We start from the raw sequence: 71,234 nt of genomic DNA, 5'->3' as shown, positions 1-71,234 counted from the left end.
GCGCAACGAAGCAAAGGGCCTTGCCCAAGGGTGCAGGACCCAGAAGCCAATCTCCACTCTCTTATTTGAGCCCTTCTATTTTGGCCAAGGGTTTACCTTCTTTCATTTGAAACTGAGCAAATGTTGAAATTCTTTTACCCAGGCCAAAGCAGGGGTCTGGAAAAGGCAGTGAGGATCTCGAGGGTGGAGCAGAAAGGCGCTGCGGAGAACCCCTGGGTGAAGAATGTGTGAACAGCAGGTGGCAGCAGTGGCCTAGGAGTTCGAGGTTATCCCCTCTAGTCCTTTGAAAGCAAGGTTAATACACAACGTGGAAGGCGTGGCTCAGTGCCCACCTGTCTCCCACACCTTCTCCTCCTCCTCCCGCTGAGCCAAGCGGATTATCTGACATCTAGGAGGATGCGCTCCCTTCCCTGCAGCGCATCCCTGGAGAGAGTGGGGGAGGTTGGGAAAGACGACCCAGAAGTCACCATGGAAAGACTGCCATCTAAGATAATGTCACGTATACACAGCTGTGTGATCTTGGCCTGTTGCCCACTCTGTTCCTTGATACCCTTTTCTGTAAAATGGGGATAATAATGGCCACCTGCTTCACAGGTTCATAGAGATGATTGAAGGAATATGATATACACAAAGCGTTAGAACAGCACAGTGAATATAATGCACGCTACTCACGTAGGGAGCTTCATCTTTGCAGTGGACTTTCATACCAATCATCTCATTCCTTCCTCCCTCAGATGTTACACCCAATTACCAGAGAGGCTCCTAGGCTGAGTCAGAGGAAGCAAAAATTAGCATGAGCTTTGGAGTCAGAGGAGGAAGTCAGATTCCTCTGAGGTGTGGGACCACATGCAAGGCACTTAATTAATGACTTGGAGCCTAGGTTTATCTTTAAAATAGTGATAATATAATCTATCTTGTATATTTGTTATGAGGATTAAATAAAATAACATATATGAAGCCCTCTAGTATAGCACCTCTTATGTGAACACTTAAAATCACTGAAAGGATATCTTAAAACATAGAAAAGTTTAAGGAAGGCAAGTAAAGTTACGATCCCACTACCCAGAAAAAACCCTGTTATTATTGTGTTTTTTTCCCCTTTAGTATTGATACCTAATATGGCTGAGGTCACTCCACATTTGTATGAATAACATGCTCAGAGTGCTGCCTCTAAGAAAAGTAGCCAAGCTGGGCCTGCACGTCAGGCAGGGGCTCCAGCCTCCTGTTGAACTGTGTCCCCCGGTCACCGGCCAATGGTGAACAGTCAAACATCAGCGGCCTTACAACCTGCGCCTCCTCACTGGTCCCTCAGGGCTTAGGTCCTCTGCCCAGAGCCCCGGGGTGCAGTGAAGGGAGGAGCCTGGATTCTCCCACAGCCCCTCCAGGCTCGTGACACCCTCATCGTATGACCTCTATGTACCCTCTCCACACTCACAGCTCTGGGCCCAGCCCGCCAGGGTTCTGAGGGGGTGTCTGCCAGGCCCCTTTGCTGCTTCACAGAGAAACCTGCAGTCAAAGAAACAACGAGGCTGGGAGGGGCTGGGGAAGTGGGAAAACCTAGCTGGCTGTGACAGGCAGGGCACGGCACCATATAAGCCTGGGAACATGACCAAAGACCAAAAATGAGGGGGACAGAAGTCAGGAGAGCATTGTTTACTTCACCCTCTTCCCTTTTCTTAAGTATAAGTGAAATCATTATGGGAAAAAAAGAAGGCATCCTTCAAACGCAAAATAGCAATCTGTGTCAGCGGTTAGTGCTTGAGTGGGTGACAGTACCTCCCAGCTGCTATCAGGGGACCTACGACTGCTAAGCGATGCTGCAGGGCCCCAGCAGAGGCCCGACAGCCCGAGCAGCTCCCTGCCTCACACTCAGGCCTCCTGACTCGTGCCAGTCACCTGCCACCAGCCAAGAAGTAACTGATCACCTGCTCATTCTGGCTCTCTTTCTCTTCATGACTTACACGGGCTTCTGTGGAGACTGAACCAACAGTTCACTACACTTGCACGGGGTGCTCTTCCTTCCAGAGAGCTTTACGCCCACCATCTATAAGCACATACATCTGACCAGCCATTCGGGGCTGAAAGCACTGTGCACAGATGGGCTCTGACCTGGAGGGGTCTGAGTTCAACCAATGCAGTTATTATCGGGTATCAGCCGGTCCCCATCCCACCCCTCAGATTACTTGTTCGACTTGTCTAATCCCCAAATCCAGGATCTGTGACCAGGGCTGGTTTCAGACCATAACTGGAGAGAGTGGGGGAGGTTGGGAAAGACGACCTAGAAGTCACCATGGAAAGACTGCTATGTAAGATAATGTCACATATACACAGCTGTGTGATCTTGGCCTGTTGCCCACTCTGTTCCTTGATATCCCTTTCTGTAACAGACCATAACAGACCATAACAGACCTTTAAATTGTGGAGTATACACTTCACATCACATTAGAATGTACCCATACTTCACATTAAATGTAACATTTTTCTTTTTTTGCTGTGGAAAAAAATCAAAAGGGTTTTATTCATTTTTGCTTCTGAAATTATTTAGCTACCACCCATTCATTTCCTATATGATTGGCTATGACTTCTGGGCTGTCATCATACATGCACAGGAAATTAGAATCAGAAAATCAAACTATAGCACGATCTTCAAATATGAAGAATTTATAAATACTGAATTTAAAAATGAATGAAGCTGACATAATATATGTTTCATAGACATTTCACTAAAATACACTAGTTTCAATTTTAGACTTTTCTCTTTGTCTTTGAGAGCCATGAACACTTTTTCTCATCTCATGTGTTTTCAGGGGCCTTTGAAAAAATCTTATCTGCCAGAGGCCCTGTTCCAGTGGAGCCTGCCGACCAGACGGCCCTGCTTGCGGCTGCTAGAAGCCCTTCCCCAGGTTCCGGTCTGCTCCTCACCTCCCTTCTGGTATGTCTCTCACTGCTCGCTCCTGCATGTCTACTCTTGTCTGGCTTTCAGCTGGTCTCCAAGCTGGTCACAAAGCTCGGCTCCTTCTCTGTTTGCTATGAAAAACCCAACCATACTGGACATTTCATGAAGCTGGTTCGCATTCAAATTCTGGCCCCGGAGAGAGGTCACTCGTGTTTCTCCAAACCTTTTGCCATCTGGTTGGCTCCACCCTTTCCACCTGGTGCCCTCTGTCCCTCAGTCCACAGCGTCCAATGTGCCTGTGTGCCTGCGGTGTGGCCACCCCACCCAGGGCAGCTCTCCAGAGAACCTATGTCACATTGTCCCCTCCCCTGTTCTGGCTGCTTCTCTCTCTCTCTCGAAGAGCGGACTGCCAGGAATGGCTGAGCTCCCTCGCCCTTCTGAATTTCCTCTATCTTCTTACACAAGCGTAATCTGACGCAGCCATCCTCTGGAGTGCCCTGGGCAGGAGCCCCTTCCGGCTGCTTCCCTGGGTGACCTCCCCATCCCTCAGGTCAAGGCTTTGGCTTGCCTTTGGCTGTTTTCACTGTTAGAAAGTAATGAACTTTCACTCCTGCTCCTCATCCTACCTCTGTTCCCTTTGACCTTCTACATAGCCCTGAGAGAATCGTCTCTCCAGGGGGCAAATGAGGGGTCACGTGGTAAAGTCCCAGTGGAGACTCAGTCCTCAGCTTTCTCAGGGTCTCTTCCCCTGACAGTTTTTTTATTACTTGGTTTTCTTCAGGGAGGAAAGGCACTGTGCTGTGACTGTCCTTCAGCAAATACACTCTGCTTGGGTGAGTAAACGAGGTCATGGGGGGTGGGACAGAGCAGAGCCACAGTGCTGGGCCACAGGGCCAAGTTCTCCATTAGGCACAGGCGGCCCCCGGCCTAGGGCCCGCAAGGCTTTCTGAGGCCAGTGAAAATGTTTTAATTTCTTTAAAATTAAGAAGACAAAGAACCTTTAGGTCAGGAAAATGTTTTAATAAATAACATTAATATATTTGTCTTCACATCAGTGTAGACATAAAGTATAATTTTACTATTTTCTATTGCAGAAAGGGCCTACTACAGTGAAAATGTGGCCCTGATGGGCAGGGGTCTCCTCCCTGAACTCCATGTCAAAGTCTGTCGAAAGGGATGGTTTTACTACTGGGGAGACAGAGAATTGGCATGTCCTGAATTATGAGTGTCCATCATTCCTGCAACGTGAACCAGATGAACTTATTAAGTGGCTGGTTCTGTCATCAGAGTCAGCAAGGCTCAGGTCCAAATGCAAATTTTAGGGAATTTTCCCTAAGGAGACATACCATGCAGAGTATGTAGCTATTGATTTTCTTCCTGACAAAGGAATAGGGCATAATATTTAATCCCATTTATCATCAAATCAGTCCTTTCTCTCCTATCAAGTCAGTGGGCGTGGGTGCGCTACTCTACCCTACCCATCAGAGAGAAGTCAATACAGCCAGAGACCACACTCCGGGGGAAGGAGGATCAGCTTTCTCTGGCTGGGGTTAGCTTGTTTTCTCCCTTGGACTTTCACCCCAGCTACAGCCCAACCCACAGCTCCTGAAGGGCAGCTGGGCAGTCCTTCAGGCCTTGCAGACTTGCCTGGCTGATCCTCAAACCAGCCGCTTCCACTTGCCCCCTCCCCACTCTCTGAAGCTCATTAGCATTCTCAGCAGGGAAGCAGCATAAAATGGTAAAAGAACTTGAGCTTTGCACAGAGCTGGCCCTGTATTCCAATCCCAGCTCTACCACTTGACGGCTCTGCATCTTTTCTGAGCCTCAGTTTTGTTATCAATGAAAATGAGATTACCTAATTCATATAGTTGTTGTGAGTATCGAAAAAGACAACTTACGCAACGTCCATAGAAGCAGTGGAGATTAGGGTTAGCAGTCTGAAAGCAGGGCCTAGCTAGGGCATGTGTCTAGAAGCTGTGTTTTCACACTTGCGTAATATAAAAAAGCATCGACAGTCTACATCAGCGATCGAGGTGTGCAGCTCTTGGTGCTTTCTCTGTTTGGCATAGAGTTGTTCCCTGCTCTTTTTGTTAGTGACTTGGTCCCATGCATTAATCATCTGCCTTCATGGTTCTACCCATCGGCCCTCTCCACCAGCCATGGGAAGGAAGACAGTGTGGAGAAGTGGGAAATGCTCTGCATAGGAGGTCAGGGACCCTAGATTCTAATGTGGACCTTGCTGTCCTTTAGCTGCAGGATCTTGGGCAACTTGCTTCAACAATCTGGTCTTCAGTTCCATACTCATAAAATTAGGTCTCTGTTTGTGCAATAAGAAATATACCTTGGTCCTTGCCCCTGGCTCCTGACATAGGGGTCTTAAGACCTTTTAAATTTCCTGAGTTATAGCAATGTCTTTTCTCCTAATGAGGGGATCCTTGGTGGGAGCCTGGATGGTGGCTGGTCACCAGAAAGACCGAGCCATGATTGGAGCTGGGGGCTTTCAGCCCCACCTCGCTGTTCTCTGGGAAGTGCAGGGGCCTGGAAATGGGATTAATAACCAACTACGCCTACATGATGTGGCCTCCATGAAAGTCCCAATAGTACCAGGTTTGGGCAGCTTCTGGGTTGGTGAACACATTTATCTGCTGAGATGGTGGTGGCCCTGCATATTTCTGCATATGGCTGTTCATTCATAACTTTTATTATATCCTTTATAACAAACCAGCAAATATAAGCAAGTGTTGCCCTGAGTTTTCTGAGCCATTCTAGCTAATTACTGAGCCCAAGGAGTGGGTCATGGGAACCCCAGTTTACATCTGGTAAGTTAGAAGTAAAGGTGACAACCTGGGACTTGTGACCAGCACCTGAAGTGGGGACAGCTGTGTGCGACTGAGCCCTTCATCTGTAGGATGTGGTGCTAACTCCAGGTAGATAGTGTCAGAACTGAACTGGATTGTAGGAGACCTGGCTGGAGTCAGAGAATCGCTTGATGTGTGGAAAAGCCACACATTTGGTGTCAGAAGTGCTGTGAGTGTGGTAGTACTTTGATTTTATGATTGGGCAAATTCAAAGTTTTTTCACATCAGGAAAAGACCGGAGATCTTTGTTTAAAGGCATTTCGTGACATAGGCCACATTATACGACAAAAACAGGGAGATGGAAAAACTCACTAGTACAGGCAGAGAGTCTGCTACCTTCCTTGAGATCCCCTCAGTTCACACCCTAGAAGCTGCTCACAGCAACCCGGAGTGTGGCCGGAAGGCTCCCGTGCTGCCACGGGCCTGTGTCTTCTCATGCATGCCCTGCTGTGACACTCTAAGGTAAAAACGGGAAAACGGAGCTTCATGGCTCCTGCTGGTGAGACCACCAAAATCCCTCTGGCAAATCCCGGAAAAATCTAGAATTCCTGAGAGCCAGGGGAAATCACAGATTTAAGGCCGGGATCAGACTTCATCACCTCACCCAACGGCAGGTGACATCTAGCTTGAAAATCCCTGTGCTGCCAACTCAGGCCAAGTTCGTGTTCTTTGAAGGTGACCAGCTGAAAAAACAGAATCTTGGGGAGAGAGTTCCTGTGGGGATGTGGGGGCCCAAATGACAACCCCACATTTACTGATAAGCTTGAGGGTGGGGCGGGGGACCATGGGAGAAATACAATTCTGGAACTCCTGTCCTCGCTGTTCCCGCCTGCGCCCTGCTCCTTGCAGTAGTGGAACTCATTTAGCTCAGACAGATGACCTCCCAGGCACATTGCTGAGAATACCCGGAGTAAATCGCTTCCTTCTCCACTCCTGAGAGAGGTCTCCTCTCTCTTGCCTGAATCATAATTCAAGCAGTCTGCTTCCAGTGAGCTGGGATAGATAGAGATCAAGTATGGGGTGTACCAGCGCCCATGGCCTGAGCAAGAAAACATAAGAAACAGAGGAGGGGCTTCTAGGGCAACACAGGGCCTGCTTCAGATACACCTGACCCCCAAAACTTGGACAGAGAACATTTTCATTTCTCTAAACTTAAATAATTATTTGAAGTAGAAACAAGAAAAATATTTTAAATATGATTTTTTTATTCCTAAGATTTCTATTTACACACTGAAGGGTCCCCACCAGTAAGATGGCAAACTTCCGGCTTCTCTTCGGGGTCCTCAGTTCCCGCCGGCGCCACCTGAAGCCCAATCACCTCTCGCCCCCCTCCCAATCCCAGCACCTAGCCAACAGCCACCAGCCCCGTAGAAGTGACACCTCAATCAATTCATGCCCCCCCCTATATAACCCAGCGCCTTTCCCTAATAAAGCGGAACTCTCCGGTGAATTGCTGCTGTGTGTCGCTCCTTTCCTTTCATTGGTGCTGAAACCCGGGAGACGGGACACCCCAACTGGGCCCCGTCTTCCCCCGACACCAGCAGCAGCTTGCCCTCGTCCTCTTTTTCCGGCGCTGGCTCATCACACTCACCACTCCTCTCTGGCCTTTAGGTAAGTTTTCCCCCCGGAGTGGGCCACTCTTCCCCGAGCTATCGCAGTGCCATTGACCGTGATCATCCGGCAAGGCCCTGACGCTCGGGGATGAGGAGGGAACTCTCCCCGCCTCAGGCCTTCACGGCTGCGGCGGACCCTCAGGCCCCTCCCCAAACAGCCATAAATCCCCGCCTCAGGCCTTCACGGCTGCGGCGGACGCTCAGGCACCCCCCTCCAACAGCCATAAACGAGGTGACTCCTTTGTAGATGAGAACGCTCCCTTTCCCCCCTCTCCTCCTTCTGCTCCGTCCGCCGAAAACGCCTAGCGCTAGGTACCTCGAGACTCCGGCACTCTGCCTTCTTAGGGAAGTCTGGGTGACGACCCACACTTCCCAAGAAATTCCGACTCGTATACGAGTTTCCGCAGACCACCAAGGATCATCGGGGACGCCCTTTGTCTCCTTGTGGTCTGCTCCCAGTCCGAGGATCTCCGTTCGTCTTCCCCTGTTTGTCTCCTTCTCTGTCCTTTAGCCATGGGAGCCTCCTCATCCCTCCCTGAAAGTTCACCTCTTGAATGCCTGCTTAAGCATCTGGCTACCCTCTCCCTGACGCCTGATATAAAACCAAAACTTCTCCGTAAATATTGCTCCCAAGATTGGCCGACATACCCCCTAGACAATAACAACCAATGGCCCGCAGGGGGAACTCTTGATCCTAACATCACTCGCGATCTTTTTAACTACTGCCAGCGCCTGAAAAAATGGAAGGAGATTCCCTATATCGAAGCTTTCCGCCTCCTCCTCCCACAGCCCCTCCGCCGCCGCCCCCACAGAAGCCTCCTGTTCACTCCCTTCCCCTTCTTCTCCTACAACAGCCCTTCTCCCTTCCTCCCCAACCATCTCCTCCCCCATCTCACCTCCTCTGCCTTCGTCCCCCGCAGATTAAGCCTGAGCCTTTCAGCTCCCCCTTTAACTAGGTCCCAAGAGCCTCCTCCGTCTTTGCCCTCATCACCTGTTTCTCCCCTGTTAAGGACCGCCTTTATCTTCTCACATGTTTGTAGGGAGAATGGGAAAGCACCTTCCCCCATGTCTGAACGCAGCATGGGAAAGCACAAGCTAGAGAACAACCGGTGCAGTCCTTAGAAGTTATCTGTCCACAAAAACATATCTTGCCAAGACTCCTCACTCTGAAAATAGGGAGACCTTGAAGATGTGTAGAAACACCGCCCCTGCTTCTAGCTATGCCCTTCCCCCACTTGCCGATGTGGCAGGAATAGAAAACAACGCATTCCATAAGCAATTAACTGGAGCCCTGCTGTAGCTCAATTAGTAGAGCATGGGACTCTTAACCTCAGAGTCATGAGTTCAAGCCCAACTAAAGCAGCAGAGGCAAGCAGCTGGGCTGCTAGCTGGCGACATGTGGGTCCGATTCTATCTTTCTTTATTTTCTTTGCCCCCCTTCTGCACTTCAGGACCTGCTCGACTAGGCACGGCTAGACCGTGTCACTCCCCCACAGACTGAGCCAGAACCCTTCAGTCCCCCTCAGACTCAGTCCCGAGAGCCTCCCAAAATTATCGCCCCCCTCCGGGAGGTAGCAGGATCCAAAGGCATCGTGCGCGTTCACGTCCCTTTCTCCTTAAGAGATTTAGCCTAACTAGAGAAATGCCTAAGTTCCTTTTCCACTGATCCCATGACATACATCAGGGAGTTTCAATAGACCCTCCAGTCTTACAGCCTCACGCATCATGACATTTTCATGCTCCTGGCCAATACTCTCCTCCCTGAAGAGCGTAGACGAGTTTAGGACTTCGCCCAAATGCAGGCTACTGAAACCCACAGGACTGACCCCACCTATCCCCCTGGCCCCACTGCTGTCCCCGAACAAGACCCACACTGAGATTATAACACCGCCATGAGTCTCCGCTCTAGAGATATTTTTGCCTCCTGCTTAATAGCAGGTCTGAAAAAGGCAGCTTGTAAAGTAGTCAATTTTCAAAAGCTCCAAGACATAATTCAAAAGAGAGATGAAATCCCCTCTGAGGTCTTAGACAGACTCACTCAAGCCCTATTACAGTATACCAGCCTGGACCCAGAAACACCTGAAGGAAGACAGGTCCTTATGACATACTTCCTAGCTCAAAGCTACCCCGACATTAAAGCTAAACTCAAAAAGTTAGAACAGGGCCCCGCTACCCCACAGACTGAGATTCTAACAGTGGCCTTTAAAGTCTTCCATAAGTGGGAGGAGGAGAAAGAACGCTGTAAACAAAAGGCTGATCAGGCCAATTTCCAAATGTTGGCCCAGCTGATAAAACCACAACCTGGGTGCCCCTCTACAAACAAGACCCCCCAGGAGCTTGTTTCAAGTGTAGAAAAGAGGGACATTGGTCAAGGGCGTGCCCCTCCCCCAGATCTCCTACCACCCCATGCCCCAGATGCCACAAAAAGGGCCACTGGGGGTCTGATTGCCCAACCACCCGAAGGGGAGGCTGGACGAACAATCCCCATCCTAAGCCCGCTGTAGTGGGGCTGGCAGAAGAAGATTGATGGGGCCCGGGGGCTTCTCGCCCGACCATTTCCATCACCAAACAGGAGCCCAGGGTTACTTTAACAGTAGACGGTCACCCCATCTCCTTCCTCCTAGATACAGGAGCCACCTTCTCAGTCTTGTGAGAATACCGGGGCCCTACCACGCCAGCCATTACTCCTATAGTCAGAGTAGGAAGTAAACAGATTTTCCCATTAAACCCCCCACCCACCCTTTTATGCACAATCCAAGACAATCCCATATCTTTCTCCCACTCCTTCCTGGTTATGCCCCAGTGTCCCATCCCTTTATTAGGACGAGACATCCTTTCCCTCCTCCACGTTTCCATAACTATATCCACTCCCACAGCCCCTAGTACTCCCTTTCTGATGGCCCTCATAGCCGACGACCCCCCTCTACCCAATGAAAGCTCCAGTTCTGCCCTCATACACCCTGTAAATCCCAAAGTTTGGGACATTACAAGCCCCTCCGTGGCCCTATGTCCCCCTGCCTCTATCAAATTATGTGACCCCTCTCAGTATATCTGTCAGGCCCAATACCCCCTAACCACTTCAGCCCTCATAGGCCTCCAACCCATCATTCAAGCAGACCCACTCACTCCCCATTTAATACCCCCATATTAGCTGTTAAAAAAACCAACGGATCTTTCCGCCTTGTCCAAGACCTTCGCCTCATCAACATAGCCATTGTCCCTATCCATCCCTTAGTTCCAAATCCATACAGCCTCAGCATCCCACTTCTCAGTCCTAGATCTCAAAGACCCATTTTTCTATCCCTCTAGACCCCTGCTCCCAAGATTTTTTCATCTTCACCTGGACGGACCCATACACAAGACATTCTAAACAACTCACTTGGTCAGTTTTGCCACAAAGCTTCCGAGATAGTCCCCATATTTTTAGACAGGTCCTAGCTCAGGACCTCAAACAGTTTCATCATGATCACTCCAAGTCCACCTTATAATACATAGACAATCTTCTACTCTGCAGTCTCTCGTGGGAACAGTCTCAACTTGACACTGCCTCCCTACTTAACCTTCTAGCTTCCAGAAGTTACCGAGTATCCCCCGTCAAAGCTCAAATCTCTTCCCCTCCCATCACTTACCTCAGATTCCTTCTATCTCAACAAAGAAAGTCCATTACCTTAGACAGAAAATGGCTCCTCTCTGACCTGCCCATTCCCAAAACCAAGACAAAAATCCTTTCCTTTCTAGGCCCTTTCTAAGCCTAGCTAGATATTTTAGAACGTAGATCACTAACTTCTCCCTGCACCCTGTTGGCAAGACCCCTATACAACCTCAGCAAGAGCCCTCCTAAAAAACCATTATCCTCCTCACCCCGACACTCCTTCATTAAGCTCCGTCAAGCCCTTGTAGAAGCCCCAGCTCTCCATCTTCCTGATTTGTCGAAGCCCTTCTCATTATACATTCATGAGAGGTCCAGTCAAGCTCTAGGAGTCCTAAGCCAATATTATGGCCTATCCTTTGCCCCAGTAGCTTATCTCTCCAAGCAATTAGACCCCACAGTTCAGGGATGAGCCCCCTGCCTACAGGCATTAGCCGCTAGACAGCTCTTGCAGAAAGAAGCTCATAAACTGACATTCAGGGCGCCCCTTACCATTCTGTCCCCACATCACCTAAAAGATCTCTTAACCTACAAAAGTTTACAGACTCTCCCTCCCTCCAGACTCCTGACCTTACTGTCCTCTTTCCTCCAAAATCCTGTTCACCCCCTTTGCCATCCATACCCGAATCATGACTTTTTCCTCCTTTACTGCTCTCTCGCTTTTTTTCCTCATTCCTATTGTCTTCCCCACCACCCCAGCCTCCTTTGTATGGCGATTCAAAGTCAGAGAGACTTACACACAGCATCAAACAAAAGTTACTGCCCTCATTGCCACACCAGACTGCCCTCTGGAAAGCTGCTCCGAGCCTTTATACCTCCACTTTCCTCCCTCCACCGAAGTGTTCACTAGCAGCTACCCTTATTCTCCCTACCTCTGCTTCCTCTATGACCAAAGACAAGCCTATTGCAGGCGATGGCCAGACACCTACAGGGGATGTCCCTACTGGTCTTGCACCATTCACTACATAGGTAACTCCCAGTACCCACAGTATTACTCCTCCAACCGTTTCATGAAATATCCCAACGGCTCATTCTCCTTATCAATCCCAGATCCCTGGGACTCTCGATGGGCTGCCAGAGTCACAGCCTCAGTTTACTACAGGGGGTCCTTGACCCCCACAGTACCCTTCATATCTCTCGAAAGTATGTTCCCTCTCATTCCCAGATCTCTCAAGTTGCATCAGATAGCAGACATTCCGAAAAAGTCATTATCCAAACTCTTGACGGCGCCTCTTCATCTTCTTATCCCCGCCCCTCTTCTCATTTCTCCTACTCTTCATTACAGCTCATTCAGGACACCACCATCTTTCTCAACCACACCCTTAACACCGCCAATTGTTTCTTGTGCGCATCACTACAGCGCCCACTGCTGGCCGCCATGCCCCTTAATATTTCCAACTACTCCTTCCATGCAGAAAGACAACCCCTCTGCCCCCTGGCAGACATACCCCTATGGGAACCAGAATACTCAGATAATCTCACCATCCACCACTGTGTAGGCCCAACTCCACCCCCTTCCAGCGCACTTCACTGCCTCTCTATCTACACCCCTACCTCCAGCTCTAAGACTTTTATGCAACCGGGACACTTCTTTTAGTGTAATAGCAGTCTTTTCAACTCACTGCCTCTCAACTCCGATACACCCTGCATTCTCGTCACCCTAATCCCACAGCTTACACTTTACAGCATGGCAGAATTCCTTGAGCTCCAACCTCCCTTGCCCTCGCGCACAAAAAGAGCTGCTTTCCTTCCCATCATGGTCAGTAGCTCTTTGATCACCTCAGCCATTGGGGCAGGGTTTTCGGGAGAAGCCTTGGGTCACTCTCTATAGGCAGTTAGAGATCTCAACGCCAAACTTGAGGGAGCCCTGACATCCACTGCCGATTCTCTAGCCTCTCTCCAAAGACAGGTCACTTCGCTAGCTAAAGTCACCCTTCAAAACCGGCGGGCCCTAGATCTGCTTACAGCCGAGAAGGGCGGCACCTGCGTCTTCCTTCAAGAAGAGTGCTGCTATTACATCAACGAATCTGGCATTGTAGAAACTGACATTACCAAACTCACCGACCTTGCCTCCAGTCTCCACTCTGCTTCCAATTCCAACCCATTCTCGGTCAATACTAACAAACCCCCTCCTCACCTGGCTCTGGCCCATTGCAGGCCCCATAATAATCATTCTTCTCGCCTGTCTCTTCTTACCCTGTATAATAAAGTTCATCAAATCCCAAGTCAGAAAAATCTCTAATCAAGCTTTCAACCAGCTTTTACTCAGGAACTACCAGCTTCTGGCCACAGAAGATCCCTCACCCTCACGTGACCTCCTCACCACACGCTGAGATGGACCCCTCTCTCCACTGGAAACTGTTCCTGGAAATAATAGCCGCAGACGCCTGGCTCCTGACACCCATATCCTCTTGGCCAACCTATGGTTACAGGGAACCTTCATTGATTTCCAAACCTGAAGAAGTCCACATCTACTCGTCCTTACTGCGGGGAGTCCTATCAACCCTTTCCTCCCAATCCTCAAGCCCTCACTCCCTTCTCCGCCCCCGTTCAGCAGGAAGCAGCCAGAGAGAAAGCAACGTCCACAAACCCATAGAGGAGAATGAAGGGCCCCCACCAGTAAGATGGCAAACTTCCGGCTTCTCTTCGGGGTCCTCAGTTCCCGCCGGCGCCACCTGAAGCCCAATCACCTCTCGCCCCCCTCCCAATCCCAGCACCTAGCCACCAGCCACCAGCCCCGTAGAAGTGACACCTCAATCAATTCATGCCCCTTCCTATATAACCCAGCACCTTTCCCTAATAAAGCGGAACTCTCCGGTGAATTGCTGCTGTGCGTCGCTCCTTTCCTCTCACACACAACTTTCTGGGAATCTATGTATCTCCTAAAATGAGTGCTGCTTCCTCACCAGAATTAGATCATGTCTAGCGATTTTATAAAAAATACTGGAACAAAATGATAAATATGAGTAAAACCAGTCTCCCTTTAGAGTAGGGTGTCAATAAACATTTTGGTAAAGAACCAGATAGTGACTATTTTAGACTTCGTGGGCCATAAGTCTCTGTCACAACTACTCAACTCCACAGTGGTAGCATGGAAGCAGCCATGGAAGGCATAAATGATGTGGCTGTGTTCCAATAAAACTTTATAAACACTGAAATGTGAGTTTCATATAATTTTTACATCTCATGAACCATTATTCTTCTTTTCCATTTTTTTTTCTAACCATTAACAATTTTAAAAACCATTCTTTGCTTTCAGATTGTACATAACTTGGTGGTAGGTTGAGTCTGGCCCACAGGTGACAGCTTGCCTCGCCTGTAAAATCCCAGAGTGAAAACAAAAGAAAGGGGAAGTTTTATTTTTAGTTAATATAATCTTTTCTCTATGGTTCTGGTTATTTTTAAATAAGTGGGTAAGGAAACAGAGTCAAAGGAATACATTATTAATTCAGGAATTTCAAGAAGAGTAAGAAAAATCTTTTTAAGAGGGTCCCTCATTTGCCGTCTTGTAAACAACTACTGACTTGACCTTCCGGAGGAATGGGTTTCACCTCTATCAAATTCAATAGACTTTTAAGGACCTCTGTTATATTCCAGGAACACACTAGGTGCAAAGATGATGAAAGAGCAGCCCGTGCCCTATGACAGGGGGCAACAGCTATTAAATAATGAGAGGTCCTATCCATTTGGTAATAGTTTTCAATCATTCACTGAACAAAAATTTTATTGAGCACCTACTATATGCCAACCTGGGTTATGTGTCAGACATGTCAAGATAAATTCTGATGTTTATGGCAAGTGACTTTCTTCCTTGTTTTCATTTAGTTATTTTCTTGAGGGTAAAACGGGCACAGGGGGTCAAGGTGGCTGTCGCAGATGGAATGCCAAAGAGGGAGACCAAAGTGTGACAGCGTCTGCCTTCTCTGGGCTGGGACTAGGGGAGTTTGGGCCACCTCGTGCTTACATCCCCTTTGCAAAATGCCCTATTTTCTGGTGAGGAATTACTTCTTTCTCACTGCACAGTCCTGTGGAGCTGTCCCCAGGCCTCACCCCCCGGAGCTGAGGCTGGTGTGAGGGTCCCGAGCTTGGTGCGCGCATTGCATGCTCCCTTCCTCGGCTGGGACTCTTGAGCTGGCGAGTTGGTTTGTGTGCCTTCCCAGCACCTTCGTGACATCTACAGCCTCTCTGAGTAATGCCAGCATGACGTCCTGAATCATACCTCAGAGCCCTGTTGCTCCAAGCATGGTCCACAGACCAGCAGGACTGGCATTGCCTGGAGCGGGTGAGAAGTGCGGAACCTCCAGCCTGCCTGGCCCTGGTCAGAACCTGCCTTCTGACAAGACCCTCGGGGACTCCTGGGCTCGTGTGAGCGGGGGAGTGCCCGTGTGCACCTTCCCCCACCCTCCCACCACTGCATCTTTAATGCTGCTGCCCTTGACCTTGACCACCACGGGGGACCTGGAAAATGCCTTTCGGACACTCCAGGAGGCTCAGGGGTGGCCCTGCTTTCCCAGGCTGGCCTCTCTCCCCGAGGCATCCTCAGCCCAGGGCATTTCAGACACACTTAACTAGGCTGCTAGTTGATGGCTGACACTAAACTACAAGAAAAAACTGGTCACTATCTTTAGAAAACGGTGACAGCCACCACCCTTTGAACAAGCCTCTCCTCTTTAAAAGTCTGGGGCAGTGGAGGCTGGAGACTAAGGAGCCTCCTTCAAAGGGTGAAGTTTCCCACAAAGTTCCTCTAATACAGGGTGGTGAGGAGTGGTTTTCTCTCAGCAAAGGGACCTGCTCTAGCTTCCTTTTCCAACAGGCCCGGCGTGAAGGGGGGCATTGATAGCCCCAGTATTACCAATAGGCTGCCACATACCAGGCCCTGGGCATATTTTATCTTTTATTCTTGACCACCACTGTAAAGGTCAGGGAACTTCAGAGAGGCCGAGTAACTTGCCTGAAAGCCCCCAGGTGTTAGCTGGGAGAGCAGGGATTGAACCTGGGTGTTGTCAGCACTGTAGACTCACAAAAACACATGAAGCGTTTAATACATAAGATGTCACTGTAGTCGGCGTTTGCAGGCTCTTAGTGGTGGTGGTGGCAGCGACAGCTCTGGGTGTGTGCGTGTGTGTTAGGGGAAGGGGGTCCACAGAATAGTCAAGGAGAGAAGCTTGTAGAGGGGCCCAGCATTTCGTGGGTGGCATATGGCATTGATGAGATACACAGTCAGCTTAAGACACCCTTCACATATTTGTAATTCAAAATAAAATATCACTATAAAATAAATGAAAATAAGACCAAGGATATTCAGATTTTTCCAATGATGACTTCATCAATGTTTTGAGGAAATGTAAAATATTAAATTCTACCATTTTTTCCTCATTCTTTTGGGTACCCTGCTTTTGTGGATTCCCTTAGTACACATGCCTATAGGGCCCACCTTACACCAGTTCTGAGGCCAGGGGATGCCCACCCACCTCTCTGGAGGTGTGCCTTGTTGTTAGGGTGTGGGGAGGCTGAACACTCAAGTGAGTCACTGGCTCTGGGAATTTCTGGAGTGCTGCTATCCCCATTCCTGGGCTCTGAGTCAAGAATGTAATTGAAGCCCCAGGACAATGGAGTGTGAAAGGAAAGATGGGCGGCGGTGTCAGACAGGCTGGCCCCCGGGCCCCAGCCACAGAACAGGTGCTTGGCTTTTGTTCCTGCTGCTGGCTGGGTCCCTGTGCCCCACCCCACACACCTCTGACCTCTCTGAACAGAAGCCACAGTTCAGAAACTTAGGCTCCTTTCTCCTCCGGCACGTCCAGCCCCTGCTCTGACTGCGAGCAGCCTGCCTGCTGCTGTGGATCCCTGGTTTCAAGACTAAAGATACAGGAGGCAGGCGCTGCATCCCAACAGAGGAAACGGTGAAGCGGGGCCTCCAACGTGAAGGATTTCACCAGAGGAGGACGAGGATATTGTTATTAGCTGAAGAAAACGTTCAGGTGTCCCAGGTAACTTCCAGTGTCTGGGAATAAGATCAACAACCAGGTGAGCTGCGTTTTCATAGTGTCACTGGGAAGGCCCCCCGGAAACCAAAGCCTGGAAGCAAACCTCCAACGTGCCCTGGTGGAGACCCAGGACCTGGGCGCTCTCCTCTGGATGCCGCAGGGGGAGGCGACTCCCTGAAGAGCTGGTGATGGCTGGTCATCTCCATCACAGAGGGTCTACTCAGCGCCCTCCCCACCACTGGGGAGGGGTGGTTCTTACAGCTCACCAAGGCTGCATTTTAGCCCTCCAGGGCCTCTGTGATTTCAGGGGGAAGATCCCGCTGAGCTATCCAGCCTGGAACTGTATCATGCAGAACATCAGAGGCAGCCTTGAAGGGCAAAGACAGCATCACAGGGCACGGCCCAGGTGAGTACCCACGAGGCAAGGGCAGCCTCTTCTTGGAAGCCTGGGGACGGTGGCTATGGGGCTGACCGCAAGGACACCAGACTCGGTGTGTTTACATAATAAGGAAAGCAGTTGTCCATCACCGAGAGCTTGCAGGGTCAGGCACTGCAGTAAGAACTTCCCGTGCACGATCTTATTTACTCATGCTGAGTGCGGGTACTGGGATCATCACCCCCACTCCGCAGACGGGGCAGCAGCTGACTCAAAGGCACACAACCAGGCAGTGGCAGAGGTGGCTGTCCAATGCTGCGTGGGATTTAAGCCACTACCCTGGACGGCGAGCTGCGCACCGCGGTTTCAGTGTCCCGTACGGCTGCTGCTTCCCTCTGCCACTGCTCCTTACCAGTAATTACGGATCTTTCCAGGCTGAGGCAAGAATGGCCTTGAGCCCACACACCTATTTTTTACTTTTATCAGCTCTGGGGTACAGGGAAGAGCAGGTAGCTGCTGTGAAGGCCTCTCTTCAAGTCCAAGTTTGCGTGTTTTTGTTCAAGGGGGGAGGAAAGGGGGAGGAAGCAGGGCCAACACGTGGAACTGGATTTCTGAGAGGCTTCCGTTTCGACTGGTTTGGGAAAAGTGTGTGCTCTGCTTTGTTTTTTAAGAACACAAAGCCTCGAAATGAAATGGGTTGTCCAGCCCTGGAATTCCTGTCCACCAGGAATAACTACATAGTCAAAAAACAGTTTAACGCTATATTTAGGATATGTCTATATTTAAAAGAGATACCCTTAAAAAAAAAGTATGTTTTCATTTCCTATGATTCAGAAAATGTCCAAATTACAATGAACCTCGTTTCAGTTCTAGTTACCAGAGCAAAGTATCAGAAATGGTCCAAATGATTGAAAATAAGAGGAACAAATTATGACACATTAGTAGCTGGAATAGCCTATGATGATATCACGAAGACCAGGCTAGCAACCCAGGAAGATACTTGTGCAAACTTTTAAAATAAAAAACAAAGCTTTGAATAAAAAGCCCTATCCACACAGACAAAACATATGGGAAACAGATATTTTTTAAAGGGTAGTGAGATGATGACCTTTTTCTTTACATATTTTCTCTATTGTTTTTATAAGATTTTGTGACAAATAGAAAACTTGAAATGTGTCTCATTATATGGTAGCTTGTACTTTCTGTGTACATTTGGCTTATTGACCTTGCAGCCCCGTATCCAAACGTGGCAAAGAGCCTGTAAATTGCTGCATGAAATCTACATATTCTTTTAAATTCATAACATACATTTACTGCTGTTAGACAAATTGGGAGGAAGAGTCTTTTTCATCCGAATTTCATCATGCTGTTTATCAGCAGTATGTCTTCCTTCTCCAGTAGAAACCAAAACTAGAAAAGCAAAAGGAACCTGGGCTCTGAATTGCCGGCAGCTCCTATCGATACAATGGTGAAGCCCTATTCTCTCTCGCACACCACCTCATTTTTCATCTTTCATGGAAGGCTGGAAAGTGCATTACCTGGAGAGCCCCAGGGCTCCTAACCCATTAGTTAGCCTGCCAGCCCCAGCAGTTCAGGTCACTGTCTTCTCTAAGGCTATTAAGAAAGGGCACATGGGAGGCTTCCCCTGGAGGAAGTGAGTGTTGGGGGTGACTCTGACCCGTTTGCTTTCCCAGAAATCGAAGTGTTCCTCTGGATTTTTCTACTGGTACAGAAATCGGACTTTATAGTCTCTAAGACTCTAAACTCAAATGCCAATATTTTTTCTAGGGGATTAAGTCTCTAAACTCAAAATGGATTAAAGACCTAAATGTAAGGCCTATTATTTACTTATACGCTATGCTTTGCTCCAAAGATTGAGAATGCTCTAGGATAGAAGCAAAAATATGGTAAGACCAGAAAAAAAAAAAAAGAAAAAAGTTAAATGGCATAAAACAAGGACTGGGAAGGTGGGTAAGAGGGGAGAATTTTTAATTTAAAGTCTGGCAGAAGAAAGTTAGAATGAAGAATAAAAATCCTGGTGGCCAGAGTAAATATCAAAACCAAAGCACTTATAAACTAGCAGAGGTCTTGTTCCTAAGGTTTCAGAGGTTAAGGGTGAGCCGAAAATGTCTGTGGCTAGAGCGCTCCTGAGCCAAGTAAACAGCATGCCCGAGAGGGCCTTTCCCACTGGCTTTAGGTGGTGAAAAATCTTCCATGTAATCATATCCTCTTATTATTATTATTCTTAAATGTGTGTGCACTGCTTCCTCTAAATTATAGATTCCTAGAGAGCAAAAAGTCTATTTTGTGTTTTTTCTTTATTGTCCTACAATCCCCAACCTATAGTCCCTAAAATAATGTGCATGCTTAAATGGAAATAGAATTTAATTTTCGGTCCTTTAGACCAAATTATTTATAATCTTAACTTCCATATATTCTCTAGTTACTAGTAGACAGTATGGAAGCCCTTTCTGTGCTAATGAGAAAGTCAGCAGAACAGGAGATGAGAATAATAGAAAATTACATCCAGGGGTGCAAGAGAGAACAACACAAGGTAGAAAAAGAAGACATTCCAGATTTGAGCTTCCAAGGAGAGGATTACCAACTGAAGAGATGTTAGCAGTTTTGCCAGGATTTGAGTCTAGAAACACTTCATTGAGGCATACTTCCTTTACATTTACTGAATTATTCTTCCTTAATTGCTTGGGACGGTGCGAAGGCAGACAATCCTGGAGTTCTCAAAAGGAGAGGAAATGTAACAGGAAGACAAATCGTAGGAATGGCAGTCTTCAAGCTGAGTAAGCTAGTAAGGAAGGAAGCATTTTCCATCTGGGTTCTGGGAGGCAGACAGACTAGTTATCCCTATGAAGCTATCACTCATCTTAACATCAAAATGAAAAAATTCTACTGCCTGGGTGCTGGTTCACAGTTCTACTATGCTGATCACTGAGTTTTTAGCAATAATTCTTAACTTTTTTTGATAGTGACAGGGTTCATTTCAGATAATGGTGTCCTTGGCCAACAGTATGATTCATGGTTATTTGGCAAACTATTTTACTATAAAATAAGTAATGGAAAGATATAATATGCTCATGGATTGGAAAAACTAATATTGTTAAAATGTCCATACTACGCAAAGCAGACTACAGATTCAGTGCAATCCCTATGGAAATATCAATGGCATTTTTCACAGAACTAGAGCAAATAATCCTAAATATTTGTATGGAACCACAAAGGACCCAGAATATCCAAAGTAATTTTGAGAAAAAACAAAGCTGGAGACATTACACTCCCTGATTTCAAACTTTTCTACAAAGCTATAGCAATCTAATCAGTATGGCACGGGCACAAAGACAGACACATAGACCAATAGAACAGAGAGCCCAGAAATAAACCCATGTTTATATGGTCAATTAATCTAAGACAAAAGAGGCAAGAATATACAATAAGTAAAAGACAGTCTCTGCAGTAAATGGTGATGGGAAAACTAGACAGCTATATGCAAAAGAGTGAAACTGGACCACTTTCTTACACCATACACAAAAATAAACTCAAAATGGATTAAAGACCTAAATGTAATACCTGATATCATAAAACTCTTAAGAGAAAACCAAGGCAGTTAATTTTTTTTTGCTATTATTAATGTACAATTAAATGAGCAATATTATGTTTACTAGACTCCCCTATTATCAAGTCCCCACCACATACCCCATTACAGTCACTGTCCATCAGCGTAGCAAGAAGGCAGTAAACTCTTGAAGATCAGCATTAGCAATTTTTTTCTGGATCCATCTTCCCAGGCAAGGCAAACAAAAGCAAAAAGGTGGGACTACATTAAATGAAAAAGCTTCTGCACAGCAAAGGAAATCATCAAGACAAAAAGGCAACCTATGGAATGGGAGAGTATAGTTGCAAATGCTATATCCAATAGGGGTTAATGCCCAAAATATATAAAGAACTCATATAACTTGACACCAAAATACAAATAACCCAATTGAAAAACGAGCAGAGAACCTGAATAGACATTTTTCCAGAGGACATACAGATGAAAGATACTCATATCACTAATCATCAGGGAAATGCAAATCAAAACTACAATGAGGTATCATCTGACCAGTCATAATAGCTAGTATCAAAAAGATAAGAAATAAGTGTTGGCAAGGATGAGGAGAAAAGGGAACACTCCTGCACTGTTGGTGGGAATGTAAATTGGTGCTGCTACTATGAAAAAGTGTGGAGTTTCCTCAAAAAATTAAAAATAGAAATACAGTATGACCCAGTAATTACACTTCTGGGTATTTATTTGAAGTAAACAAAAACAATAATTTGAAAGGATGTATGTACCTCTATGTTTACTGCAGCATTAGCTACAATAGCCAAGATATGGAAGCAACCCAAGTATACACACACAGAGGAATATTATTCAGCTGTAAAAAGGGTGAAGGAAATAAAGAGGTGTGTACTTCCAGTTATAAAATAAGTCACAGGGATAAGTACAGCATAAGGAATACGGTCAATAACATTGTAATATCTTTGTATGATGACAGATGATAACTACACATCATGGTAAGGATTTTGCTATGTACATAACTGTCATTATGTATATCTGAAATTAATATTGTACACCAAATATTTCAATAAAAAGAGTTAATGTAAAAAAAAACTCCCAAACCCATGGTTTTCACAGAGGCAGCTTGGGACATGGTGTGGGTATGGGTACCAATGCAGGATGAAGCCAGATCACCAAAACCTGGCTCATTGGAAGGCCACAGGGTTATATTATTCCATTGCATGTAGCTGGGAGTTTAATATTTGATTTATAAGCCTAAGCAACAGGAATTCCACTGGATAGGCAACATTCCGAATCCTGAGCATCTTCTGAGCTGAAGACACATCAGGACTCACCATCATAAAGTGTGCTTCCCTCTTACTCCCTACCTCCAAACAGCACCCATCTGGAGGAGCCGACACTCCAGGCCTCTGGGCCAGCCAGGCCATTGGCCCCTTGGGAGACTTGTTCCTCAGCCACACGCACAAAGGGCTTTTACCTTTCCTGTCATCAGCTTTCATCTGGAGACAGCAGATGGCACAGTGGTTTTGTCCAGCGGCTCCTCAAGCATGGACGAGGGCTGAACTGCCCTCACTCACATCTGCTGCAAGGCCTCCAAGCAGTACTCCTTCTGTCCACTTCTACTTGGCTACACATCCAAAAGCAGTTCAAATGGAGCAACAGAAACTTATTTTCACGTGTCAGGGTTTGGCTTAAAAATGAAATCTGAATCAGTTACTTTGAAACATTCTTCTCCTCCAGTGCACAGGTGATTAACGATTCCAGAATTGTCCCTCAAGCATTTGTCTTGGTCATTTGTCCAAATATATTTTCAATGTGTATTATGTGTGGGGTCCCCTTGCAATGCAGTGAATGGCCTCCAGGGGAATGGTACTGGGATTTTCATTTCAAAAGGAAAAGTTACTTTCAGTTTCCCAGGACCCAAAGGCTCAGGGCTGAGGAGCAAAGGAGCTCTAGGAGTGGGCATGGTTGGAGGGTATCCTACACATTATATTTGCTTCTCAGCCTTGTGAGGAAGTGCACAAGCACGTGAAGAGGAAAACTACCTCCTCTGAAGATGAAGAAATTGCTGCTCAAATGGTAAAATTAACCCAGCAGGATTCAAAGCTTTCCCATCTAGTTTCCAAGCCCTGCACAGTACTGTCTGCCCATGAAAGCTCAACTCGATGGGGTTGAACTCTACTAGCTGAATGACCTTGGGCAAGTCACTGAACCTCTCTAGGCCTTGATGATCATAACCTCCTCCTGGCTCTGAACCAGCATTTCAGTTAGGGCATCAGCCTTGGCAGACCCTGATAAGGCCTTGACTTGACTCTTGGTTCCCCATGGCCTTGGTAACATATGGAAATAAAATTCTCACAGGCAGCAAGAACGAGTTTTATCCTCCCAAGTCGATGCCCAGTTGTCAAAAAGTTGACAAAAGCTGCATTTGTATTAGTGAACCCTCAACATAGCTTCATTCATTGTTTGACACACAAAATTTATGACCCACCTGGGGAATGCAGCTCTGAAAACTCTCCATGTCAAAAAGTATATATAATGGAAGGAACACTTCTTGCACTGCCTGACATTTATAATTTCTTTCCAAGCCTCTGTCACCAATTCTGGAAATGATGGTTCTGAGCACCCCAGTGCTGTTTTGATTGGAGAATTCATATTTCTTATCTGCATGTACATCTGACTGTAGATTTAAAAAAAAATCACATCTACAAATAGCGTTGACAAGTTAAAAAAAATGGTTAACACACACTCAAATATTTGTTCAAGTATAAAAGATATTTTTTTTCCTGGAGAAAAGGAAAAGGCTCAAAGTATTAAACTCTGGAGGATACATACCCACATACACAGAACATCAGATTTAGTTTCTGCTAAGAGTATCTCCAGGAGCAGTAAGTAGGGGACTGGTTCTCTTCAATGGCAGTCTCAAGAAGTTCACAATGTATTAACAAAGTGCTTTTCTTTTTGCCTTAGTAACAGATTGCAGAACTCTCATCACAGATTTAAACATTCTTGGAAGATGCTTACGTGCTTACCTGGTATCCTTTCTCCTTGGAGTTCCACAATGTTTTCCTCTGAGCAAGGCAACATCTCCAGCTGCTCATTCTGAAATCTGGGCCTGCTAGGTTTCAACAATGCAATTTATAGAGTATGAATCTCAAATTCTCTGTACTTCCTGGCTTTCTAAATGGTGACCGTATCAGCTTCCAGCCTCAGTGTGCACAGTCAAGAACCCTCGACTCTCCTCCCTGACCTCACTGTGCCACGTGCTCGGAGACTATCACACTGGGTCAGACCCAAGGTGTGTGCCACGTGGAGACAGGGTGTTCTCTCTTTTCTATTTATAAAGAAAGATCAGGTAATAACAATTCTTCGAATTGGCATATTTCGTTAACTTACTGATTTCATCTGACCCCTGGAACCCAGGGAGGGAGTAGGCATTAAGCCATTCATTCATTTGTGGTCAACATAAGCCACAAGCTGACTCAACCTACATCTGTCGTCTCCAACTCTCCCAACTGCACCTGCTGCTTCATCTGCTATGCCTAGTAGGTGCTTTTCTTCTGCTGTAAAATGTCCAAAACAAATGGAAGAATCCAAACAGGGCTTTGGAGTCACATGGGGCTGAGATGGAGGTCACACGGGAAGCTGGACTTTTAAGCTGTGGAACTGTGAGTAGGTTCACTCAGCTTCCCTGAACCTGTTTGTAAAATGAGGCAGAGAAGCTGAGATAACACTTGTAAGGCACTTATTACAGGTTGTGGCATACAGTATCTGAGAACAGCATTAGTAACCATCAACAACATTTAGGGCAGAGGGTTGTCTTAGCCTCACCGAGTTGGATATAAATCCCCGTGTGGTGGTCTCTGAAGCAGGTGTGGCAAGCTGAGGACAGGAGCAGTTTGATACACTTGAGTCCTGTAGTAACCTATGAGCTAGGTGCTAATCTCTTCCCCATTTCACAGGTGAAGAATCTCAGATTTAGGGACTTGACAGGCTAGGTGGCTAGAGAAGGTGAAGCCAGATCTGGCTCCCAAAGGGAAAGAGTGCTGGGTTTAGGAAGAGCCTCTATGACTAGAGGGAGGCAGAGAGGCATTTTTCTATCTAGCAGGGGTAAGCCTAGGGGTGGTGAGCATGTGGGAAGGTTGGGGACCCAGAGTGCTATTTGCCTTGAGCAAAAAGGGGCAGCCTTTTAGAAATGGAAACTAGAAGCCTGGCCCAGGCTTCTTCCTATGTGGTTCTTGGACTTAACACCCTTTCTTTCAGTGGACAGAAAATACCTGACAAAGGGCTCAGAAGAACATCTATAGAAACATTTAATACTTTTCAATGAAAATAGAATCTGTGCACCCAAATGAGTTCTCACTTACTTCTATTTTATGTTTTTCATGAAAATGTCCTTCCACCTCTGTAGTACAAGTTTGGCCAACTAATATTGTTATCTATTTTTGTTTGCTTAAAGGCGTCAAGAGTGACCCATGGTATTTTCAGTTTCCATATCCAAGAAAATTAAGATGTATTAGAATTTATAACTCAGCACAGATTAGAAAGCCATAAATCAAATCACAAAGACTCTTTAGAGCAATACTTTCAAGTGGAGTCACACTGTTGGGAGAAGCAGGTCGGCTGCACTAGCCCCTCTGCTGGCATGGGTGTACGCTGCTGCCAAGGACTTAGCTAACAGCTGACCCCAAATTCCCAAACCCAGAAAAGCACTGCCAGAGGCCTGTGTGTATGTGCAGACATACAATAACACACCTCGGAGAAAGGCTTCTGGAAGGGTCTTTTCTGCGTGGTTGTGATTTAACAGACCAAGGGGATGCTACCTTGGGTGCTTCTGAGGGGTGACGCGGTGACGCATGAAACCCAGCCTTCCCCTGGACTCTGGGATATTGTTTTGCTTTATTCGTGAGGGAATGCAAGTTGATCACATGATCAAAAGTTCACAAAGGAGAAACATACAAATGACAGGACCACCAAATTTAGAAAATGTCCTACAATGTGCATTTTATTCCATATCATTATACAATGTTTACATGTAGTTATAACTCTTAAGAAAATGTTTTTTTTTCTTTACCAATTGTACGTAGTGCCCAAATCTTTCACTTTAACATGGAGAAACAAAAAGAGTGGAAATCCACACCGAATGCTATCCTATGAGCTGTAATGAGCTGCAAGTGTGCCAATTAGAAAGAAATAGTCTTAAAAGAGCAGCGTGGCTAACCAAGCCTTGGCTTTAGTGAATTCAGGTATAAAGGATTCATAGTCTCATCTCATAGTAAAACTCAGGACAAAATAAATTAGTGTTGGACAGAATTCTAAATTGTACAAAATTGAATGAAAGACCACAGTGGGACCTTTTGTTTAAAGTAGCACCAATCCACACCTGACTGTGTTTCCAACATTAACCTTCCTATTGAATATACTGTTGGCACTTTGAAGGGAAACCTTTGTTTTAGTGACGATTTGTAGACTGATTAAGCATACTGTGTTGCTAAACCCTCTACAAAGTGTGGCAACATCAACCTGGGAAATGGCACATTAAATCATGATCACTCTGACAAAGGCTTTTTTTGTGTATGTGTGTTTTCCCCATTCCCTGATCTAGCTGGTTATTTGTGGATGTTTCTGTGACAGTGGTGAAAGTAAATAAAAATGCATTTTAAGGGTTTCATGGTAAGCATGGTGTTTAAAAACAAAACAAAACAAAACAAAAACCAACAAAAACAACATGAAAGAATGTGGTCGCAGCTAAGGAGGTTTTCACATGTTGTTTAACTCCAGTAAAGTCTGATCCAGCATCTGATGCATACTAAGGTTTTCTTCTTTGGCATGAGCCACTTTCTCTGTGGTGGGATTAGAAAATTAAGTCATAAATAGCTGCCCTTTGGACACAATGATGGATCGTACATTTAGGCAGGCAAACAATCACAAACACAAGATGAGATGACTAGCTCTAGGCATGCTTGTAAGATATTACTCATTTCCAGACAAGGACCTACAAAGGGGGAGGATGTCTTTGACCCAAGGGAACTACAGGCACAGCAGGTTTTCACACAGCGGCCAGGTGAACCTTCCACAACAGTCCACTCTGGGAATAAAATGCAGGTGGGGTTTGGTAAAGGTTCCCTGGTCGTGTGCCACGGGAACAGACAGAGATGCTTGCAGCACTGAAGTTAATAACAGCAGACACTTCTGAGTTACACACAGTTAAAGGTCTGGGAGTTGTGCTGTAACACAATCTCACACAAAACAAAGATGATGTAAATACTTTTTCTGACGTTTTAAATGATTTATTTTTGTTGCTCATTAAAAAAATTATCAACATGTTTCATGCACACTTCAGTAGGACATTCTCTTACTATTTTTACAGTGTTCTATTTATTATTAGCATGGCATTCTCACCAGATTCCAACACCACCATTAGACTGAATAAAGGCATACCTTTCAGATAATCAGGGACTTCTGACATGAGCTCCTGTTTTCAAAAGCTATTTTGCCCAAGCATAGGTACATTTAATCATATTTCAGACACTATACCAGATATTAATAAGTTAAGAATATGAATATGCAATATATATATTATATACTATGTCTCATATATAATATATATAGTTATACACACCCCTCTGCTTTGGTTTCCTAACTTAAAGTAGGACCGGTCCTCTGTAGATAGAAAACATTTTTTGGTCCTCATTTGGTATCAGTTCAAACAAGAGGACCTACTATTGCAAAGAGAAGTGCTGAACTGACTTATTAATGTTTTACCCAAACACATAAATGCAACTTTACCATAAAAGCAGTTTTGGGTTAAAGAGAACTTAATTATTCCAGACAGAAGAGGAAAAGGCAGGGAAGGCCAGCCTTTCAGCTGATTCCTTACACGGACAATTCTGCAGACAGCAACTGTTTTCAACCCTATTAGTTCAAGGTGTGACAGTCTTAGATTTCCTGCCCATGGGCTCCATTCCTAGAATTCAGCCCAAGTTCTTTCCCACTTAAGTTTAGTCCTCATTCAGGGCCAGCTTTAGTTGGTTAGTTAGGCGGCGGTTTTGCTCAAGTTGCTGGTAGAGTTGATCTGTACAGGTCAGCAAGCAGGTCAGCAGAAGAGAAGAGGCAGAAGGAAGGCAGGTTAGCCAGACTTGGTGAGAGGGAGTGGACAGAGCACAGAGACCTGAGGCACTGGTCACTTGCTGAACAGTTTGCTCTTACCCAGTAGCCCCCTGTCCTGTGCCCAGGAAGGGGAGATGGTAAAGGCCTGGCAGGCTTGCAAAGAGCCAGGATTTCCCTCTTGTTGAGGAAGGGAGCAACGGGTACAAGCTGGAGAGGGAACACGATCCTTCCGCACCTCACTAACACCACTAATACCACGGTGTGAACTGAGCCCAACACAGTTTCTGGCGACAGCCTGAGGCAGGGCTGGAGGTAAGCCCAGATCACGGCCACTCCTTGCGAGGCCTCAGTGGAAATCCTGCCGTGAAACTTCAGCCTGCCCCTTTCTGCCCACCTGCTCTGGGAACCCCTTTCACCTGCACTCCTGGGCCTGTCTTTCCTTTTGGGCAATACCGAGAGGCGGCTAGTGCTACTGCCTTAACATTTTTTTTGAAATGCAGAACTAAGCTACACCTGTCTCTCCCCAATTGAGTTAGAGTGCAAATTCTGAGCTCTGAGCCAGCTCTGACACAGGGTGCGCGTTACCCTACTCAAACAGCAAAAGAACAAACACTATCTCCACTCAAGACAGAGTTAAAATTTATCTTATTTCTTGAAGAGGATGGCATTCATGTTTGGTGCTAAATAGGTACATCTAAAATGAACAAAATCTCAAACATCTGCACAGAGACCGGTGTGATACAAATCTCACACACTGGCATGTGATCTGCTCACGTGGCAAGGAGGCCAACCACAGGGGTCAGTCTGTATCTGACGGTCCAGGGGACACCCAATGACAAGAACACGGCACTTACCACGAGAAGCTGGAAGGTACAGGATTGTTTCAAATAATGGCACAACCTGGATCCAGAAACTTTACTAAATCATCTTAAGCTGACAATCCTACCCCCAGAGAAAATGAAAATATCCAGTCTCCAGTCCCCAGGTCTGTTGGAAAATTGATCGATTCTTACTTAACTTTCTCTTATAAGTGATAGATGGGTGGAGATGCTACATTCATCCTGCTTCCTAGCTTAGAATATCTGCCACCTTGTCTTCTTTGCTCATCCATTATTTCCTTAATATTCAAAATTCTGGTCGAACGTCACCCCCTTCAGGTACCTCCCAGTCACAATTATTCTCTCTTCCTTGTTTACTCTAAAATGCATATACCATCTGCGACTTCAGACTTGCTTCATTCATCTACCTTCCCACAAGATGGCCAGCTCACTGGGGACATCTCCAGTTCACCTCTTTACCACATCTACCACCACCTTCCACAGTGCCCTGCAGATGGCATATGCTCGAGGGTTACAAAATCTAAACCCACCAGTTCATTCACACTATCACACCAACAGGCAGGATGTCTCAATTTGCTGAGTCAATGTTTGGCTAAGCTGAAAATGGAAGAACTTTGGAGAAATCCTAGAGAATCTAGAGATCAATGTGAATTCCGCTTACATGACAGCTGTCCCTACCACATACTTCTTTAAACCTGTTTCACCTCAGCTGCCACACAACTTCTAAGCCAGGGTGGCCCGAGGGCAGGGATCAGAAATGGTTACACATTTGGAAGTATTTTCCCCTCATATTCTGAAGATGCACCTTCAGAATTAACTGATTATCTGCTCAGCAAAACTTTTAGACTTGCTATTTTGTCTATGCACGAAGTAGGATTACTCAGAAAAAGGCCTACTGCTACTCTGAATTTGGAAGAGGACTCACAGTCAAAAGTCAAAAGCAGGCCCAAGGAGCCTTAGGAAAAGAAAAACATTACATTACAGAAGTCTTTGTACTCTCAAGGAACAGACTGTTCAAATTCTAAATTAAATGTCAACTCTCTGAGGCTAACAAAAATGACACATAAACAGGTAAGATCACCCATACTTAAAACACAGGAGAAATATAGCCAGATTGTTGAGCCCAGAGAAATGTTGGGAATTAAGATACAAAAGTCCACATCATTTTAAAGTTCTGATTTTGCAATGTGTTTTTTTAAATTCATTTAATTGTTGTTTTTGAAGTGAGACAGTCAAGCCCAAATAAAATTTAACTATATTCTGAACAATTTCCACCAACTACTTTTTTAGGAATAAAAAAAAATAAACTCTGATGGCTATACTAAAAAATGTCTGCATATTAAAAGAAAATTCGTATTATCACAGAGATTATGCACAACCCTTCCTAAAGAATACATGATATGCTTAAGAGCACAAAAATAAACCTCAGCTTGAATATAATCATATTTAGAAAACCTAAGATGACATTTCATGATCAAAATGGTGGCTGAGTAATGAATATACTTTACAAAAAACCTGTAACTGTTTTTCATGTTGTAAAAGGATGATCATCAATAACCTCAACTTACATCGTTTAAGTCCCAATTCCTTTTCTTCTTCCCCAGTATGTAAACTCCTTTCAGTGTGGGATGACTATGGAGAATTCACGGTGGGCCTTCATCAGCTAGCCATGCCCCCTCCCAAGCAGGGCCATCTAATATCAACACAGAGGGCCCACCACATGCCACACTAAACCTCAGGCAGAGGAAGACATGGCTCAAGGTGCATCTCCTCACTCCACCAAGCAATGTCCCTGTGCAGAGGTTCCCAGCCGAGACTACATACCAGAATCATCACAATCCCTAAAAAATACAAATGCCCAGACCTTTCGAAACCAAAACCCTGAGATGGACCCAGACATAAGTATTTTTTAAAGGTCCCACAAGGAACCAGTGCTTTAGAAACCCTTGGTGTTTCTATATAATGTCGAGGATGGACAAAAAGAAGAAAAAAAAAAAAGCAGCAGCCAAAAATTGACCCTCATATGCACGAAGTAGATTTGTAGTTTTATTCAGTGTTGAAACTAAAATGTCAATAAATAAGAAGTAAAAAGAATAGCAAACAGAAATAGCTTACACAGTGTTTATTTCACACTGAAACGAAGAGCTTCTGTACAATGGGAAGCACTGTGTGTGCCCGGCCCTAAGGCAGGACGCTACAAGACAGAGCGAGGGCCAGCTGGAGAACAGACCGACTGCAGGGCTCAGAGAGGCGGACATCCAGATTGATGAAGGGGTCTTGGGAGAAGGGATGCAAAGAAATTTATCTGCACGAAGAGAAAAGGTGGGAGAAAAAGAAAAAAAGTGGCACAATGGAAAAACGGAAAAGCAATTAGCAGATGAGAGCAGCACTTGAAACACAGGGAAGCAGCAGACATGCAAAGCCCGCCTTCAGCCGCACCTGTGGGAGGATGGCCGCTCTGGCCCAGCAGGGCCCGGCCACAGGCCCGCACAGAGCCCCCTCTGGGTGAGGGTCTGTTAGACCCACGAACAGAATTTAAAGATAAATTTGAAGCTAACCCACCTTTCATAGTATTTAATCATACTTGATGCTGAAAGTTTTCCCTGTAGAATCCCCACATTTTATCACTGAAAAGACTTTAACAGTTGAGCTGGTTCACCCCCTTATTTACAAATGAGGGAGGAGGTGATGCTGCTCTCTAGTTTCCATGGTGACAGCCATGCCTCTAGGGGTAACGTGGAGATTCTATAATCTGTACGGCAGCAGGCATAGGCCACACTGTTTAGGCTACCATTTTCCTGCATGGGTAAAGGAATGATAGGCCGACCTGGAAAATGAAATTTCCAGTTTATATGGAATCTAATACCGTATTATTGGAATGAAGAGAACCACCTGTGAAACACTCCAGGTTAGTATTTAAAAAGAGGTAGGGCAAGTTGAATGTTTAGGTTTGGTTAGTATATGCTCAAAGTTCTCATGAGAATAAGACTATCTACTCCAATTCTTACTGCCTCACAGTGGTTCAAGGGGGACCAGTAACTCCCAAACATCGGACCATCTGTGTTTCGTTTCCCATCTGACACAGGTTGTGTTGTTCACTGTGAATATTTTAATTCCTCTCGTATAAATGCAGAAAATTAAAGGCTTGGTTACTCAGCAGAGGGTTTCTCTCTCTAGAATTCTTAAATGTGAGGAAGAGAGGGTTTTCTATAGCACCACGCTTTAGGCTATACTGGATCAATTTCCTTTCCCTCAGATCCTCAGTAACCTGACAATTTCAGGGTTCCTTAAATTTATATTTCTTTTATGACTATGATCATATTGTACTTAATTGAATCTCAGGAAACCTGTTTTTGATATTTTTTGGAAGTTCCTGCATAATCACATGGCCTTTTAGTTCTACTTGAGCCTCGTTTAATTTCCTAAAAGGATAGCACTCAAGTCATTCATATTTCAGTTCATTACTTGGTGGGAGCAATCTAGCCCAGAGATCTTGAAATAAATGAATTCTGAAAGGAAAGTTATGTCTATAGATAGTCTTAATCTGCTTGGCTTTATATTAGTAGAACGTGAAAAAACAATGTCCTAGATTATGCGAAGAGAGGGAACAGAAAAGTGTAAAAATGGAGATTCTGGAGGTGCGGAGAAAGTAGTGGTGAGTTTGTCATATTAGCATGAGGGCGCGGATGCGAGCAGGCAGGGTGGATGCACATTTACATGGAAGTCATGTCGTTGAGAGCGTGGTCCAGCTCCTCGCTGATGGCTTTGTACTTCAGTTTCTGAGCGTACAGCTCGTCTATGACCAGGAAGTGGGAGGCAGAGATGCAAGGACATGGAGAGTGATCGAGAGATGGAGGGTGAGTGAGGGTGGCATGGACACCATCCCGACACAGCAGCAAGAAAAGGGCAATGCGTGAAGGAATTGGTGCCGCAGCAGGTGGCCAATGCAGGAGGCGTGCGTTTTGTTTTTAAATGAATTGAAAGAAAGACAAAAAGAACAAAACCCATTAGAAAATAAAACAGGAAGACTCAAAATGAAAAGCATAACAAATATGGTAGGTGTATCAGTAAACCCTATTAAACCCTAAACAAAACCACAGAGGGCTGTCTGCTGGGTGGGTAATAGAACATGTTTCTTCTGTAGAGTTGTATTTTAATTACACTGGAGTAGTCAGCCACCTGCAACTATAAGCAATGGAAAAAATATCCAAGGGCAGTGTTTTGGAGGAACAATTTGTGACCACAGTCCATAAACCTTATCTGGCTCTGCATTCAAACCACTGACTTCCTGACCAAACTGGACCACTGGGTTATCGACTTCTTAGTGCCATGTACACCACTCCTTGTGGTCTTTCTACTCAGGCTGCCCTGTTCCTGGTCCAGGAGGCTTAAAAAGTGAGGAGAGTTGTACTTCTCATGGTGTTGTGCCAAGCCCGCAATTTGCTTTTTGCAAGGATGAAGGTTTCATACCTTGCCGCACTCTGGCAGATTGTTCTGCAACCATTTGTCTTTCTCTCTCCTCCACTAGCTTGGTTATCCTGTGCACCAACCCCAGTCCCTTCTCTAGCCCTTTCTGCCTTTGATGAGCATATTTTATGAATTTCTTTCTTTCTTTTTCACAGCTGCTCCTTCACAAGCCTCAGGGCTCAACATTAAGGATTTTCTGTGAGACAGAGTGGGTATTACCAAAACAAAACCTAAATATCTTAGAGGAGAAATGCTTAAGTATAATCTCAAAATGCAGTGCTGTGTTATCCCTCATCCCCATTCAGGATACGGAGCATTTGCCAAGATACTTCATGACCAAAAAAACACCACCCAAACCCTTACACTGGGTTCACACTTGCAAGATGGGCTGTGTCTAAAAACGAATCCCTATCATCCTGACAATTAGGAGGTATCACTAAACAGAAAATACACTAGAGTCATTTTCACCTACAACCACTTCTGCAATGAAAACTAAACCTGCCACACTTCTTGAAAGTGTGAAGTAAGCCGGATGGCATTTGCAGTACAAAAAGAGACGCATCCCGTCTGGTGGCTAACAGTCACCTGGTGAGCAGAGGACTCAGATCCAAGAGTTAAGAGCTAGAGAATGAAAACACCAAAGGACAGACAGGAAGAATGTGCAAGAGCAAAGTAGTGTATCAAGGACGATGCGCTTGGATTGGAAAATCATTTTGCCAGGTGAGTATTCAACCTTAAGAACTAAATTAAAAACCGAACTCAAGATCTTACCTTCTAAGTCATCAATGCTTTTCTCCAATTTCGTTACAGACCTCTCTGCAAACTCTGCCCGAGTCTCAGCCTGTAATAATTTGATTTGTTTCAGTCAAAACTGTTAAGTTCTACATTTCTGGAAGCTACACATTAGGGAAACTAGAGAATGAAAATTAAGTACAGCACCCGTAAAATGGATCCAAAACTATGTTTCAGTCACCACAGTGAAAGGTGGCAGCCAGCACAGCGTATTAACTCCAAGACCACCTCTGAATATTCCTGACTTGGATCATCATAACTCGAAAAACGAAAACACCCTGACCAGCTCTGTAAAGACGGATTCATTTAAAATCCAGTTGGCTTTGTCCAAGACACTCATGATATTACCTCCTTCAGCTTGTCCGAAAGGACCTTGATTTCTTCCTCGTATTTGTCTTCCTTCTGCGAGTACTGTAATTAGAAAGAGTGTTCCAGATGTCAGGCCTCAGTTCACTCTATACTCGGGTTTTCTGACACAAGGAAAGCGCCAGCCCAGCCAACGGATGTTGAGGATTTCTTAGGAGGTAATGGAGCCTCGGATATCACATGGCATACTACAATACACTCTCTGTTTTCTTGCCTATTGTTTTACATGGGATACGAATAAGATAACTCAGCCACTTGGCACTTGGTTTGAATTAAATTGTTATAGATGACCCACCTACTCAACATAAAATATATTCTCTTATTAAAAATGGAATGTTGTCCAGGAACCATCAGAAAATCGTCTCAAAATGATGCCATCTGCTAAAATGCCTAGTGGACTACTGCTTCCCTTTAGCAGGGCCTCAGAAGCGAAGAACTGGGTCTCTTCTGAGCAACTCCTAAAAGATGCCTTTGCCCCCACACCGTGCTCCTGGCCTACCTTCTCAGCCTGAGCCTCCAGTGACTTCAAGTTGTTCGTCACAGTTTTCAATTCTTCTTCAAGCTCGGCACATTTGCTAATTTTTTCGATCAGAGGCAGAAAGGTTGGGAGACAAGCCAAAGGAAGGAGGAGAGAAAAAGGAGAGGGATGGGAAAAAATGAAAACCAAGTCCTAGAGAACAACGGGCTGCCTTAAAGTAGCCAAATTATCAGGTACTAAAATGCTCAGTTTCACCAAGGACACTGCCTTTCAACCTTGCAACAGCAGAAAGGCAGGGTGACAATTCAACAACTCTGAAGTGATAATTTGGCTTCTTTTTTGGCTGCACCAAAGAGCATTTATGAAGGAAAAACAAAGGAGTGTAAAGGGCCCAAAGGAAGCACTTAAAGCAAGATATAAGACAGCAGAGGGTGTAGTGAAGGTGCAGTGGTTATACCAAATGAACCAGTAGACGTTGGAAGCTTAAAGATGTCTGAGTTGCAGTTAAACCTAAAAACCATACATGAGCCATCAGTACCTTATCCTCTGCAGCCATTAATGCTTTCAAGGTCTGATCCATTATTCTTAATTGTTCTTCCAGCTGTCGAACTTGGCTGTTAGTGGACACAGGAAATGCACAAGGCCATTCTCAAAATCAGTGTGCAGGTAAGGCATGCAGTGATACACGCATTCATACACAGACACCCCAAATGAGTCCTCGGTGTTCCATACTCGTGGCTCATCCATGTCAAATGAGCATATAAGGAGCCCAGAGCTGAAACGGGTCAATGTGCAGCTGCCAGAAGGTCATGCTGTTTAGTCACTGCTCTGCAGCTCCCCACACCCAGCCTCCTGGTGCTGGGCCTGCTTACCTTTCTGAGAGCTCGGCCCGCTCCTCTGCACGTTCCAGGTCGCTCTCAATGATGACCAGCTTACGGGCTACCTGCAGCAGGACAAACATAGTACACATACACACCATGGGGCTTGCAGCTTTGAGCAAGGGGGGTGGAGGTGGGGAGTGGATCCATCAGCCCTTACAAGTTCTTATCTACAAATAAGATGATCCTCTTTTCTGTGGACTAGAGAGAAGCAATTCTCCATCAGGAGGGTCAATGGAGAGGAGACCAGAGGCTTTTACTGTCAAAGACCCAGAATGGTTAACTTATGAGTGGGTAGCCTCATTTTAAGACTGACCCACGTGAAGTCTGTATAATTACATAGCAGCCAGACCAAAGTGTGGAAGGAGGGAGGCATATGAAATACACAATCTCAAAAATAGCAGTAGGAAGATACATGATGCATTTATGCTGAAAAGGTAGGGGCTGTCAAGAAAACACTGAAGATAATCCTAAGAACTCTGTCAATTTAGAGCTCTAAACCTCCTTTTTGTGAAGGAGACTAAAAATGCCCAAACCACAACCAGGGAAGTGAGCAAGAGATGAGCTAGTGAGAGGATTAGTGAGGTCCACTCTACATTCAGTGAAGAAACCCTGAGAGGAGGGATCCTCCGAAGCATTTCAAAATTAGTAGGCAGAATCTGGGAATCATAATGATAATGATAGTAATAATATAATAAAAATAAAGGAGAGTCAATGCTGTTTCAAGATAGTCAGGATACATTAAGGAAAAAATGAAAACCTTTACAGTCACGTTGGCTATTACCATAGGAGGTTGTTTCCATGGGCAACATGCCCAGAAATGGATCCAGCTGTGAACCTGTCCTGATACTGGGGGTTCTACTCCCTGGACGATGGCATGGTGAAAATGGCCTCTCAGTCTACTAAGTACACAGTCTGTGTCTCTCTGCTGCCTGCCCCGGACCATGCTAGGTGAATCTCACCAGGAAGAACTGTTTGCACAGTGGGCACGAGAGCCTCTTCCACAAGGCACAAGAGGCCCAACTGCCCCTTCTCCTGGCCAAAGAGCTTCGGTCCTGGTCTCTGGGCGGAGCTTCCATGTCTCCCAGCGCTACTGATTGGCTGCATGAGAAAGCCTGGGGTCCCCTAGCAAGGTCAACCAAGTAAGAACGAAACACCCATTTCTGCTAAGGAAGCAGATCATTTCCCTGGAGAATGTGAGGCTGTTCACACTGCTCCCTGCACCCCTGCCCCAGGCCACGAGCAGGGAGTCCATGAGGCTCTGGGCCCCAGGATCTGACCTCTTCATACTTGCGGTCGGCATCTTCAGCAATGTGCTTGGCCTCTTTCAGCTGGATCTCCTGAATTTCCATTTTCTCCTCATCCTTTTGGGCTCGGCTTTCAATGACTTTCATGCCTCTGAAAAGGAAGACAGGCCGGAAGACCTGAGATGCAGAGCTGACCTCCACAAACCCACACTGCCCTGCAGAGGCTTGTGAGGCTTCCTGTCACTGGCTGACCAAAAGAGAGCAGACAGAGACTTTCATTTTCCAACCTTTGAAACAAGAGTTTCCAGAGCTCAAGGCAGAAAGACAAGCACTTCTGTTTACTGTGAATAAAACCTCACATTTGCAGTACCGCTGAAGCTGTCCAGGCATCTAATATTAAATGAAAGATACACATCAGGACCCCGTTTGAAACTGAGAGGCAACAGGAAACAGGAAAAGTCGACATGCTTTACTTGCCATATAAATAATGGGATATTTTCCCTTTCTGGTGGGAAGCTTCTAGCTTGAAAACGGACAAAAGTTAGAACCAAAAGCAAATTTATCTTATTTCTTCCTACAAAGAAGACAGCTGTTCTCACTCCATCAACCACAAATGTTAATATTAGATTGAGCCGTATGAAATTGCTGATATTTGACCACATCAGGACTCAAAAAATGGCAATTTATGTGAGTCAATGTACTACTTTAGATAACAAACCGCATTTTGCCTGTAATGGAATTCTTTTATAATACAGGTGATTAGAGACTGGACTGACACCATCTTCTACACTGATATGTGTTTTTGGATCCTATGCCATGATGGTAAGTTTTGGTAAATGTCAATTGGTCTGAGGTATATTATGATTTACAGAATAACAAGTCCTGTTATGGATTTGTTTACCAAAATCTAAGTAGACAGTAGGATAAATAAACCACTATCTTTTGATGAAGCACTACAACATAGTTTAGGAGACCCGAGTTCTAGTCTTAGCTCTGCCATAAATGTGCTGAGACTCCAGGTAGGCCACGTCAGTCACTGGACCTTAGCTTTCTCATTTGTAAAGCTGGGGACTGGAGTAAATAATCTCCAAATTCCTTCTTTCTCCAAAGTCTAACATGGCCAGATTGCCCTTTAGGTTCACTAACAAGGGTATTTCAGGAAGGAGTTAGCCACAAAACCACTGGTATGTGTACACTGTAGAGATGATGAATCATCTTAAAGAATTCCAGACTCTTGGTTAGAGCAGTACATACTGAGCTGAAAATGGCTAAAACACTTCTCTAACCCTAAGTCTGATATCACTCTTTATCCATGGTACCAGGGAGCAGAAACTCACTTTCAGGATGGAGATACAGACAACATGATGGACGGCTTCACCTATCCTGGTTATGGCACAGACATACACTCCCAGTGGTTTGAGATCTGACTGCACAACTCTGTCACCCCTTAAGGAACAGCACTCTCCAGTCTCATGGAGTCTTTCTTGGATGGTTTCTATGTAATACGAACACATTGACCTGAACAGTTGAATGTAAGAGAAAATGCCTTCTAGAATACACAAAACTGCATTAGTAGATCTGGCCATGGTTTTCCTCTACTACCACAAAGTTGAATCTTCGAGTAAGTTAGGCAGAGCCAGATTAGTGGGAGTGGGCTCAGAAGACACAAGTATCTAATTATACTCATGTGTGAGCATGTGTCTTATCAGCATGACTAAGTCCAAAGCAATTTACTTTACTTTTGCAGATCATATTTCTGTTTTGTCTGTGCTGTCTCTTCCACCTGTTTGTTGGGCTATCTGACAAGGGATGGCCCATACTTTATTTATCTAGGCCTAAGCCTCCTTGGTGTATTTTAAATTACAGTTGTCTTTAAAAAATGCCAAACTGCTTTGTGGTCAGCAGGAATGAAAGAACTAATATACATCCCTAGAATTTCTAGTTTATAGTCCATCCCCCTCGTTGGATGGTAAGCTATACGAGGGCAGGAATAGGATCTTTTTCTTATTTACAATCTTGGAGTTTAAAGTAGCGCTTTGCACAAAGGTGTCCACTGTCGTTAAATGAACAAAACCGATAAAATTATACACGGGATCAACTGAGGAAATGATGCCACCAAGGGACTGTAAAATTCTTAGCACCCACAGATCAAAGCAGCCCTCTGCTGAAGAGACCTTGCTGAAGGTGTCCTCACCTCTCACTCTCATCTGCTGCCTTCTCGGCCTCCTCCAGCTTCTGCAAAGCTGTTGCCAGACGCTCTTGGGCACGATCCAACTCTTCCTCAACCAGCTGGATGCGTCTGTTCAGAGACGCTACATCGGCTTCAGCCTAGGCAGAGAAAGTGAAAGGCATTTCACAAAGTGAGGGTAGTGCCTTCAGGAAGTGGCTGAGACTGAAACACTCATTTCAGACAGGAAGACCAGGCTTTGTGCAGAGCCTCCTTTAAGTGCATTACAAGCCCTGGTCAACTCTGCAGTTCTTGGCTACGTTCATGCATTGACTGTACAGTAAACGTTGGCATATACAAATTTGTGTATATACAAATCCATACATACAATTCTCAGTGGGCAGACAGACCATTAGCAAGCGCTCTCTTGCTTGGTTCCTTTCCTCCTTAGATTCCAATACACCAGCTTTATCTGACTGGTTAAAGGAGAGCATCATTACAGCCACCTCACTGACTGGGGGCCTGAGGACTGGACAGAGATGACAAGACTTACCAGGTTCAGCCACATAAGAGCAGTACAGCCAGAAATCAGACTCAGGAGTCTCAACTCTCCTTTTCTCCTGGCCCCTTTCTCAAAGGGGCCTTATAAAGGAACTAAAATATTTTAAAATGCAGTGGTTCTAAAATATACACCACAAAGACACTTGAACAAAATACAGTAATTGCTCCCACACCCACCCTGGTAACCCCTTTAGACTAACTGTTCACCCAGGAACAGGGCCAAGACAAATTTCCCAAAAGTTTTTGATATAAGCCTAGGGGTATTTCTTATAAGTCAAGGTTGCTACAAGAAAAGTTTCAAACTCCTTAGGAGAAAAGCAGTATAGACATTGTTTATATTTGGCATCTATCTCTGCAATAAGATGCTTCTCTCTTGGGGATGCAATGGTTACCTACTATTATAAGCATTTGTTACTGTGAGCCTCAGAACACTTTCAGGACTGTGGAGGTCCACTATATACACTGGCATTGGTGGCTGTTTACATATAAGCATGGAAGGGAAAGATGGAACTACCAGTTAGGTACCATTTCCTTATCCTCATCCACTTTGAATGTATGCTTATCACAGGGTAGTGGGCTTTTCAGGACACTTGGGAGTTTTCTTAAAATTGCAATACACACTTAGGTGACTATGCTAGTTCTCTAGCCACCTTCCTGTCTTACTCAACTATAAGCCTCTTAAGTGCAGGGAATCACAGTTCTCTGTGCAGTATATGGGCTCAGTAAATGTCTACTGAATAAAGTGAGTAAAGCCAACCTAATTTAAACAACTTTTTTTTTGCTCACAGACCCATGACACATACAGTTTGAAACACACATGCACTTAGACAGAGGCTGTTATGGTCTTGAATGAAAGGAATATGAGAACATTCAGCTCTTTGCTCATCTAGATTTTTAAGACTTTAAATGTCAAGTTTTATCTGGGAAGGAGAGGTGATTAGGGCCTCTCCAACTATGGTAAAAGGCTTTATAAAAACATTCAAATACACTTTTATCTCATCAAATATTAATTATGTAGTAATAACTGGCTGATGGAGACAGGGAGCAGGGGGACATGTGGAAAGCACCTGGGGAGGGCAGTTTACAATGGTACCAGCCAGTGAAGGGAACCACTATCAGTGCTGTTAGTAATGGGCCCTGCTCGGCCTGACAGGCTCAGAACTGCTATTTTTGGAGGAGGGGTGAGGGAAATTGGGTAAGACATTTCTTAAGTACAAGGCACAGTCTTTTATAAGTCCTCAGTCCAATTTTTAAAAAATTGGAAGGAGGTATACATTAAATGCATACATCTGGTGCAGCTCAGCTTCACTTTTCTGTATTTTTCATTTCTAGTAAAATTCTATTTCTTTTATGAATGGGGAAAACAAGCATCTCAGAGTTTAAGGCAAAAAAAAAAAAACACCCAAAAAACCTCAGTGTTTAGATCATGTACTTGAAAGTATTTTTCTTTTTTCCCCTTTCCTTATTTTATTTTATTGGTATCATTAATCTACAATTACATGAGCAACATTATGGTTCCTAGACTCCCCCCCATCATCAAGTTCCTTATTATTTTTACTAGGAAGGCAAATATCCTTGTTACAGGTGGTACGGCCAGAGAGATGTCAAGTTTTTCAAAACATTTTTTGTAGCCGCCACACTCTAGTAAGTTTCCTGCTCTGTTTTCGATCTGGGCCTCAGCCTTGAGGTCTCTGGATTCACAGAGAGGAGACTGTTTATGCTCCAGGGAGAGAACCTTCCGGGTGACAGGCCAATCTAGGTCTCCAGCTTCCCACACAGCTGGGGCATCGGAGTAAGGGGATAGCACCTCATGTTTGTTCCTGCCTCTACACACACTCTCCCTGAGGTCCCCCCATTAATCTGTATCTACCCTCTTACTGCCCCCCTACCCCCTCCACCACTGTAACCATTCTTTCTTTCAGCTCTTGACACTGTTTTATAAATGGCACTCACTCTTTCCCCTGCAAGAGTATTTTAGACTGCTTGATATTATGGGTTGTGTCCTATCAGAATCCCAGCCAAGAGAGCCTCACACCAGGTGCCCAAGCAATGACTGGGCATGGAGATCTGTTGCAGGAGGCAGGACTGTGCACACACAGAGGGCAGACCTGCAGGTGGTTCACAAAGCAGGGTCTCAGCTGTTTAGCTAGAAGGGGCCCTAGGCATTGGCCAGCAGTTCTCACAACTGGCTGAGTGTCAGAATCCTTAAGGAGATGTATTTTTAAAGATACAAACGTCCAGGCCCCATCCCTAGAGATTCTGCCTCAGGAGGTCAGGGGAGGGCAGGAATCTGCACTATAAGTAAGCAGTCTGTTCCACTACTGCCCTCCCGGGCCCATCTCCCAAAGAAGCTGGCAGACCCTGTGGGAACCACTCTCCTAGCTCTTCATTCAGAGGACAGGAGGAGGAAGGGAGGGACCTTTGACCAGAGTGCTGACTACGCTCCGGCCTTCCAGCCATCGGGGGAGATAGGACTAAAACCCAACCTGCCGGCATCCTCGGTGCTGGCTCTGCCACTTCTCATGGCCTCATGGAAGCCCTGGATTTGGTGGGTCTCACCGCTGGAGTCTTCTCTCTTCGTCCATCAGAGTGGAAGCTTCTCTACAACCACCCCCACCCCAACTTCCCCAACCAAAAGAAAGGCCTTCAGCGACAGCCTAACCAGGACTAGAGCAGTTACTGTATTGAAATCACCCACTAGGCAAGTCCTCTCGTTCTGAAATAGGTGTGTATGAAATTGAACACTTCACCAAGTCACACTAATGTGGAAAGCTCACATAAGGGCACAGAACATCTGCCTGTGAGTTCCAGAAGCAATGGCTGCTGCCCCAGAGGTTTCAAAGTAGGACAGGCGAAGGTGCCCTGGACTGAGGGCAGTGTCTGGGGCATCCACCACTCTGTAAGCTTCCCCTGGGAGAAACCTGGACCCCCACTGGCTGCTTAGGTCCTGCTGTACTGGTGTGATTGCAATTTTGTTTGATCTGCAGAATTCAAGATATGCTTAATTCCATAAACCAAGTAAGGGCACGTCTTTTTCTTTCTTCTTTCTTACTTTTACTGTTTTTTAAAATTATGCTCTTTGTTCAAAAGGTCCCTATCTCTCTTACCTTCACTAGCTATTATTTCTGGGATGAGTTCTCTAAGTTCTGAGGCTTACTCAGATGCTTCCTGAAGTCCTCTCATCACAGACCTCAGACTTAACCTGCTGCTTCTGCCAGCACAAGCCCACAGGCACATGACCATCTGTTATTTAAAAAGCAGATGTAAACAACAAGGTGTTTGAGAAGGGCCAAGACCCCAGACGCAAATTATTTCCAAGCGTGGAAATCACCCTTAGCGCTCTGGGTTAGCTGCTTCTAACAAGGGCCCACGTGTTGACAGTGTCAGCAAAGTCTCTTAGATTGAGATAGCTTCTTTTATTTCAAAAGTCCTATTGTTTCCCAACATGTAATGAACTACTGAGAAAAAAGCGACTGCTTGCTATGTTAGTAAAGACTACCCATTGTCTCGCGGCAGATCTGTGGTGGAACCACCACCAGGCACTCAGCACTTGCGAAGTGCCACAGAGCTGCCCCTCCTCCCCTCCTGAACTAGCTACCTATATAAAAAGCAAGGGCAGGTACACCACTTCCCCCATCCCAACAAAGGACTACACAGAAATCAAGAGCATTCCTGCTCCAATATAGCAAAATACTACTTCAAATCAGATTTGAAAGAAAACTTTCACAAGGCTTAGATGTTCATGAAATCCAGATGTTTAGCCAACACAACTAAAATAAACAAATAGTAATTACTGTTACTTAAAAAAAAGTATCCCACTGAAGACTGTTAAGAAGAAATAATCATAGGAGAATAATATTATCTCCTAAAAATTGATCCTCTGGGGTATATTTCCAAAGTCCTGCCGAAACCAGAGGAGAGCATGGAGTGATCAAAGGTCAGGCCTTTTTATTTCACGCAAATTGTAGTTGTACAGAAGTTTCACCCAACTTGCTGTGTAAGACTAAGTGACTACAGCCAAGTTAAACTTCTGCCCTTATATGGTAAGGAAAGGGGGGAAAAACAGTGATGACATTAAGGGGCACTCCCCTGGATAGCAGATAAACACAACCTCCTATCTGTGCCAAAGCCTATAATTTAAGAGGCATGTTTGTATAATGAGAGAACTGACATAAACAGGACGTTGCAGTGCCTCTGCCTTGCCTACATATGAAAGCAGAAATCCGGAGTGTAGATTCCACTTACTGCCACCCTGGGGGGTGCCAGTGTGAGCACAAAATGCACTCTCAGTTTCCTGGTCTCAGAAACATTTACCCACTCTAAAGAGGGAGAGGGCTGAGAATTTTTGTAAACTGGTTATTTCCCATGATTTAATAAAGTTAGCAATTATGAACCTTCGGGCTGCAACTTTAAGTCTCCTTAAAGTCTCCTTAAAGAGTTGGGTACTATCCAGAAAGGAGGAAGGATTGGCTCCTTCTCCTACTTTTTCCTTTGATAATGACAAAAAACAAACAAAACCCCAGTGGGTCACAAGACATAGAGTCAACCATTCCATCAAGGAAAGCAGCCTCATTCCAACATTTTGAAGGGCCCACACACCTTGGATAAACAAACCAGTAGGAAGTAGGGATGGCTGGTGTTTCCAAGAAGTGCTGGTGTAAAAGAGTCAATTAACTATAGCCTGTCTGAATGTCTGAGAATCTGAAGTTGGGAACAGTCTGGTGAAATATTTTTTTGCAGTGGCTCGCTAAAACTTTATCTCTGCTGCCAGGAGAAACTGTGACTACTAGCTTAACTCACGTCTGACAACTACGAAGAAACCACCTTAAATATTAGCTGCTGGTAATTTCCAGTTTCAGAAGTTAGGAGTAACTCAACCTGAGATTCTCACTTCCATGGTCTGACCCAGTCCTCAAGTTGCTGTTTTAAAAGGTTCTGTGTCCTATCACCTGGATAGACTTTTTTCAAAAATTATTTTTAAAAATTTGAAGTTATTTAAACCACGTTTAATATTAAGCTTTGAAAAGAATAAAAGCATCCTCTTTAGCCCACTGGTGCATGAAGATTACTGTTATAAAAATGATGTGAAACAGAGAAGCTGAATATAAAAATAACAACGTGCCCTTCATTTACCTTCTGGGGCTGACATCAATTATTAGGCCAGCAGTCAATACAAAGCTCTCCAATATAGGAGCACATATTCCCTTGCTTAACAGGGTGAGGGGAGGTCTACTGACTTCTACCATTAATACTACTTCAACCCATCAAGCAAGCATTCCTTTCAGACTGCCCAGGTCCTATCTCCATTCAAGTTCCAAAAAGAAAAAAAAAATGAATCAAAAGCATTTAAATGGAGTGTTTCAAGATATAGTGAAACGAGCACGCCATTTTCAAGACCCTTTCATCAGTGAACTGAAAGGGGATGAGCAATGTGTGGTGCCGAGAGCGGCGCAGTTTTAATGCCAGCAGACCCTCAGAGCGCTTACTCCGGTGTGCTAAGCTGCACTGTAAGTCCCTACTAACGCCTTTCCTCCGCACAGCAGGTAGGTACTGTTAATACCCACATTTCACAGTTCCAGAACAGAGAATTGAGAAGTTAATTTGCTCAAGGTCTCACAGGTAGTTAAATAGGGGGAGCCAGGATTCCAATCCTGACAATCTGGGTCCAGAGTTCTGGTTCTTATCCATTACGTTCTATTAGTTTTTATGGTTCAAGGACAGTGGCTAGCCAGTCAGACAGGGAGTCAGAATCCATTTATCACCCCAATTCAGATCTTTGGGATCTTTGCTGACTTGTCCTGTAAAGAAAATTATCTTTTGCTTATTGATTTCCTGATTCTTGTCTGTATTTTACCCTGGAATTTCCTCTAGGTAGGGCTTCCTCTTAAGAAGACTGTTTACTGCTTTGTATTTTATGCAAAACAGGTCTTGTACTTCTGTAGCCAGACATACGCCTTAACATTACAAACACTTAACCAATACGATTTACTGAAATTGGAATAGGGCCTTATTAAGCACAGCTGGACATCGTATTATTGCTTGTCATAAAATACCTAAGGTGTTTGAGTATCCTGATTTAAAACACACATACACACACACTCTCTCTCAAATCAACAAACAGCAAATGCCTAAACTACCTCTGAAATCCTGTTCCTGTTTGCTGGACACATTTTCCTCAGGGGAAAGGAAGCCAGGTATTACATTCAATGTGGGGGAGGGGGAGGCCAGCAAGGGAATACACCCGGTAGTCGTTGACATTTAGCCAACTTTTTTCAAGACTCGTTAACAAAGGGGTATCCATCTGTTATACAGATATATCTATCTCTTCTACAGAACTTGGGCGGGGGCTAGTTAAGAAAGGGAAAGGTAAACCGGCCGCATACTATCCTAAGTCAGATCCCGGCACTGTCAGTGTCTCAACCACACAGAGAAACAGGCTTCCAGAAAACCAAGGGTCAGCGGGGATGGTGGAGTTCAGCATCCTCGGGCCCCATGGAGTCACAGTGCCTCAGACTTGACCCGACAGCGCCCCTTCCCAAAGGAAGCATTTTCAGAAGGGTTTCCCTCTTGCTTCTCCACCCTCTGAGTAAATAATGCCAGCAGCGCAAAGTGCACATTCCGGGAGCACCCAAGACACCAGGGCAGCACGTAGGCTGCACACCAGATATAGAACCCCTTATAGGAAAGTGCTCCTTCCAGAACCTTCTCAACAGCACTCCAGCTTCCCCTCAGAGCTTTTACTTTACCAGCGAGATGGAGAGGACGGGCTGAGAACAGGCAGGGCCCCTCCCCGGAGCCCGACGCCAGCCGCCCCAGGTGCGCCAGGTGCTCCCGGGAGGGGGTGGGGCAGGGTAGGTGGCTCCGGGGGCCTAGCGGGGCGCGTGGGGAGGGGCGCCTCGGGTGCGGGTAGTGATGGGTGGGTCCCTTACGGTCTCCCTCAGCTTCTTCTCATAGTCCAGCTCGCGCTGCAGGCTGCCCGCGCGCTCCTCCGCGGTGTCCGCCTGCTCCTGCAGGCTCCGAATCTTCCTCCGCACCGCCTCCAGCGAGCTGCTGCCGGCCATGGCGCGGGGCAGCGGCGGTCAGGCTGCGGTGGGAGAGGCCGGCTGCTGCACTCCGGCCGCCGCTGCCGCACTCCCGAGCGCCGGCCACCCCGCCCAGGCCTCGCCGCACGACGGCGGCGCCCCCTACGGTCCACCACCAGCCCGGAAGTCGCGGTCTCCTGGGCGGCGCAGGCGAACCACAGGCGGGTGCGGCGAGCGCCGGGGGCGGGCACGGCGGGCGGGGCGGGGCGCGCGCCGCGGGCCCCGGCAATTTGCAAACCGCGCGAGGCACTGCGCATGCTCGCGAAGGCTGGCTGGCGGGCTTGGTGGGCTCGCTGCGGCGGCACCTGGCCGGCTAGGCCTGGCGGGGAGGGAGGCCACTGCGCCAGGGGTTCTACTGCGACTCCCAACGTCCTTCCCTGGCTCTTTGGTGGCCTGGGGTAACGGACCTGACTGCTGAGAGCAATGGTGCCGCCTAGTGGTCCCTAGAGTCCCGGATTCCCATGCCCGGAGGATGAAAAACTGAGCGAATGGTTTGGGGGCCTTTGAATGTGCCCCCAAAAGGACTGTTCTTCGTTGAAAAGAACCCAAAACACAAGATCCTAAGCACAACACCCCTCGTCCCCCTCCAAAATTCACAAAGTGAAAACCACCAACATAGTTAAACCTACTCTAAATGCAGTCTTCCTAGGTTGGAATCTGGCTCCCAGGTCTCTCCTGGCTGTTAACTTCTCTGCGCTTCATCTGTAAAAGTGGGGTTAATACTTCCCTCATAGGGCTGCTATGAGGATGAAGCAGATGTAGAACGCTTAGCACAATACCTTGTGAAGAACTCGAATGATAGCTGCTTTATAGTTAATATATATGCAGGCAATGTCTTAAGAGTCAGGCTGGGGCCTATCAGCAGTGTTACGGGGCTCAGGCCGGCCAGCCTCTCTGAGGCTCACCTTCCTTTCCATAAAAACAATCATCTCAAGGGTTCTACTTCTAGTTACAACCTTCTCTAGTATCTTCTGGAATCTGACCAGTTCTGGGCCGGAGTGGGATGCCTTTAAAAGGCATGCTAATAAGGAAGGCTACAGAACCCTCTGAGAGTCTCTGGTCTCTGGCTACAGCTGGATAAAAACCAACTGGGAACCATCTTCTGCCAATTCTCCCTTGGGCTGCGTTTTAAATGCCTTCTAATCTCATAGCTTTCCTTCCTTGTTCTTCTCACAGGAGGCCCTTCAAGTCAGGTCCTGGTGTGCTTAAGTGTGGGAATAACGAGGAAAAAGAAAACATACTGGACAACCCCTTCCTTCTCCAAAGGCCTAACAAGCCTTCTTTGCTTTCCTCACTCATTTTCTATGGAGTGTCACAGCCTCTGGTGAGACTCACAAACCCCAGCGTGGCCCCTCACATCCTGTAGGTGGTGCCTCTTGCTTTGTTCCTACATAGTTCATCAGGTCAGGAAGGAGGTTATAACTCCTCGAAGAGTACAGCCCTTGGACCTCCAACTTTGAGGTGGGGGAAAAAGTGTCTGGGTGCCTCCAAGAGGAGCCAGGGAAACTGCTGGACACTTTAAAGTGCCCTAAGAATTCAACCAGTGACTTAATGTCCTTTTTTTAAACACCTGGGAAAGTCAGTTTCAGGTGAATTCCATTTCATGCTGATGTCATGATAGAAGCGTTTAGGACAGTTGTTCTCAGCCTTGGCTGCACATGGGAATCACTTGGGTGTTTAAAAAAATACTAACACCTGGGTTCCACACCCAGCAGTTCTGATTTAATTGGCCTGTGTACAGCCTGGATTATAGATTTAAAAACCTCCCTAGGTGATTCTGTTTAGTTAAGGTTGAGAATCACTGATTTCAGAAACACAATATACAGAGAGTAAAGACTCATACAGGGCAAATGTAAGATATATCACAGTTGTTGGGGAAGTGTTGGGGGCCCGAGAGAAAACAGAGCCATTGGTCCCTGTCAGCCTTACTCAGGTGGAACAAAAATAGTTTAAGAACAAAACCATCAGCGATGCTACCTCATGAATGACAACCTTTCAAGCTAGGAAGAACCCATTTCTGGAACAGGATTTCTAAAGTATGTCGGTAAACTTTAGAAAAATGTAAAATGTTTTACACTGATGAGTAATGACAGTAAAATGTCCTAATCTCAAATGTAATATTCCTCTACCCCAGGAAGCTGACCTCTCTCCACTTCCCTCTTTCTTTAGTGACTTCTGTTTCTCCCTAGGTCTTGACTAGTTTTACTAGTTAGGAATCACTCACTCTATGTATAGCATGTGTTCACAAACTAATTCAACATCCTTAGTTCCAACAACCTAAGATGTCCTAAAGGGGAAGACAATCAAGATACTACTAAAAAGAAAAAGAAAAAGAAAAAAAAAGAGTGTATCATATTAGGGCCAGTTTTCCAGTGGAAAAAAAAGTTTCAAAAATCTCCCTCCCTTGCTGGCCCCACCCCCTTCCCCAAGCTTTAAATATCCCCAGTTCTCCGTCTGCCCCACCTCGTTCCACTGCTCCCTAAACAAGACTTTTCAATGAAGACATGATAGCACTACATAGTTACAATACAATAATTCTAACTTTTTTCCAAGAAAAATTGTAGTTTTTTTTCCTCCTTCTTTTGCCTTCAGTCTTAACTGTGCTCTTTATAAATTCTCTGCATTCTTTTCCTTATAAGGAATATCTCTCCTTGATCTATCAGCGGCTCTTTTGAAAAAGCGAAATAAACGTCCTGCTGGAGAATTTGGGAGAAACAGACCTCCTCCATTTAGCCATGTACGGAGCAGACATCTGATCTATATTATACAAAGCAGGCACAGAGTTATATGCGCTTTTTGTCTCTTTTTCTAAAGCCAGATAGTTTGTAATTTTTAATGTTTTCGCTAAATCGCTGCTTCCCTGAATCCCCTTTCCAGGAACCTTGATTTTCATGGAAAATTTTTTGGTCAGATTCTACATGTCCTAGGTCTGGATTTCTTATTTACAATGCATACTTGGAGATTTCAATTCAGGCTTTTCATGCCACAAAAAGCCTTTACTGGTTTCAAGACCCAAGACCCCTCTAGCAATTTGCATTATACTCCCATACAAAAAAATTCTGCAGTCCCGCTTGGTAGTTCAACTTCTGGACATAGCTTTCCCCGCATGCTCATACATTCTTGGAATTGTTACCAATTTTCCAAGGGATTCTTTCCTAATTGTGCCTCTAGGCTTAATTAGCTTCTAGAATGGAATCCACCGGTGTGTAAAGAAGTCGGTCCTTTGGAAATCTAATGCTTGGCTCCAACTTAGGCAGCAGAAGAGGCAAGCTCTTCAGCTAAAAAGATTACAAAGGGCAGCAGACAAGTGCTGGTGGAGCTTTTGCAGTGTGTGCATCAGCCCTAAAACTATGTGGTGGTTGTCAGAAGACTGACAGGTGGGGGTGGGGTGTGCAGGAGGGGAAGGGGGCAGCTAGCTCACTATACCATATAAAGCACTGAGCTATATATAACTTCCAGTGTACTTTCTGGATCTAGGGCCCTCAGACTGCAGACCCAAGCAAGTATCATCTTCCCAGGCATATCTTAAGGGCTGGATTTAGGCTTCTCTAGTGAGCAAGGAGGCCTCAGAGGTCTCTGCACCTCACCATCAACCTCAGCCTTCCAAGTAAGAGCACATGGCCTTCCTTCAATTTAGAGGCTGAGTCCTCTGTACCCTGACTAGACCCACCATGGAAAACCAGGCCTTCCCACTCACCAGAGATGGCAAGAGGAAAGAAAGTGAAGAAAGTGAGGCATTCTATTTGCACAAACCTTGATGATGACACCTCAGAGGTTTTCCGCCACCAGGGAGGCAAGGTTCACCTCCAGCGAGCAATTTCAGCCGCTCTATTCTCCCAGTTTCTCACCCGCCCACCTCCACCCCCAGATTTGGGGGAAAGAAGGAGAAAAGGAGAGACAGGAGTGGATGAAATAAAAATGAATGTGTGCAATAGCAGTCAGAGGCAACATCCAGTGCTCTGGGCCATGGCGGGGCTGTGTGCAGGTGTTCAGCTGGAGGAGGTGACCCTCCTCCATTGCTCTCTGGCCCCTGTGGTGACCCCAAAGTGGCCACGCGGGCAGGAGGTGAGGGAGCCAGTGTGTACGTGCACTTACGTCGGTGGCCTTTTTCTCTGCCAGCTCCAGCTTCTCCTGGGCATCTTTGAGAGCCTCAGAGTATTTGTCCAGTTCATCTTCGGTGCCCTTGAGTTTCTTTTGCAGCGACACCAGCTCATCTTCCAGCTGGGAGTTGGCCGTGGGGGACGGGGTGGGGGTGGGGTGCAGCAGGCAGCGTGATCCCGCAGCGGGAGGGGTGTGGGTGCACAGAACCAGAAGGACAGGGACAGCGGGAGAGAGAGAGGGGAAGACAGGAAGGGAGGGAGAGAGAGAGAGACAGAGTTAGCCATTCGTGCGCCGCGCTGCGCCGCGCGCCCCGGGTACCTTGGCGGCGGCCTCATCGGCGGCCAGGAGGCTGTCCTCCGCCTTGTGCAGCTCCTCCAGCACCCGGTCCCGCTCGTCCTCCGACACCCGCAGCAGCTTCTCCTTCGCTGCGATGTCTTCCTCGAACTGGAGGGCAGCGGCGGGCGGGCGCGGGCGGCCGGCATGGACCGGGTGTTAGACACACACACAACACACGGGCGCCGGGTTGGCTGCGGGCTCTGGCCCGGGGCGCCGCGGAGTTGAGGTTCAAGAGCCCCTAGGTAACCTTCTCTATCCCGGAGTTGGAACCGTGACCCTACACCCGCACCTCTCCCGGGACAAGACTCCTGCGGAGGTCTAGGAGTCTCAGGGGGCCTAAGTCCACAACTTAGGGGTGCAGAAAAGCGGCCCTGTCTCCTTGGCCTCCGGACCGCGCTCTCTATTCTGTCCCATCTTTGTTCTCAAGGAAAAACTGCACGACCCCGCCCACCCCCCAGGTCTCTTTTCCAGTTGAAATTTTTATTCCCCAGTCGAAAGTCCAGAAGATTTTCTAACACTGTCTGGACTTCAACCCCCCACTCCACCCCTTATCTCCAAAGCTGATTCCTGATCCTGAGAATCAAGTGCCTCCAGGACTTGAACCGACTTCTCGAGCTCTGGGAACCGACACCGGGGAAATAAGCGTCCTCAGACTTGACCAAAAAGTTAGAATGAGCCTGAGTCTTGCTCTTCCCCTCCCCTTTCTCAGACGCGCGTCCCTGGGCGACCAGGAGTTGGGGGCGGGTGGGTCCCCGAGAGCTCGGGGTGAGGGGCCGGGATCCCAGGGCTCGGAGGCACCCGGGCGGCGGGAGCGCGGGCAACCCGCCTGCGCAGGGCGGGGGCGGCGCAGACCTGTTTGCTTCTGTCCTCCGCTGCCTTCTTATCGGCTTCCGCCTGCTCGGCTCGATCCAAGGCGTTCTCCTTGTCGAGCTTCAGCATCTGCATCTTCTTCTTGATGGCGTCCATGGTGGCGGCGGCGAGGGGCCCGCGGGCTGGGGCGAGAGCGACGAGGTGAGCGCGCGGCGGGGCGGCCGAGGCGTTGTGCGAGCGCACAGCCGCCTGCTGCTCCCAGATATGTACTTTCCCAAGGGGGCGACCGCATTCCTCAAGACAGCCAATACTTTTTTGGAAAAGCCTTTTCCTCCTGCCCCCTTTCCCCTTCTCCTGCCTCCGCCCCCGGCCCCCTCCCCGCCCCTCCCGCGGGGCCCGCTCGCCCATTCGCTGCCGCCAGCCGGCCTCCCAGTTGACGGTGGATATGACTATATATGGGGACCCGAGCCGCCGCACCGGACGCCGGGCGAGGCCGCCCTGCCTCCAAACCTGCACACTAGGGAGAGGGCGCCGGGCCTCGCAGGGGCCGAGGCGCTGCCCGCTGCCCTCCACGCCCCCTCCTTGCAGGGCCGACGCCCCGCCGTTGGGTCCCCGGCCGAGTCCGACTTGAGTCACAGGAGGCGGGGAAGCCGGGAAGGTAGTCGGTGCGTGCTGCCCTGCTGCGCCTCCAGACCCGCGCGCTCAGCATCAGGCCCGGGGGGCCCCCAGCAGCCGTCGCACCCTGAGCTTGTCTAGCATTTGCCCGGCAGCTCTTAGCCTGCCAGGTTTCATACTGGGCGCTCAGTTTCTGGAAACTTAGCTGGAGCAGGGAAAGGAGAGTTGGGAGGAAGTCCTGAGGGCTGCTCCTGAGACTTTCTCTGATGGTTCCGGTCATCACGTCTGGGAATCTGTGTTCTGGGTGCCCTCCCCCACTACGGGAGGGTCAGTCAAGTACTTGAGGAGCGCAGGACCGGTCAAGTACTTGAGGCTTAGTTCTTGGAGTGCCTGTGTGTGGTGCTTCCGTGGGGATAGGGTGTGCACGTCAGTGTGCAGGTGGCTGTGTGGGAGTTTAAGGGGAAAGGACATTGAGTTTAGACTCAGGCACCTTGGTCTTTCGTCTCTGTCACTAGCAGCTTGTGACCTTGACAAGTAACTTAGCCTCTGTGCTGCAATTCCTCACCTTTAAATCCAGGGGTTTGATGATCCTTGAGGTTCCCCCAGATCTAACTTTTTATCATTTTTCTTGCACTTATTTTAGGGAGTTGGCCTCTCTCCATGGTAGGTGCTCAGGGGCCAGGTTGCTAAAACTTGGCATAAATGTTCTTCCAGCTAAGTCATTATATCCACAGCCATATGTCTGAGGAGGGAACAGGCGCAGCTCTGTCAAAGTGAGGTCTGTTTGGAGGCAGGAGGACTCCCTTCATTTCTTATTATTCCCAGCCTCCAATGAGAAAAGCCTACTCTTTTCAAAGCTTTGGTGGGAGGGGAAGAAAGGGGACTGCCTCAAGGCCCTGCCTGAGACAGAGACAGTTGGTGAGGGGCTTGTTAACAGTCCCAAGGAATAATACACAACCTGTAATACATAGACACTGAATATTCCCCAGATGGTAGCTGAGCATAGGCAGGCCAAACAATTTCTTAGTCCTTCAGAGAATGATCAAGTTCCTCCCCAGGATTTTATCAGGTTTCTTCCATTAACCCAACTGTCCAGGAGGGGAAAAAACACCCTGACTTAATGGTCAGAACATAAAATCTGTGTGCACTGGGGCTGCATGGCACAGAAATTCACCAGAAGCCTTTAATCACCCTATGTCCACCCAGCCCTCAGATCACTGAAAAAGTTCAAGGCTCCTGGGCAATATATGGATGCCTGTGCCACAGGGAGCTGAGTTCCTACTTGGAGCCCAGCACAGGGGGCAAGAGCAGGGACTCAGGAGTTAGACCCCTGAGGTTCAAAGCTGGCCTAGCCACCTCCTTGCAATGTGGCCCTAGCCAGGTTACAACCTCTTTAAGCCTCAGTTTTCACTTCTGTAAAGTAGGTGTAAAAACTCTTCCCTTTTAGGATTGTTACAAGGATGAAAATGAGATAAAGAATGAAAAGCATTTTGCCTCGCATATAACAAAGTGGAAATTGTGGCTGCTTGGCTGGCAGAAGATAAGTCATTTCACCTCCCTGGGTCTCAGTTTTCTCATCTATAAAATGAGGCCACTGAACTAGAGAAACTCCCGGAGGGACCATGTATTACTGACTTTTCTCCACTGTGCCCAACATAGCAGAGGAATTCATTAAAGTTTTTCTTAACTGAACCAGTGCTACAGACAATTTACCAAGCACACCACCAGTGAGCTCCTACTGGATACCAGGCAGGCACTAGACTCTCGGATTCCCAAATGAGTAAGACACATCCATGCCCTCCAAGTGTTTAGCAGAAGTAGGAGTATAAAAATTCATAGGAGGAGGAAACAGAAATAACCAGGTCAGATAAGACAGAAAAATAACTTTTCTGAAAAGTGGTGGTTTTAAACTGATTTCAGAGGAAGGGTAGCCATTAGATAGGGAGGAAGGTATTGTACGAAACAAGGGAAGAAAATGAAATGTTGATGGTGGCTGGACAGTAGGTTTACTTGGGTGTGAACTGGGACATGAGACTGGAAAGGTAGATTGCGAGCATATGGTGCAGGGGCTTGAATTTGGGTTCAGATATTCAAGTCTTGTTGTGTGGGTTGAAGCCATCCAGTTCTCTTCTCCCTGCTCCTCTCAGCTGGGTCTATGGTCAGAGGACAAAAGACTGTGATGTCCAAGTGTGGAAACTGAGCTGCACAGAGCCAGTTTTTAAAATCCCTAGTACCACATCATTGGTCATTAGACTGGTGGGTTAACAAAGCAGGTCCATGGACTCAATCGTTTCTATTTCACCACTGTTGAGATTCTTCCCCATGAACAGCCTGGCAGTCAGACCCAACCCAGCTTCATGGACCACACCATCCATGACCTTTCTGTCGTCAAAGGCTAGGACAAACAAAACATCATGCCTTAACTCAAACAACAATTTCTTCTGTACTGTACAGGTCTCTTGAGCCCTGCATAGGGGCAGGTTGGGCAGCCATGTACTTTAGAGTATATCCCTGGTCCCCAGCTGATTTGCTCCGACTCAAGGATAGCTTCATAGTTGCTAACCAGGGGCCTAGTGATGTGGCCTGTCAGGCAAAGATGGACTGAGCCGCTCAGCTTCTTTCTCACTGCAGTTTAAACTAAGGAATGTGGAAAATATGAATCATCAGCTGGGGATGCTAAAACAGGGTTTGCAGTCTTGGACTGGAGATGTCTTGTATGAAGGCAATTAAGGCTATTCACAAATATTTGGGCTTTTCTCCCCAGTCAGGATAGTGGTAGGATTGCACATCCCCATCCAATTAAGTTACCAAATGTGGTCACTGACTTGCTTTGGCCAAGCAAACATGAGCAGAAGTGACTTTTGGTGGATGGACACTTTAAATTAGTGCATGCCTCACCATGCTCATTCTTTAGGATTGTAGCTGCTCTGTTATTCTAGGTTTCCAAGTGGCTATTATAAGGAAAACTCCCCTTTTCCACCCAACCAGCCCTCGGCAGATATGTAGCAAGAGCAAGACATAAACCTTTGCCAATTTAGGTCACTGAGATCTGGGAGTTGTTTGTTACTGAAGCATACATAGCTACCTTTCCCTGACCAATACACCGCAACGGGCCATGCATCATCTAAGTTATGAGGAAGCAAGGAAGTCTGGGTATAGAGAAAGAAGTCGTGGAGGAGACAGATCAAAATAAATGGAAGCACCATCGAGACAAAGAGACTGGGAAAATATGATAAAAGTTCAGTTCCTAGCATCCTTATAATAACCCCCTTTTGTCCTGTAGTTAGGTGACAGAGTCTGTGTCCCTTGAAAGTAAAAAAGCTGACCACATCGTGGTGGGGTGGGAGCCTACATGCCATCTGTGGCCCAGAAGTTCTGTGTGGACACCAAGCACATTGCTGGAATTTCTAGATTTCTCCAGTGCTTGGTATTTGGCTGTATCTCAATAAATGTTTGTTGAATGATGTTTTATTGGCTAGTAGTCATAGAAATAAGTGGGAGAAATGGTATCTGGGAAGGAAAGATAAAATTAGGCTCAAAAGACTTATTTCCATTCGAAATATGGACTCTCTTATTTTCTGAAGAATGAGTATAAATATTGTCGTAAGGGCAAATGCCCCACAAATATTTATTGAACACCTTTTGTGGGCAGGGTATTTAACTTGAGTTTATGGGACCAAGAAAGGTGGGTGGGTAAAACACACGGATCTTTTTTTTAAAATTTTGTTATCATTAATCTACAATTACATAAGCACCATTATGGTTACTAGACTCCCCCCATCATCAAGTCCCCAGCACATACCCCATTACAGTCACTGTCCATCAGCATAGTAAGATGCTATAGAGTCATTACTTATCTTCTCTGTGTTGTACAGCCCTCCCCATGCCCACCCTTCACATTATGTCTGCTAATAGTAATGCCCCCTTTTCCCCCTTCTCCTTCCCTTCCCACCCATCCTCCCCAGTCCCTTTCCCTTTGGTAACTATTAGTCCATTCTTGGGTTCTGTGAGTCTGCTGCTGTTTTGTTCCTTCAGTTTTTTCTTTGTTCTTATACTCCACAGATGAGTGAAATCATTTGATACTTGTCTTTTTCTGCCTGGCTTATTTCACTGAGCATAATACCCTCTAGCTCCATCCATGTTGTTGCAAATGGTAGGATTTGTTTTCTTCTTATGGCTGAATAATATTCCATTGTGTATACTTACCACATCTTCTTTATCCATTCATCTACTGATGGACACTTAGGTTGCTTCCATTTCTTGGCTATTGTAAATAGTGCTGCAATAAACATAGGGGTGCATATGTCTTTTTCAAACTGGGCTGCAGCATTCTTAGGGTAAATTCCTAGGAGTGGAATTCCTGGGTCAAATGGTATTTCTATTCTGAGTTTTTTGAGGAACCTCCATACTGCTTTCCACAATGGTTGAACTAATTTACATTCCTACCAGTAGTGTAGGAGGGTTCCCCTTTCTCCACACCCTCACCAACATTTGTTGTTGTTTGTCTTTTGGATGGTGGTGATCCTTACTGGTGTGAGGTGATATCTCATTGTGGTTTTAATTTGCATTTCTCTGACAACTAGCAATGTGGGGCATCTTTTCATGTGTCTGTTGGCCATCTGAATTTCTTTTTTGGAGAAGTGTCTGTTCAGATCTTCTGCCCATTTTTTAATTGGATTATTTGCTTTTTGTTTGTTGAGGTGCATGAGCTCTTTATATATTTTGGATGTCAACCCTTTATCGGATCTGTCATTTATGAATATATTCTCCCATAATGTAGGATGCCTTTTTGTTCTATTGGTGGTGTCATTTGCTGTACAGAAGCTTTTCAGCTTGATATAGTCCCATTTGTTCATTTTTGCTTTTGTTTCCCTTGTCTGGGGAGATATGTTCATGAAGAAGTTGCTCGTGTTTATGTCCAAGAGATTTTTGCCTATGTTTTTTTCTAAGAGTTTTATGGTTTCATGATGACTTTGATCCATTTCGAATTTCCTTTTGTGTATGGGGTTAGACAGTGATCCAGTAACACATGGATCTTTTTTTTCCAGGAAAATTATCTGTGTATATTGTGGGGTAAAAACCCTCTCCCAGAGACATTTAATGTGTATTTCCAACTGAGTTATTGCCTTTGTGCCAAATGCTGCCTGGGTCCCCCATAACTGTAAGGGTCACATTTCTGAGGTATCCTAGGAGAGCTTTAACATGAAATATGCTGTCTCTTTCCTCCTGTAAGAGCACTCATACTTGCCATGCTACTTTCCCAATATTTGGCTAGAAAAGAGAGTCAACATGAGCATAACTTACTAATGTGACACTTCTAACAGGAACACTCACTTGAACATGTACATGAGGATTTGTTTGTTTAAAACACAACACAAACAAAAACCTCATTACCTGATAGTCACACCTTGTTTAACAGCAATAGCTCTACCTGTACTGTGACTCCCCGAGAGTCAACAGTGCTGACACAAGCAATTAAGGGAAAGTGAAGAATCTATAATTAAATGGAGAAACAATTGCTTCTTCCACTGGGTTTTGGAATGCAGTGTGTTATTATGCCCATGGCTCATTGTCCCATGGAACAAGATACAGCATGTTCTCATACTTAAGGGAGTTTTTTTTCTTAAAGGTTTGTGATGCTACCACCAGGGACCCAAGGAAAACAATACTCTGCTTCTAGGGAGGGTTTGGAGCTCTGAGAGCGGTCTTCAGGCCATTATGGATGCCTGCCTTCATTGTTTGGTGACACGTAGCTGGTCTGACTCTGCTGAGGGGCCCCAGTACGCTTGCTACCTGGAGGGTTTGCATAGGTAGCAGAATGGTTCTCCCAGGACCAAACGAGGCATATGAGTTTTCCTGCCTTCTTCTTTCAGCAGCAGCAACTATGTATAGGTTTAATCAAGCCTGACTTGATGGAATTGAGCTGTCTCAAGACCAGCAATATTTCCTATGTATGTAAAGTTGAAACAGCATTTTCAAGTTTATTATCTCGTCCTCACACCCTCTTATGACAGCACCAGAACAAATGCTATTACTCCTACTCTATAGATTAGAAAACCAGGGGCAGTGACTGCCTCAGGATCACCCAGCTTGGAGGTGACAGTGCAGGGACAAGAATGTGGATGTCCTAGCTCCTGTCATGGTGCTCTTTTAATTAACCGCAGTCTGTTTTTATATGAGTACTTGTTTTCATATTTATAGGCAACATATTATAAGGTAAAGAGGAGAAGAGAGGGGGTCATCAGAAGTCTTTACTACATATGAACTTGGTTAAAAGATGATAGTAATGAGGCTGGGACCAAAGGGGTGTCTTACCCTACACAGACCAGCTCCACACAGCAGCCTGGGCTCCCAAACCCTGGCCTGCTTCCCTCTACTCACCTGATGGAAAAGTGTGGTTTGGCCAAGGACAGCTTGTAGTGCTTCCCCAAGCCTCCGCCTGTGCAGAAATGAAAGGCATCCGCAGGCTTGGCTATCCAGAGACTTGAGCTGGCCTCGGGGGGCCACATTTGAGCTTTGGGATGGTTTTAATCATTACTTCCTGGCAAACCCCACATTCTTTTTGTATTGGATGCCACCTGTTCATTCATTGCTCTGTTTTTATATTTGGTTCTCAAGTTTCCACCGGTGTCCTTAACAGGAACTTTACAGCCTCCTGTGTGGCAAGCAGAGCTCTGCTCTTAACTTTGCAGACTGTGAGACCTAATGCAAAACCACCCGTGGGTATGGACCACCCTGGTGCCCCCTGTCCCGACTGATGCCTAACTACTACTCATCCAGGCTCTAGGAGGGCCTCCTTGTTAGTCGATTCAAAACAGGGATCTCTCAAATTTGTTCCTGTGCCTCTTCTCTACCCACTGCCAACAGCTTAATTTTCAGTTGAGATTATTTGGTTTGGAGGCCTAGGGGTGGGCCTAGGTTACTGAAAATAAGTGGACTTCCTGATTTTGTGAAGACTCTTTCTTGGTGGACTAGCAAAACCCTTCTCCCCAAGTACTTTCTATTAGGACCTTGGCTTTTCCTTAAAAGAGACTGTTTTCTTGATTAAATAGAAATAGCTATTTTTCAGTAGAAATGCTTCTTTGAGTGTGTTTTCGCTAGAGGACCATTTCCACCCCAGTAACTTCAATGGAGGATGGAGCTAGACCTTTCCTATTGCTTGAGACAGAGGAAACTCTCTTTTCCTAAGGTCTGGCTGCTCAAGGAGGCACTCCTGGCTGGCGGCAGAGTTCCAGAAGAGGCTGGTTATTTTTAGCATGGCCTTCTTTCCTTCCCAGCACCTGCCATGGTCTGTAACTCAAGGGGCTACTTACATGCTCGCAGACGACTGAGGACAAGGCAGCCTGAGCCAGTGTCCTAAAATACCACCCAAGGGAGGCTTTTCTTGTGGGAGCCATTTCATTTCAAGCTCTGCTCCTTGTTTGCTCCTCCCCAAACTGTGGGGCTGTTCCAGATCCCGGCTGAGATGTGTGACATTTGCCTTGGGAAGAAGCTGGAGAAATCACTGGATCTTTCTCCCTCAGTGCCAGCCAGTTTAGTTTGAATGACTCCACTCTTGGCTCCCAACGTCAGTCTTACTATTATTGTTCATGCCAGAGGGAGCAACAAGAAAAGGTCCGCACACATACCCCTGAAGCAAAATCCTCTTTTGATATCCATGAAAATACATGCGGATGAGAGACAAATCCAGCTAGTGTTCTAGATCAGATGATGATAATGGGGATGGAAATGTCTTTCTCTTAGCAGATAGCTCACTGAACTCATTATCCCCGAAAGATGGTATGAACTGGAAACAGAAATATGTCCTCAAGGAGCCTGATACAATTGTGGAGGACGGATGCATCACGGGTCATGAAGAATGTCTTAGGAGGTCTCTAATTCTGGAGTTTGACGTCAGCCCATACTATCCACTGCATTCCTAGGTGCCACTGTCTGAAATACAATACTGGGCTGATAAATTCTAGGGCTGGCCCAGAAAGTTCTTATGTGCCTCTGATAATTTTTCTGGCTGCTCTAAATTCTTCCAACTGCCACAGGAAGCCTGGTTATGAACTCAAAAGCTTATTTCAAAAGGAAGTAAACCAGAACTTAAATATTTAAGTGGGTTTTGTCCTCTTTAAAGTGGTTAGTTTTCATTTAGTTGAGTGAAAAATGAAGCAGTGAATCAGGCATATACAGTGATACAATTTAGTAAAAAATGACATGTCTGCTTCACATAATAAATATATCCTTATGTATGTATAATATATATGGATACATACACACAAACATAAAAAAATGGGAAGTTGTACATCAATCTGATAACTGAATTCATTTCTTCTGGGCCTGTTGGGAGGGGCACTAGGACTGTATCTGGAGTATAGCTGTATCGCTAAGGTTTACTTTTGATAAACAGAATATTTTTGTGAATTATATAATTAAAGTGTTGAAAATATTTTTTTTCCTTTGCTGTTATTTAAAAATACATTCTTGAGTGTGTTATGGAAAATTCCAGCGGGTTTATTATTGCGTGAATCTCTTAGAGGAAGTAAAATCCACTTTGGCATTACTCTACTATGCTAACCAAAGCCACATAGCAATTAAAAATCAATTAAAAAATACAGTGGTCACTTTCCTTCAGGGCACCCAACTGTTTTTAAGTGCCTCTTGCCTGTCAGGCCTAACAGCGGGTGCCAGAAATTAAAAAACGAACAACTTAACATCTGGTCTTCCATGAGATCCTTTATTTCTAAGTTGCTGCTTGTGGCAAACTCAGATTTCAAGCAACCCACTGGAACTACCATTTTACAAGCCATCCAGTAAATTAGTTTCATTACTTTACGTCTTGTGTTTGGACCAAAAGCAACATGCCCCCAGCTTGATCACATCAAATTTGCTGCACCTGGTTCCTGACAACTTAGGGATGTTTTCAAAACGTTAACCTACCTTCAGAGGATAAAGGTCTGCCTCACTCAGGCTAAGTCAAAAGAATATGCCACAGAGGCTAAGGGGATAGAGGCTCTAATTGTGAAGTTCAAAAATTCTCTTGGAAAAAAAATACACACACAAAAAATACATTAAGCTATTGACTACAGTTTTTTGGATGATGGACTTAGAAATTTCTGAAATCCTTTCAATACTTTCAGAAGTTTCAAAAATGAACATGTTTTACTTTCACACTAATAATAAATTAATAAATGTTTAAAAGCTCTTTTATCCATCAGCAATAATGCTTTATATTGTAAACATGAGACCTCCCAAAGGGACAATTATGACAGGGACAGTGCTTAGAACTCTGAATTACCTATTAGGTTGTCATATTCTGCAGGTTTCCTGTTTCACAATCATGGGCTATTTGCTTACTTGTCTTAAAGCCTTCCCTAGCAGGAGCACTCCTTGAGTACGACCCTCTCCCCACCAGCACCCAGCTTAGGACTTCCACTGAGCAACAACACAAGTAATGATAGCAACAGACTCACCAGACTAGGCCTGCCTGAACAAAGCTAGGCCTTGAACCTGATTCAGTTCACCTTGACCACTAGACTCTATCACCCCTCCCAATGCCTGATGGGAATAGACCCACAACATGTTTATTGAATGAACAAATGTTCCACATGTGCATTAAAAAAGTGCAGCCATGATCTCCTGTAGTTCCACATCATTAACCACAATGGAAAAGCTAGCAGCTAGCATCTTCTCAGCTAAGCAAGAAAGCGAAGGTCTGTAGCCTCTCACTTTCTGTCAACCTTGAAGTCTGAGCGAAGACGTTGAGCTCCTGGCGGGAATGATGTGCTTCCCCCAGGTGTGTGGGCAGCGGGGAAGCTGTTACGTCCTTCTCTCTGCTGGGGAAGCTGGCATGGCCTGTGACTTCTCAGTCACCAGCCAAATTCCTCTGAGGCACGAATGCTGACAGTCGCTCTCAGGGCTCCTGGGTCCCTCCACTGCAGGGAGCCTGCTGTGTGCTCGCTCCTCGGTGATCATTTCTTCTTGGTGCTTACGAGCTGCTGGGCCCAGTTGCCCTGGTATTTCCAGAGACAAATAGGAGCCCTGAGAAGTACCAGCCCAGTCACTGAGCACCCCTGATCCAGTGCATGGCCAGGCCGCACACGAGCCCCCTGTCCAACCAACAGCCAAGTGGGTCCACTTCTGAGGTAATGTCAGGATGTATATCACCGTGTTTGGGGGTAAAAGTGCTTTCTTGGACTTTAGAGTCGCCCAGGCAAGAGTTTGAATAGGGATAAAGGCCCTAATCTCTCCCAGCCTCAGTTTCTCCTTCTGCAAAATGGAGACAAGAATACCCGCCTCCTACAATTGTTAGGTGGGTAAGTGTGGTAACAGGACCACTGTGTCTGTTGCTTTCCCTCCAATGTTCACATTAGCTCTGATTTACTCCTTGAGACAAACAAACTTACTTGCTACCAGGTGGGCCTTCAGTATAAACCACTGATGAATGAAACTGAACATTTCTTACATTTTACACAGAGGTGTCAAGGATCAAACCTCCATTTGTACCTTTCTGGGGAGCTGGAAAATGTTACTTTAAAAACATGGGCTTTGGAGTTAGACCAACCTGATTTTGCCATTTTTTTTCTTTTTTTTCTTTGCTGTAAAGTTTTTTATTTACATTCTTCCACATTCTTTCACAGGTATGTTTATTTTCTTTTACAAATGGAACCATACTGCCATTTAGACTATTTTTTTCCACTTAATAATAAATTACAAATGTCTTGCTATGTTTGATTTTGCCATTTTTTACCTTTGTGATGTTAGGTTACTAAAACCTCTTTGTACCTCGGTCTTCTCTTCTGAACAATGAAGATAAGTAATAGTACCCACTTTACCAGGTTGTTATGAGAATTGAGCTATGTAATGAATATAAACCACAGTGCCTGCCATGTAGAAAGGTTCAACAAATACTACTTTTATAACAGGTCCAAGGCAGGTGAACATGTGCATACACACATGTGTGTGGTAGTGGGTCTGTGTATGAAACATTAGCCTAACCACATCATCACATCGTTTGGGGTTGTCTTGGCGCTGAGCTCTTCTCCACCCCAAATTCTCCTCAGAACAAGGTTGCTCTCCTGTGACTGGGCCCTCTGATTCCTATTCTCTCCCAGGCCACTTTGGTTATTTATTTTAACCAGGTGTCACTTTATGAAAATGCTAGGGAGTTGGGACCTTGAAGTCCTGCCAGAACTGTATCAGGTGGGCCCTGGGGAAAGTCAAGACCTGACCCCTGTTAACTTATATAAACTCTTTATTAACATGTACCATACATGCAGAGATGTGTATACATCACCCACGTTCAACTCACTGAATTCTCACACACTCAACAGACTTGTTAACCAGCACCCAAAATGGGAATCAGAACATTCCAGAAGCCCCGGGTGCCCCCATCCACATACTACCTCTCTAAGAGTAACCACAATTCTGATTAGGTGTTTCCTGTTTTTGAACCTTATATAAATCTAGCCCCTGACTTTGAACAGCTTAGTGCCTATTTGTTTCTCCCCCAAATCTACATTGTGCTTAGGTTTCTCCCTGTTTTTTATTATAATTCAGGTGTCAACAAACTTTTATTCAGTGGCAGCTATGTGCAAGGCAACAAAGCAAAAGTTCAGTGTCTTTGGTGAGTGTTTGCTGCGAACTTCCTCACGGGGGCTGCCTCCTTGAGCTGTTTCTCTCTGGAATGAGCCCCAAGTTGCCCATCCTTTTCTCCCTTGTCTGGCTTCCACGCTGTATCCTATTCATGTAAGTGAATCTTCCTGGGTAAAGATCTCTACAGAAATTGACCAGTGTATCCAATTTCCAACTCCATAATTCCAGGGCCTGGCTTGGGCCTCTCTTGGCCATGTCAACTGTGGCTGGAGGGTTCGGGACGCATGATGCTAAAAGGCTGTGGACCCTGTAAAGCGGGAGTGCTGCTGAGATGGGGAAGGGGGATGACTTGGAGGTTTTCACCAAGAATCATGGTCCAAACTGGCCCTTTCCAGCTCCGATAGTCTATGACTTCTTTTTCTTCTTAGGTGCAGACCCTTGACCCAAAGTCTAAACTGACTTACTCAACATCCGTACCACATCTGAAGTGAGGCAGTTAGATAACATTGCTCATGGAGGACTAGGGCCAATCCTCCCCAGACTGCCATTTGCAGGGTAGTTCTGGCTCTGACGCGGTGGCCAGCTGTTCAGGACGGCGGCTCTTTCATATAGCTCTGAGGCTCAGTTGTGGCTTTACAGACACACGTGCTCTGCAGGCTCTCCCTCTGAGCCAGCGATGTGTTCCATCCCAGCACAGACCTGGCACCTGGAAACTAATTTCCTAGACATGGGGCCACCAAGTGTTTCTGATGATTATTTATTGTAGAGTGGTGAAATTCCTGCCCAGATTCCAAAAGTCCCCTCTGTGGATGAATGTTTGCGTCCTGAATCCTGGATGACCCCCGGTCAGAGTGAAGAGCGTGACACAGGTCTGCAGTCCCAGCTCTGCTTGTATCTCGTGTGGAACAGAGGTGGAGGCAGGGAACTGTGCTCGGTTTGCTGTACATACATGAGTCCACTTAATCCTCACTGCAAATCCTGGATGGAGATGCTGTTACTCCTTGTTTTTATGGGTGTGCAAACTGAAGCAGAGAGTGGTTAAGTATAACACAAGTAAACCTCATTTCAGCCTCAAGAAACCCTATTTTACAGATGAATTCCTTATGGCTCAGTTTCCCAGTTCTGCACAGGTTATAAGTGGCACGGGTTGGATATAGACTCAGAACTCTGACCCCAATCCCTTAAGGCAAATCCCAAAAGGACTGTAATAAGCAGCAGATGGTGAAGAATGCCTTTCGGTGATCCCAGAGAAATTCTATGGTGCTTCGGAGACAGGCAAGCGGATGGCGGAAATTGGGGAAGGATTGAAGGAAGTGGTAGTTCTTGTAGGTGGGCAATATCGGACAAGCATCATTTGAAAGAAGGGTACTCCCGGAGGGGTGGATGCAGGTCAAAGACTGGGGAGGACGAGTGTGGGGGGAATAATGGGAAGTCATTGACTCTGGGGAGACTGACAGGCAGAGAGGGAGATGAGACTGAAAAACTGGGGTGGTTCTCACCTGGGCCTTGGGGCTCATCCCCCTGACTGGGTGGGGCAGCTGGAACAGTGGGCTGACAACCCACAGGTGGAGGTCTGTGACCTCAGGATCCCCTGACTGAGAGTTTTCTTAGCTTCTTGGGTGCCTATGGTTGGGGACAGGGTTGGGGCAGGGGCTGGAGAGCCATGTTATTTATAAATGGTGGGGAGACTTTCTATAAGGAGGAACAATAAAACTTTTATAGACTGTTACAGAGTTAGTTACCCCATAAGGTAGAGACAGGTGTGTGTGCCTGTGCCAGGAAGTTTGCATGTCAGGGAGGCTAGGGAGCGAGCCAGTCAGGGAGGAAGAACATTTCTTCTCTGAGCCCCCGTTTCCTTATCTACAAAATGGGAGGTCATTATACCTCCCACTCAGGATTGCTGCAGAATCCACCATATCTTGCAACATTGTTTCATTGTTATTTTATGTATTATTAAGCTTAAACCTTCTCATGGGTGTACAACTTCCCAACTAAAGAATGAAAGTCTTTAAGAGTAGAGGCCATGTCATCTTTTGCTTTTAATCTTTGACAGTGCCTAACTAACATACAACAAATTATTTCAAAAAGTAAAGTACACAAATTCTTAATAAGATATATTTTACCCATCGCGTGAGCCAGTCCCTGGGTATTGTTTTTTTTTTTTGAGACTTACCTTGGTTTCCGAAATTTTAATGAGCCAGATATCAGTGAGCTCAAAGGTGCAAGGTAGGTTTCCCACAATCTTTCAATACTTGCAAAGGAATCTGCATCAGGCCCTTGCTGTGGTATGCCTGGCTGTGAGGGAGTTCTAGTACATTAGAACTTTTGTGCTAAAAAATAGATTATTTTAGAATCAAGAACATGATGTGTGTAGGTGATGGTAAATTAAGGTCAAGTTATTGGACAATGAAGGTCTTGTCCCTCTGTTACGGGCCCATTAGCAATAGAGTGAATTCCCCATTGAGCCTCACTGGGTAGGGTAGCCAGCCTTCCTTGGAAAAGGCCCTGGGCTTTTTGGCAGGTCCAGGCCTGCTAAGAGGCAGGCTTGATTTTCTTAGAAGAGAAGGGGTCAGAGTTTTGGGGCTTGGGTCAGGAAGAGGATGGGAGACCTTCATTCCTGAGGGTGGCAGGACCCGGATGGGATGGCTGCCTGGAAGCTTAAGGGTGGTGGCCCCAACGCCATCCCTATGGAGCTTTGGCTTCTGTCTTGTGGCTGCTTGGCATGGTGATCATGGATATGTTTGCAAAGCAGCCTTTGAATGGACCCCTCAAGCTGGCACCAGGGATCCCAACGGTGGCCATGAAGGCCCATAACTACAAGACTTGCCCCTATTTTCTCATGGCTCATGAAAGCCCCTGGGAGAGCACCAGGGAGCCGCAGAAATACCAACGTGGGTCTTCACATGGAGCTTGATTTGGGAGGAACTGGAGCCTGATTTGATTTAATTCAGAAATATTTCTGATAGTAACGATTCTTAAAGCTTAAGAGAGGAGCAAAGTTTCATGCCAGTTTAGTTCACAATGGTGAATGTTATGTAGAGAAATGGCTACAGAAAAACCCTCCAAGCATCTGAACATTGCGTGTTGAGGGTGAGAGGGAGAGGGCAGAAGCTGGCTGAAAGAGTTCAGTGCCAATCTGCATGATCTTTGGGTGATAAAGTTTTTTTTTTTATTTGGAAAATTTTTTTTGGATGAATGCCTGGAAAATGTGTGTCCTTGATATATTTGAAAAAGTAGGTGATGCTACAAAGCCACAGGTAGTCTCTACAGTACTGGGAGGGAATTTGGATTTGACCAGGTCATTTCACATTGTGCTAGTGGTTAGCGTATCCAGCTTTAGGATAAAGCAAGGATAATTTTGGAAGTGAGGGCTTATTTTGGTTAACTCTGTGTTTCCATTTGCTTATTGCCAGAGCTCCTGTGCTAAGTCCTTTTGTCAGTGACGTAGTCTGCTTTGATTCCCCACTGAGGTCTCACAATCTGGTATCACTAGATCTTCACTGTTACCTGTTTTGGGGACATTGTCTATTGCCCCAAAGCTCAGAGATCACAAAAGGGCAAACTGTGAAGGTATGGTTAAGGGGAGACAGCTTCCCCTATGATTTTGACAAGGAAGGTGTGTTACAGTGCACTTATCCCAAATCAAGGCGAATTCAAAGCAGAATACATCACTGACAGAAGGACTTAGCACAGGACCTCTGGGACTAAGCAAATGGAAACAAAACACAGTATTAACCAAAGTAAACCCTCACTTCACTTCTCAAATTATCCTTGCTTTATCCTAACGCTGGATACTCTAACCATGAAGAATAGTGCAATGTGAAATGATGACTTCACCACAGCATCACCTACTTTCACAAATATATCAAGGTGAATTAAGGCAAGTATGGCTGGGGCCCCACCAGTGGGAGGGGCGCCCAGCTAAGAGGGGCCAAGTGCCTGGTGAGGGGAAAGGGTGTTCCCTGGGGCAGCAGCTGAAGGATGTTTTGAGGATGATGGATCATAGTGGGGAGGAGGTTAAAGCCAAATGAAAGGAACAATGATAGATGTCAAATCCAAAAGGTGGATGAGATGGAAGAGGAGAAGGAACAAAAAAGTCGGGGGGAGTGAGTGGGGGAGTTGGGGGAGTTGTTGGGGCTGGAGTCAGGCCCAGACCTATGAAGGGAGAGCCTGGCTGGGTCTCCTTGACGCCAAGTGGCTGGTTCACTCCCGAGAGGAAAGTGCTGATCCTCAGGCACCAGCTGGCCTGAACCCTTGCCCCGGATTCCCTTGAGAATCTGCCGAACTCACGTTCCTGCCTATGTGCTTTCCTAAGCCATCTTGCTGCCTAGATTCTGCTCTCTGACTGAGTCCATCTCTCTGCCTGACCCTCCATCCCGAAGTGGCCAGGGAGAAGGAAGCACAGAGAAAGCACAAGAGTCCTCTTGACCACCACCAGTAACAGCAGCAAAGGATGGGAGACTGAAATAAGCAAGCATTTCAACTCATGGTTTGGTTTATGCCTCCTTTCTTGCCTCTTTCTACTCTGAGGAAAGAGATATAACAGTGCACACCAGCGAACGCCGGCTGCCAAATCACAGATGGATCTGATTCCTGCCCTCTTTCCACTTCACTGGGCAGGGCCTGACTGCCTCCTCTGCACACTGTACTGTGTTCTGGGCTCCTGGATCAAGCTGGATCTTGGACAGGGAGAATGGCAGGGACCTGGGGCTGCAGTTCTGCAGATACCCACTGAGTCAGCTTGGCAGCTGGTCCCCCTGTGGCCTTGCTGCCCCCCTCAGCTCCCCCTGGTCCTGAGTTCCAGGTGTGGGCTTCTGACTTGCTCACCATCTCTACCTTGATTCCCTAAGCCTCTGAGACGACTGGGTCCTTCCATCTTGCTCCCCACGCCCCACCTTGCAGTCATCTCTTGTTGAAGTCTTGCCCTGGAGTCTCAGTACCTGTCCTTTGCCCTTCCCTCAAATTATCCTGGTCCAATACTTCCCTCCCTCCAATCCAGACCCTCTAGCCTGGATCTTCCTGAATGTCGTGGTCTGATGACCCACCAGGATGTCCACTGGTTATCCCTAAAGTTCCTGTAGGCCAGCCTGCCTCTCTGGACTCCCCTGATCACCTTTTGCTAAACCATTCTCAACTGCTTGCCCTGACTTGGTGCATTTACTATGACTTGGCCAACCTCACATGACCTATCCCAGGCCCTCTCAGCCATACTTGATCTCAGCAGTTCTAAAGTCATTAGTTCAACAGCAAACAAATATTCTTTATGGAGCACAGACTACATGGTTGGTACTATGGGAGCAAGGTTCCTCAACCAAATGATGGCTGAGGGGCAATGAACATTAGTTTGTGGTAATATGAGAGCAAATGGGAATTATCCTTATTTACCCTTTTGGAAGGATTATTTGACAAATGTATTAATTATCTATTGTTGCATAACAAATTTTTTCAAAATACAGTAGCTTAAAACAAGAATAAATACTTCATTATCTCTTTACAGTCTCTATGGGTCTGGTATTAATAAATGGTTTAGCTGGGCAACTGTGGCATTGGGCTTCCCATGAGGTCATGGTCAAGATGTCAGCAGGGCTGCAGTTATCTGAAAGCTAGTCTGGTACAGAAGAATTTATTTCCAAAGTAAGGCAGGCCTGGCAATTTGGTGCTGGATGCTGAGAAACACCACATATCTTCCCACAAGCCTCTCCATGGCTTTGTAAGTATCCGCATGCATGATGGCTGGAGAATAAGTAAACTAAGAGGCCAAGGATGAAGCAGTAATATATTTTTTAATTGTTATTTTGGTATCATTAACCTATAGTTACATGAGGCACATTATATTTACTAGACTCCCCCCATCACCAAGTTCCCCCAACATACCCCATTGCAGTCACTGTCCATCAGCGTAATAAGATGTTGTAGAATCACTACTTGCCTTCTCTGTGTTGTACAGCTCTCGCCGTCCCCCCCCATTATACATGCTAATCATAATGCCCCCTTTCTTTCTACACCCCCCTTATCCCTCCCTTCCCACCCATCCTCCCTTTGGTAGGTCCCTTTCCCTTTGGTAACTGTCAGTCCATTCTTGGGTACTGTGAGTCTGCTGCTGTTTTGTTCCGTCAATTTTTTCTTTGTTCTTATACTCCACAGATGAGTGAAATCATTGTCTTTCTCCACCTGGCTTATTTCACTGAGCATAATACTCTCTAGCTCCATCCATCTTGTTGCAAATGGTAGGATCTGTTTTCTTCTTATGGCTGAATAATATTCCATTGTGTATACTTACCACATCTTCTTTATCCATTCATCTACTGATAGACACTTAGATTGCTTCCATTTCTTGGCTAATGTGAATAGTGCTGCAATAAACATAGGGGTATTTTTCAAACTGGGCTTCTGCATTCTTAGGGTAAATTCCTAGGAGTGGAATTCCTGGGTCAAATGGTATTTCTATTTTGAGTTTTTTCAGGAACCTCCATACTGCTTTCCACAATGGTTGAACTAGTTTACATTCCCACCAGCAGTGTAGGAGGGTTCTCCTTTCTCCACATCCTCACCAACATTTGTTGTTGTTTGTCTTTTGGATGGTGGCAATCCTTACTGGTGTGAGATGATATCTCATTGTGGTTTTAATTTGCATTTCTCTGATGACTAGCAATGTGGAGCATCTTTTCATGTGTCTGTTGGCCATCTGAATTTCTTCTTGGAGAAGTGTCTGTTCAGATCCTCTGTCCATTTTTTAATTGGATTATTTGCTTTTTGTTTGTTGAGGTGCATGAGCTCTTTATATATTTTGGATGTCAACCCTTTATCGGATCTATCATTTATGAATATATTCTCCCATACTGTAGGGTACCTTTCTGT

The 71,234-nt window shown here is 45.9% G+C and overlaps 1 protein-coding gene and 2 long non-coding RNA genes across 29 annotated transcripts in view; 1 reads left to right on the top strand and 2 right to left on the bottom strand.

Moving 5' to 3' along the window:
• The window catches only part of LOC118969670 (uncharacterized), a 23,345-nt gene extending 15,045 nt beyond the window's left edge, over positions 1-8,300 (bottom strand). The window contains exons 1-2 of the long non-coding RNA XR_005057539.2: positions 2,923-8,300; positions 673-767 (exon numbers count right to left, since the gene is read on the bottom strand). This is a non-coding gene — a long non-coding RNA (uncharacterized lncRNA). The remainder of the gene's footprint in view (positions 1-672; positions 768-2,922) is intronic.
• A 6,164-nt stretch (positions 8,301-14,464) lies between these two features.
• Positions 14,465-26,082, top strand: LOC140843177 (uncharacterized). The gene is made up of 2 exons (XR_012120731.1): positions 14,465-17,406; positions 23,918-26,082. It is a non-coding gene; the product is annotated as an uncharacterized lncRNA (long non-coding RNA).
• On the bottom strand, positions 25,926-52,460 carry TPM1 (tropomyosin 1). 27 transcript variants are annotated; one of them, XM_037004269.2, is made up of 10 exons: positions 52,224-52,450; positions 51,354-51,479; positions 51,030-51,155; positions 39,319-39,452; positions 37,158-37,275; positions 35,872-35,942; positions 35,021-35,096; positions 34,504-34,566; positions 34,135-34,204; positions 25,926-26,790 (listed from the first exon to the last, which is right to left on the bottom strand). In XM_037004269.2, exons 1-10 carry the CDS (start codon positions 52,335-52,337, stop codon positions 26,708-26,710), a joined length of 981 nt encoding a protein of 326 aa, XP_036860164.1. In that variant the 5' UTR covers positions 52,338-52,450; the 3' UTR covers positions 25,926-26,707. The 27 variants fall into 27 exon arrangements, with proteins under 27 accessions (XP_036860164.1, XP_017517964.1, XP_017517963.1 ...); XM_017662471.3 differs by lacking the exons at positions 25,926-26,790; positions 35,021-35,096; positions 51,354-51,479 and adding exons at positions 31,004-31,201; positions 32,614-32,692; positions 35,538-35,613 and having other exon boundaries at positions 52,224-52,449; XM_017662466.3 differs by lacking the exons at positions 25,926-26,790; positions 51,354-51,479 and adding exons at positions 31,004-31,201; positions 32,614-32,692 and having other exon boundaries at positions 52,224-52,444.
• Positions 52,461-71,234: the final 18,774 nt, after the last annotated feature.

Source organism: Manis javanica, chromosome 8, assembly GCF_040802235.1.
Source record: "Manis javanica isolate MJ-LG chromosome 8, MJ_LKY, whole genome shotgun sequence".
Lineage (NCBI taxonomy): Eukaryota > Metazoa > Chordata > Mammalia > Pholidota > Manidae > Manis > Manis javanica.
This window is presented reverse-complemented; position numbering and strand designations above follow the sequence as displayed.

Bases quoted from the DNA above. Each gene is read 5' to 3' on its own strand.
- TPM1 (XM_073211948.1), bottom strand. From the start codon at position 52,337: ATGGACGCCATCAAGAAGAAGATGCAGATGCTGAAGCTCGACAAGGAG. The intron at 37,276-39,318 runs GTGAGGACACCT...CTTCCTTTTCAG, and splicing joins GCAGCAGATGAGAGTGAGAG to AGGCATGAAAGTCATTGAAA. The intron at 35,614-35,871 runs GTAAGCAGGCCC...GTCCACTAACAG, and splicing joins CGGGCCGAGCTCTCAGAAAG to CCAAGTTCGACAGCTGGAAG.